The sequence below is a fragment of the Salvia splendens genome, chromosome 14 (assembly GCF_004379255.2).
Source record: "Salvia splendens isolate huo1 chromosome 14, SspV2, whole genome shotgun sequence".
Taxonomy (NCBI): Eukaryota; Viridiplantae; Streptophyta; class Magnoliopsida; order Lamiales; family Lamiaceae; genus Salvia; species Salvia splendens.
Window position 1 is genome coordinate 16,575,186 of NC_056045.1, and position 72,089 is coordinate 16,647,274.

The 72,089-nt window shown below is 39.4% G+C and overlaps 1 long non-coding RNA gene and 4 other non-coding genes across 5 annotated transcripts; all 5 read right to left on the bottom strand.

The window, feature by feature from the left end:
• Positions 1-34,714: 34,714 nt before the first annotated feature.
• Positions 34,715-36,482, bottom strand: LOC121763384. Its single transcript, XR_006042432.1, has 2 exons — positions 35,134-36,482; positions 34,715-35,019 (listed from the first exon to the last, which is right to left on the bottom strand). It is a non-coding gene; the product is annotated as an uncharacterized LOC121763384 (long non-coding RNA).
• LOC121766229 lies at positions 35,347-35,451 on the bottom strand. The gene has a single exon (XR_006042956.1). It is a non-coding gene; the product is annotated as a small nucleolar RNA Z103 (small nucleolar RNA).
• LOC121766232 lies at positions 35,585-35,688 on the bottom strand. Its single transcript, XR_006042959.1, has one exon. It is a non-coding gene; the product is annotated as a small nucleolar RNA Z103 (small nucleolar RNA).
• On the bottom strand, positions 35,822-35,925 carry LOC121766231. Its single transcript, XR_006042958.1, has one exon. It is a non-coding gene; the product is annotated as a small nucleolar RNA Z103 (small nucleolar RNA).
• LOC121766230 lies at positions 36,059-36,162 on the bottom strand. The gene has a single exon (XR_006042957.1). It is a non-coding gene; the product is annotated as a small nucleolar RNA Z103 (small nucleolar RNA).
• Positions 36,483-72,089: the final 35,607 nt, after the last annotated feature.

Genomic DNA, 72,089 nt, shown 5'->3' on the forward strand with positions numbered 1-72,089 from the left:
AGAATAGAGTAGAGAGAATAAAATAAGAGATGGTATCATAAAAGTAAAGTAAGAGAGAATAAAAAAAACTAGGTACGTGCGAAAATGAAACGTCTCGTTTAGACTAAAACAAGAGAAGTATATAATAGTAAACCGAACTTGTAAACATAATTGGTTCCATTTACCTTTTTTTACCGCTTTTTTTGTGTTAGACAATCTGCCTCCTGCAAGACAAGATAGGGGGACGCCAAAAAGTCGTATAGTGCAGGAGCGCCCACATTTTTTTGCTAGATGGGATTGCGCCTTTAATTGAGGATCTAAAAAATATTTTTCCTAAAAAAATCACTTAATATCTTACCCTTTATTCGAGGAATATTCACTTTGTCAACCATTCATGCTTTTGCGCTTTGTATCGGAACTTCGAATTTTTTTTCTTTCTACTTTGTTCTCTGTTCCAGCAATAAAATGAAGAGTGCTGCAGCTGGCGCAGAAGACGTCGTTCATTACCTTATCAGATAGAGCTGAAAGAAAGACTCCTTTGCCCGAAGTTGGTAGAAAAAGAGCAAATAAATAAAAGGTTTTTCAGAATTTATTTTTTTTATAAAAAGAGCAAATAAATAAAAGGTTTTCATATATATTTTTTTATCATTTGTCAGATTCTAGTTAGTTCAATAACCTTTTAAACTGTTGTCAACAATTTATAAAGTTATTGAAATGTAGCTTTCAAACTTTCAGTCACGGCAATTTCGACATTATGGCTGTCAACTTTATTGTCAAAGTGAAAATTTAAGAATTTGGGAGCCCCGCGGCTCTTCCATCCTATTCTATTCGTCGTAAATAATTAGGTACTGATATTTATGACACATTACAAAAATAGATATAAACACACAGAAACGCAACAAGAAAAATAAATTAACTGGCTGAAATTTCTTATATAATGATAGTGTTATTAAAATATTTAAAATAATATTAAAAATATTAAAAAATTATAATATATTAGTAGATAATTTGATTTGTTGTTTGGTTCAATTTTTAAAAATCAAACCAAACCAATAAATAAAAATATGTACTCATATTTAGAATCAAAATACATCTATAAACAGAAGTATTAGAATTAAAACTAATTTAGTATTGTAATTAAATTTGATTTCATGGCTTTAAAAATAATGAAAAATAATTTAAATCATAAAATCAATAAAATTGATGATTATATCTATGGAGATTGTGTGCAAATTGAGTATAGTGTTGTAATTGAAATATTTTATTTATGAAATACTATTAATTTAAAGGTGAAGAGATTGAAATTATAGTTAGTGCAAACTTTATATTCTACGATTTAAAATTTGGAAGATTTAGTGACAAGTGTCCCACTCTTAATAAAAAAATCAAAATAAATTGTGAAGAAAAATAAGTAAACTAAAAGTAGAGAGTAAAGTTGATAAAAAAGAATTTCTCATCAGATGTTGTGGCTTGTGGGGTTTAATTATTTAAACTTGGGCTTGTATTAGAAAATAGTCCAATAAATAGTATTTCATTTGTCCCACAAAAGATGTCATACTCATGAGATGACATGGGATTTTAGAAGATTTTGTTTTGTGTGTTAAATGGAAAGAGAAAATATAATTTTTATATTAATGTAAGAGGAAACTTTTTCCAAAAATAGAAATGTAACATCTTTTGTGAGACAAACTAAAAAGAAAAGTATGATATCTATTATGGGACGGAGGGAGTATAACAAAGGTGAAGGCCCAACACAAAATGAATTGAAGCCCATTTCCCAACATCTTCTTTCCTATAATTAAAGACGGCACACCAACTCTACTGTAAGAGTGTCCACAATAGTTAGACCAAGTACAAGGCCAAGCCACAAATTTTGTCCAGAACCACAAAAACTTGTCCAAGGCCACAAAAAAATTTATCCAGCCCAATAGTGCACAAGCCACAACCACAAATCACTTTATTTTTAAAATTGTTGGTATATTTTAATTCAATTAGAATACAAATTATCGGACTATAAATAACTAGAAAAAATGCATAATTTAATAAAAAAAATTTAAAACCAAATCTTCGTTGTATTATAGACAGGGGAAAATTATACAACGAAAATTTTATAAAAACACTAAAAATAATACCTCCACCGCCTACTCGGTGGCGTCATAAGAATCTGCCACTTCTTCGCCGCCCCGTCAACCCCAGCTTTGACCTCAGCCTCTGTATGAGCTCGAATGCCCTTGGTGACCGGGTCCGACGCAGACTGGTACAAGACACTGTTCGCCTGAAGTTGCTTCATCATCTGCACCTCCAGGTTACTGCTCAACACCGAGGCCGGTGTCGCCATCACCAGGCGCGATCCAGACACAGCCGCAGCAGAGAGTTGGGAGGCGGCTCTTGAAGGGGGGTTGGCAGCGGAAGCGTGCATGAATTTACCGATCATATGAATTTGATCTATTTAGCAGATTATTTAGACAAATTCTATTCGCGTAATTGTTACATTATCATGCTCATAACTTGAATTAAAAACATGCTTTAGCACATAAAATCCCTAAAACATGCTTACTACGGAATTAGCCAATTTACCTCGTAGATTCAATTAAGAATCGATGATGGCTTGCTCCGTCTCCACGTGAAGATCTTCAATACAAGACCTCGGATCTTCTGACTGGTGTCCCGGACTATACGTTGATATTTGTGTGGGCAAATCTCACCAACGTACTAGGACACGAATAATGGAAGACAGAAACTGCTCACGGAGGAAGCACAAATTTCGAGCTCTCTCTTTCTAGAGGGTGACGAAAATTTTGTGTATTCAAAAAGTGATTTCTGTCTCCTTTATTCTCCTATTTATATTAAGTCACACATTGGGCCCAGTCAGGGATCTAAGAAAGAATTTGGAACAGACCTCACCCAATTAGCTTTTTACTAATTAAATTGAACCCACAATTTAATATAAGCTTATATTGAAATATTACGAGCAGCCACTACAAAAGTAATATTGCACTGCCTTCCAAATCCGAAATTACAAGTATTCCGGGTTTCCTTTAATTGCATTTGATTTATTTCCCGCGCTTAAGATAGAAACATTAATTAATTAATTAATGTCTGTTATAGACTTAATTAATTAACATATTTCGAATTCCAAGAGTGGACTTAGCAAGAAACTCTTATTTATTATTCATAGAGTAATCAAACTCCAACTAGCTAGGTTTCGAATAATAAAACCTCGTTTCGAGCTCCTCTTGTGGATGTTATCAAAAGAGACTCTCCTCGCGCACGTTTCAACATAATAGCAATCCTAGCACCTCTAGATAATGATTACCACTACCCAATATACCTGGATCGTTGGGTTACGAAAAACCCGCACCTTTGGTAAGTCAAAGTAGTGGATCCTCAATATCGTATACTCAATGCTAACGTACATTGATTAAGAAATTAATTTTCAAGACCTCGTCTTTCAGTAGATAGCATAAAGACTCGTCTTGCTGTTAGATCCATTCAGTGCTATACCACACCAACGTCATCTTATTTCAATAAGGTTTAGAAATAATCGGACTGACATTGCAACCTTTCGCGATAGGTAGTCTAGGCCTATCTAGGTTGTGAAATTCTTATTTTTCTTTGTTTAGAACTGACCGTGTTACCTTAAATAGGACGACGCCCACAACCGGTCTACTAAAACAAAGACTTAGACTTTGTTACGTTTGCTTATACATTTAAATATGCAATAAACAACCATTAAATGTAAAACATAACAACATTATGACAAAAATAATCTGTTGTATTTATTGGAAAATAACCATTAGAGTTTTACAGTATGCAATCACTCGAAAGGTGATTTCTAGTATACAAAACCCAAACAATCTCCCACTTATACTCAAAACAGCTTTCGAGTATACAAAATGGTAGTGCACATGTCTAAATTTCTCCCACTTATACTGAAAGCGAGTTGATGTCTTGAATGAGTCGAACTCCCATCCCTTCAACGTGGCACTAGAACGGTTTCACCGCCAAAGCCTTTGTAAAAGGATCTGCCAGGTTGTTCTCTGACGCAATCTTGACCACTTTTATGTCTCCTCTCTGCACTATATCTCTAATGATATGATACTTCCGCTCTATGTGTTTGCTCGCTTTGTGAGCTCTTGGTTCTTTCGAGTTTGCCACAGCACCAGAATTGTCACAATAAATGGTGATGGTCTTGGGCAGATTCGAAACCAGATCTAAATCCATAAGGAAGTTCTTGAACCATACAGCCTCTTTTGCAGCCTCCGAAGCGGCCACATACTCGGCTTCGATGGTCGAGTCCGCGATGCATTTCTGCTTCACACTCTTCCAAATTATGGCTCCACCTCATAAGGTGAACACATATCCTGAAGTAGATTTTCTCGAGTCCTGATCAGCTTGAAAGTCTGAGTCAGTATATGTAACACCCGTACCTTAAGTTTGAAATTTACTTTTATGTAACGGAATAATTGATAAAATTATTTCGAAAACGCTATGCTTCTCGATAGATGTGTTTTGGAAAAAATTATGGTTTATGGGTTTGATTGAAAAAAAAGGAATGTGTTTTCTTTTTAAAAATGAACGTTGGGAGGCACGTTTAAGGTCTCGTTAAAAGGTCGATGATGAAATTGCTATTCTTTAGCAAGACGAATGAATTAAGCGGAAAGAAATATATGTTTTATGGATAACGACGCGCGTAAAGCAAGGAACGGTTGAATGAATATTATATTTGGAACAACACCAAATATAATTTATGTACGATTTCTCGTACTTTAAATTTTTGGTTATGAAGAACGAGATAACAAAACTTAATAAAGGACCGTGAATTTTAATTGATGAAGGAAAATACGAAAAAAAATATATAAATGTATGAATTTATTTTGGACTTTCCAAAATAAATTTGAAGTCCAATTAAATATAAAGTAACTTGAATTTTAATAACTCTTGGGCTTGTAATTTAATTGTTGATTTTAGCCCAATAGAAATTTAATCATGGAAGCCCAAGTATGAATTTAAATAACTAAGCCCAAGCTAATTTTTTTCCTTCCTCCTTCTTTCCCCCACGTCGACGGTTCTCCTCTCCCCCCCCCATGATGACCGATCGGTTATCTCCACCCCTCCACTTCCCTCATCAATACCTACACCCTCCTCTAACCCACTCATCACTTTCATTTGGCAAAAAAAAAGAAGAGAGAAGAGAGAAGAAGGAGAAGCGGAGAGAGAAGTCGACGGGAAGAAGAGGGGAGAAGGAGTTGGTTCCATTTCTTTTTGTTTCAACCACATCAAGTTTAAGCTCCTGAGGTATACCATTCCTTCCATCCTCAAAGCATGAGTTTAATATAGTCTTGCATGATGCATATAGCCTTGATCTTCTTCCGTAACCAAACTAAATAGAAACCAACTTAGAATCTTCCAAACGATCGCCGTCCGTAACCGAAACTCAGAAAGAACTTAGCTTTATGTTAATATCACGTGTTGCGAGCCTTTGCGGAGTGTTTCCGGGCGGGTTCGGAATGGTTTCGGTGGAGGAAAAACCGCCGCCGGCGATGAGCAGCGGCGGACAACCGTGCTCGACGATCCGGGGCGGGCGACGGCTTCCGACGACAGGAGATTTTCCCCGCGGCAACAGCATCGTGTGACCCTTCCCGTGGCAGCAGCTCCCCGGCGAGACAGCAGCGGCTCCTCCCCTGCAGTGTGCGACGGCGACGACCAAATGGCAGCGACGGCAGCAGCGCCCTCGGCAACGGCAGCAGCTCCCGGCGGCAGCAGTGTCTTCCGACGGGCAGCAGCTCTCCCGACGATGTGCGGCAGCGGCTCTGCGGTGAGTGCAGCCGGCCGAGAGGGAGGAGACGGGGAGAGAGAAAGAATGGAGGAGAGAGAGAGAGAGAGAGAGAGAGAGAGAGAGAGAGATGTTAGAGAGGGAGAGAGAGTGGTTTGGGCCATGTGTTTTTATTTTGGCCTTGGAATAGTTTAATTGTTGTTGGGCTTTAAAAAAAATGGAAGTCTAATTAAATTGATGGACTTCCTAATTAATTCTTGTAGGATTAAAATGGCTAAGAAATTATTTCGCTTGGGCCGATAATTAAAATTTTAATCGGGGAAAATTATTTAATTAATTCCCGGGAGTTTTTTTTTTTTTTTAAGGAACGAATAATTTACCTAAGTATGAATTAATACTTTTTCAACGGTAAATAATTACGGAAATTAAAGTATGCGCGTAAATAATTTATAGAAATTATTTTCGACGTTATGGAAAATACGAGGAGCCAACGGAGGAAAGAACGAGCGTAAGCGGCCGACCGGCATCGCACGCGACGCCTTGGGCGGCCGCCGAATAACCGAAAATGCGTGAAAATCGAGAAAGAGAATTAAAAGATTTTAATTAGAGTGCATGCATTCTAATTATCGTCGTTACAGAGGTTTGATATGAATTTTATGTATTTTCCGAAAAGGTGGTTCGCACGCACGCTAAGAGTCGGAACGAGGAATTTTACGGAAATCCTAAGCTTTTGAGGTGGGCTTTATTCTTTAACGTTTATTTTGAATCAATATGCTTACGATGTTATAAGGATGTTTCTATAAGTATGTCATGCCGTGTTTATGTTTTGAAACTGCCTATCTGATTGTCTACTAGAATAAAACTCTACTAGACTTTGATGGTTAACGAATTCGGGTCTAACTAGGGTCTACGCCCTACTTAGACTAGTGCACTGATGGAGATCGTGAGCCGTCCCCTAGGTCGGCCGGTCCAGTGATCGAGATTGTGGCCACAGTCTCGTTTCACATGATGGTTCAGATATGGTATATGATGGAGGATGATGTTAGTCCGCGCGGACACTTTTTAAGGAAATGAACTTTAGTGTCTCTCGGCCTTTTTAAAGTAAAACCCGGGATTCACTCGACGATGGCTTGACATATCTTAACGGTGAATGTTTTTTGGGCATGAGTTCACTGGGTGCACTAACTACTCAGCCCCTGCATATGTTTTCCCTATGTGCTGGTTGAGCGAGGTCGGGAGGCGGAGGATGTTGAGCGATGATCCAAGAACGTATCAAATCACTGTTCCGGTTACTATTATGTCTTCATACGTAGTAGTAGCTACACTCTCAAAATTTGCTTCCGCTACTCAATGTTTTCAGAATTTCTGTTATTTTCTTTGAACTGTTGAACTCTGTTACTTCCTTTATGGTCGCACTCTGTTATCTTTCATTATGAGACTTGGGTTTTGAAACGTTGAACGACTTAAATGGAATTCCCTCCTGAATTGTTAAGCTGTATTGCCTTGAATTGATTATTCCTCCTTCTTTCCCGCTTCTTAGTTCCCCCACTAGTCACGATTTTCCCGTGCTTCCTATCCTTAGGAAGTTCGGTCGTGACAGAATAGTATCAGAGCCGTGTTTTTCCTTCCGCTCTGGACCGAGAGTCGTTTATTCAATCTAGTCTAGACTCGTTTCGCTAGACTAAAAGAGTATCCGTTTAAAGCTCAACACTCCATCTCGCCGCGCTCAACATGAAATAAGGCAAAAGTTGAAACGAAGCATAATAGAAGTGATAGAATGAATGGAGCGCAGAAAGGTGCGAATTCCAAAGGACGATGAAATGACGAGACAAGGATAACCTTGTGAAGCGCGGTTTGCGTTAGATTGAAGGATAGACGAAGTTGCAAAGGTACCACGATTATAAAATATGAAACATCTATCCTTAGATGATAACTTAACAAGAAAAGAACTGTTATGACTTTTTCCTATGGAAATTGACAGGTATATGCACGGTAACACGTATGACGTTCTCTACGCGTTTTATCTTTTCTACCTCGCTTGTTCTTTTTCTACGATTGGTTGCTAAGGGAACTTACTTTTATGTAGATGGCGATCACGATCCACGCACCGCTAAGGGGAAGGTACGTCAAGAATGGATTGCGGGTGGTGGAAATGTATCGCGAGTTCGAGAGGGACGCGGGGGCCCCTTTGATATCTTATGTCGCCGATTACTTGACCTTATGGCGGGATGCTCATGGCTGTGGAGTGAGGCACTATGAGGGAATCAAGAGATTGATTGATGGACTACCGACACCTTGGAATAGGTGGGCCGACGAGGCTTCACGGTCATACATCTGGCATAAGCTTCCCGACTACAGCATGCAGGGAGACATGCATGGTTTTGTGAAGGTTCTCTTGGAAGCACTGGTCGATGCTCGTGGTGGACCGCCACCCTATGCTCCTCCTAGGAAGGAGGCGTCCTCATCAAGTCGCAGTCCCTACAGCGGGGGTCGATACGAGAGTGAGACGCCGCAACCAAACTGCCCTAAGAGGAGAAGGCTTGGGATGCGCACCTCCGCACCTCCCACGACGGAAGTTCTTGTAGTCGATGAGCATATCGACGACGCTACTGATGTGCGGGAGAGTGATGAGGAAGAGGAAGAAGATTCCCTTGAAGACGAGGAGGATCCCATGGAGGATGAGGAAGACCCCGAAGAAGAGCCCCTTGCGAGAGAGGTAGAAGTTGATAGCGAGGAAGGGGCGAATTATGAGAGAACTCCCGAGGAGTAGTGTTCTTTTACTGTTTTGTTAGTTTCGAATGTTTTGTTTTGACGAACTATGTAGTAGTTTCTTTTGACGTTTGTTTTTCCTTCTCTGTTTCAAAGACCTTGTGAAACACGTACTTGTTGGTTTTAAGATAATGAAGTTTCCCGTTGTTTTATCGTTGTGTTCGTTTTACCATGTTGTGTATGGAAAGTTGTGTTATCACTTTGGAAAGGTTGTGTGGAGTGGTGATGGTAAAGTTGGTTTTTATGTTAATGCATGTGTTGAACAGAATGCCTCCCCGACGTGCCGCAGTTCACCACGAGAATGGGGCAAGCAACGAGACCCAAAGCAGTGTGGGTCCTGAAGGACAACCACCACCGCCACCTCCACCACCGCCACAGCCGGAACGGAACATCGAGAAAGAGTTCCGAAAGGAACGTCCTCCCGTGTTCGATGGAATGAGAGATCCAACCAAGGCTGAGACCTGGATTCGGGCCATAGAACGCATCTTTAAGTTCTTGAGGTGCACTGACCAGGAGCGCCTATCGTGCGTGACTTATCAGCTCACCGGGTCCGCAGAATTCTGGTCGGAGACTAAGCAACGGACAATGACGCAGGAGCAGTTAGACACCCTGACGTGGGAAGACTTTAAGGAGGAACTGTATGACAAATACATTCCAAGGAGCTACAGTAAGGCAAAGGAGGCCGAGTTCTACAATTTAAAACAGGGGCAGATGACTGTGACAGAATATGACCGTGCCCTATGTGACATGTCTCGTTATGCACCCGAGCAAGTAAACACCGATGAGAAGATGACGGAGAAGTTTTGTGCCGGTCTGAGGCACGAAATCAGGATGGCGTTGGCATGCCGTGGTAGACTCTCGTATGCCGAGTCATTATCTCGTGCGTTGGACGTGGAGGAAGCGATGCCACGGGAAAGGACGGTTACACCCACTACTCCAACACCGCCGACCTCACAGCAGAATTTCTGGGATAAGAGGAAATGGGACGGGAACCGCGCACCCTTCGACAACAAGAGGTTCCAGAGTACCCCAAACTCTTCCCAAGGAAAAGGAAAGCAAGCTGCTCCCTTCCAAAGTGGAGATTTCCGTCAGAGAGCACCTCCTTGTGCCAAATGTCAGAAGAACCACATGAGAGAATGCAGAGTTGGGACCAACGTGTGCTACAAGTGTGGAGGAGTCGGACACTTCGCCAAAGAGTGCCCGAGCAACAACAATACTGGAGGTGGGGGAATGCCGAACGGACCCCGAGGGAATCCTACACCACCTCCGCAGCAGCAGCAGCGTCGCCAACCATACCCGACTCAAGCTAGGGCCTATGCCTTGGGACGCAAGCAAGCGAAAGCCCCACAGGGAGAGCCGAAACAAGAAAATCTGGCAGGTATGGGAACCTTACTTGACATGCCTGTTGCTGTTCTGTTTGATGCGTCGCACTCTTTTATATCGCACTCCTGCGTGAATGCTTTAAGACTGCCTGTTGATGAACTTGAACATGAGATGAATGTGAACTCACCGGTAGGAGGCCTTGTAGAAATTTCACAATCTTGCTCGAACATAGAACTCACGGTGGGAGAACTTAGTTTAGTGGCGCACAACTTGCACGTTATGCCGATGGATAATGTGGACATTATTCTGGGGATGGACTGGCTAGCTGAAAACTATGCCACTATCCGATGCCAAGAGAGACAAATCTCGTTACAAACCCCGGGGAAGGAGCCCTCTACCTTCCACGGAATTTCGATGAATCAACGAACTTGTGTGATATCAGCACTTCAAGTAACCACGATGATTAGAAAGGGGGGTCCGGCCTATCTCGTGTATCTACAAGGACATGACAAGAAAGAGAGGAAAGCTGAAGATGTGGCAGTGGTACGTGAGTTTCCCGACGTATTTCCTGATGCGTTGCCAGGCCCTCCTCTTGACCGACAGCTGGAGTTTACTATCGATCTGGAACCAGGAGCCGCACCTGTATCGAAAGCGCCATATAGGATGGCACCGAAGGAGTTGGAAGAACTCAAAATCCAGCTACAGGAACTACTGGACTTGGGTTTCATCCGACCGAGTGTGTCGCCGTGGGGAGCACCGGTGCTGTTTGTGAAGAAGAAAGACGGGACACTGAGAATGTGCATAGACTATCGGGAATTGAACAAGTTGACTCTCAAGAATAAGTATCCTCTACCGAGAATAGACGACCTGTTCGACCAACTCAGGGGAGCAGGAGTATTTTCGAAGATGGATTTAAGGTCGGGATATCATCAGTTGAGGGTACGAAGGGAGGACATACCCAAGACGGCTTTCCGAACGAGGTATGGGCATTACGAGTTTGTAGTAATGCCGTTTGGACTGACAAATGCACTGGCGGTATTTATGGACTTAATGAATCGAGTATTCCATCCATACTTGGACAAGTTCGTCCTGGTATTCATAGATGATGTGCTAGTTTACTCGAAGGATGAAAAAGAACATGAGGAGCATCTAAGGATCACACTGGAAACACTCCGAACAGAGAAGTTATACGCCAAGTTCAGTAAGTGTGAATTCTGGCTAAAGGAAGTAAATTATCTGGGGCATGTGGTGACAACCGAAGGGATTCGAGTTGACCCCGCAAAGGTGGAGGCCGTACAACAGTGGAAGGCGCCAAAGACCCCAAACGAGATTCGGAGTTTCCTTGGTCTGGCGGGATACTACCGAAGATTTATTGAAGGATTTTCTAAAATCGCAAGACCAATGACTCAACAATTGAAGAAGGGGACCAAGGTCAATTGGACACCGGAGTGTGAGGCTAGCTTCCAGTTGTTGAAAGAGAAATTGACCACCGCACCTGTTCTAGCCGTGCCGGAACTGGGAGTAGACTACGTGGTTTACACTGATGCATCGAAGATTGGACTGGGGTGTGTTCTGATGCAGAATGGTAAGGTGATTGCCTACGCTTCGCGGCAGTTGAGGCCACACGAGTTGAACTACCCTACTCATGACTTAGAACTAGCGGTTGTTGTGCACGCATTGAAGATTTGGAGGCACCACCTCTATGGAGTTCGGTGTGAGATTTTTACCGACCATAAGAGTCTGAAGTACTTCTTCTAGCAGAAAGATTTGAACATGAGGCAACGCAGATGGCTCGAGCTAGCCAAGGATTATGATTGTGGTATTAACTACCATCCCAGTAAAGCAAACGTGGTGGCGGATGCTTTGAGCCGGAAAGCTCAACCGCAGTTGGCTACTTTTCTCACTCAGGAAGCGGAGTTGATTCGCGAATTTAGCAAGATGCGATTGGAGGTGGTGAGAGCTCCGGAAACTGTGAAGGGAACGATTGCCACCTTGGTAATTGCGTCCGATCTACGAACGAGGATAATAGAAGGGCAACGCAATGATGGAAGTTTGGAGAAAATTTTACTGAAGGTGAGGAAGGGCGAACAAGAGAAGTTTCGAGAAGAGGCGATAATGCTCTCACCTACGAGGGGAGACTATGTGTGCCAGGCGACGAAGGACTTCGAAACGAAATTTTGACCGAAGCACACGAGACTTCATACACCGCCCATCCTGGAAGTACAAAAATGTACCAGGACTTGAAGGGATCATTTTGGTGGGATGGAATGAAGAGGGACATAGCTTCGTTTGTAGAGAGATGTTTGGCATGTCAACAAGTAAAAGCTTTACATCAACGACCCTATGGGAAGTTGCAACCGTTGGAGATTCCGGAGTGGAAATGGGAACATATCACTATGGATTTTGTGACAGGCTTACCAAAGACCCGGCAAGGGAATACGGCCATTTGGGTAATCATAGACCGCCTCACCAAGAGTGCGCATTTTATACCTATCCCTATAACTCATGGATCCGACAAACTAGCTCGGATTTACGTAAAAAAAATCATTCGGCTACATGGAGTACCAGTGACAATCACGTCAGACCGGGATACAAGGTTTACTTCAAGATTTTGGATAAGTCTGCAACGGGAGCTTGGTACACGACTGAATTTTAGTACTGCTTTCCATCCACAAACCGATGGACAGTCCGAGAGAACGATTCAAACTCTTGAGGACATGCTAAGAGCTGTGGTGCTCGACAGAGGAGAAAATTGGGAAGTAGTACTACCTTTGATCGAGTTTGCCTACAACAATAGTTTCCAGGCGACAATAAATATGGCCCCATATGAAGCATTGTATGGGAGGAAGTGTAGATCACCACTCTACTGGGATGAGGTTGGTGAAAGAAGAATACTCGGGCCAGATTCGGTTGAGGAGATGATTGAGATTGTGCGACAAATTCGACAAAGGATAAAAGAAGCTCAAGACCGACAGAAGTCGTATGCTGATGTCCGGCGTACGGAATTACAGTTCAATATGGGAGATAAGGTGTTCTTGAAAGTGTCTCCGTCGAAGGGGATAACGAGGTTCGGTGTAAAGGCGAAGTTGAAGCCACGATACGTAGGGCCTTATGAAATCCTTGAGAAGGTGGGACCCGTAGCGTATGGGTTGGCACTACCACCAAGTTTTGGGACTGTGCACAATGTTTTCCATGTGTCACAGTTACGAAAGTACGTGTTCGATCCCAAACACGTGGTTCTTCAAGAGGAAATGATTCTGAATCCTGACTTGAGTTACGAGGAGAAGCCCGAAGCTATTCTGGACAGGAAAGTGCAAGAGTTGAGGAACAAATCGATCGCGTTCGTGAAAGTACTTTGGAAACACCATGGCCACGAGGAGGCTACTTGGGAACTCGAGGATAAAATGAAAGAGAAATACCCGGAACTTTTCGTTAGAAATGAGTAAATTTCGGGATGAAATTTCTGTTAAGGTGGGTAGAATGTAACACCCGTACTTTAAGTTTGAAATTTACTTTTATGTAACGGAATAATTGATAAAATTATTTCGAAAATGCTATGCTTCTCGATAGATGTGTTTTGGAAAAAATTATAGTTTATGGGTTTGATGGAAAAAAATTATAGTTTATGAATTTATTTTGGACTTTCCAAAATAAATTTGAAGTCCAATTAAATATAAAGTAACTTGAATTTTAATAACTCTTGGGCTTGTAATTTAATTGTTGATTTTAGCCCAACAGAAATTTAATCATGGAAGCCCAAGTATGAATTTAAATTAACTAAGCCCAAGCTAATTTATTTCCTTCCTCCTTCTTTCCCCCACGTCGACGGTTCTCCTCTCCCCCCCCATGATGACCGATCGGTTATCTCCACCCCTCCACTTCCCTCATCAATACCTACACCCTCCTCTAACCCACTCATCACTTTCATTTGGCAAAAAAAAAAGAAGAGAGAAGAGAGAAGAAGGAGAAGCGGAGAGAGAAGTCGACGGGAAGAAGAGGGGAGAAGGAGTTGGTTCCATTTCTTTTTGTTTCAACCACATCAAGTTTAAGCTCCTGAGGTATACCATTCCTTCCATCCTCAAAGCATGAGTTTAATATAGTCTTGCATGATGCATATAGCCTTGATCTTCTTCCGTAACCAAACTAAATAGAAACCAACTTAGAATCTTCCAAACGATCGCCGTCCGTAACCGAAACTCAGAAAGAACTTAGCTTTATGTTAATATCACGTGTTGCGAGCCTTTGCGGAGTGTTTCTGGGCGGGTTCGGAATGGTTTCGGTGGAGGAAAAACCGCCGCCGGCGATGAGCAGCGGCGGACAACCGTGCTCGACGATCCGGGGCGGGCGACGGCTTCTGACGACAGGAGATTTTCCCCGCGGCAACAGCATCGTGTGACCCTTCCCGTGGCAGCAGCTCCCCGGCGAGACAGCAGCGGCTCCTCCCCTGCAGTCTGCGACGGCGACGACCAAATGGCAGCGACGGCAGCAGCGCCCTCGGCAACGGCAGCAGCTCCCGGCGGCAGCAGTGTCTTCCGACGGGCAGCAGCTCTCCCGACGATGTGCGGCAGCGGCTCTGCGGTGAGTGCAGCCGGCCGAGAGGGAGGAGACGGGGAGAGAGAAAGAATGGAGGAGAGAGAGAGATAGAGAGAGATGTTAGAGAGGGAGATAAGTGGTTTGGGCCATGTGTTTTTATTTGGGCCTTGGAATAGTTTAATTGTTGTTGGGCTTTAAAAAAAATGGAAGTCTAATTAAATTGATGGACTTCCTAATTAATTCTTGGAGGATTAAAATGGCTAAGGAATTATTTCGCTTGGGCCGATAATTAAAATTTTAATCGGGGAAAATTATTTAATTAATTCCCGGGAGTTTTTTTTTTTTTAAGGAACGAATAATTTACCTAAGTATGAATTAATACTTTTTCAACGGTAAATAATTACGGAAATTAAAGTATGCGCGTAAATAATTTATAGAAATTATTTTCGACGTTATGGAAAATACGAGGAGCCAACGGAGGAAAGAACGAGCGTAAGCGGCCGACCGGCGTCGCACGCGACGCCTTGGGCGGCCGCCGAATAACCGAAAATTCGCGAAAATCGAGAAAGAGAATTAAAAGATTTTAATTAGAGTGCATGCATTCTAATTATCGTCGTTACAGAGGTTTGATATGAATTTTATGTGTTTTCCGAAAAGGTGGTTCGCACGCACGCTAAAAGTCGGAACGAGGAATTTTACGGAAATCCTAAGCTTTTGAGGTGGGCTTTATTCTTTAACGTTTATTTTGAATCAATATGCTTACGATGTTATAAGGATGTTTCTATAAGTATGTCATGCCGTGTTTATGTTTTGAAACTGCCTATCTGATTGTCTACTAGAATAAAACTCTACTAGACTTTGATGGTTAACGAATTCGGGTCTAACTAGGGTCTACGCCCTACTTAGACTAGTGCACTGATGGGGATCGTGAGCCGTCCCCTAGGTCGGCCGGTCCAGTGATCGAGATTGTGGCCACAGTCTCGTTTCACATGATGGTTCAGATATGGTATATGATGGAGGATGATGTTAGTCCGCACGGACACTTTTTAAGGAAATGAACTTTAGTGTCTCTCGGCCTTTTTAAAGTAAAACCCGGGATTCACTCGACGATGGCTTGACATATCTTAACGGTGAATGTTTTTTAGGCATGAGTTCACTGGGTGCACTAAGTACTCAGCCCCTGCATATGTTTTCCCTATGTGCAGGTTGAGCGAGGTCGGGAGGCGGAGGATGTTGAGCGATGATCCAAGAACGTATCAAATCACTGTTCCGGTTACTATTATGTCTTCATACGTAGTAGTAGCTACACTCTCAAAATTTGCTTCCGCTACTCAATGTTTTCAGAATTTCTGTTATTTTCTTTGAACTGTTGAACTATGTTACTTCCTTTATGGTCGCACTCTGTTATCTTTCATTATGAGACTTGGGTTTTGAAACGTTGAACGACTTAAATGGAATTCCCTCCTGAATTGTTAAGTTGTATTGCCTTGAATTGATTATTCCCCCTTCTTTCCCGCTTCTTAGTTCCCCCACTAGTCACGATTTTCCCGTGCTTCCTATCCTTAGGAAGTTCGGTCGTGACAGTATATCCCAAAGGGCATAGCTCGACTGCATTGTAAACTAGAGCATAATCCTTAGTCCGTTTAAGGTACTTGAGTATGTTCTTTACGGCAGTCCAATGTCCTTGGCCTGGATTCGACTGATATCTTGCCACCATGCCAACAGCAAAGCAAATATTAGGTCTAGTACAAAGCATAGCATACATGAGACTTCCAACTGCCGAAGCATATGGAATCCTTCTCATTTCCTGTATCTCAGACGACGTTTTAGGGCACATCTCTTGAGATAAATGGATGCCATGTCTAAAAGGTAGGAAACCTTTCTTGGCATCCTGCATGCTAAAACGACCAAGTACTGTTTCGATGTAAGATTCTTGAGATAAGCACAACATCTTCTTCTCTCGATTCCGAAGAACCTTGATCCCGAGGATGTGTCCCGTGACTCCCATATCCTTCATCTCGAACTGGTTTGATAACCATGTTCGAACTGATGACAACATCTTTTTATTATTTCCAATTAGAAGAATGTCATCTACATATAAAACTAAGAACACTATATTCCCCTTATCGACTTTCTTATACACGCAGCTTTCACTTGGGCACTTTTCGAATCCAAACTTGCTAACAGTTTGATCGAAACATTGGTTCCACGATCTAGATGTTTGCTTGAGGCCATAAATGGTCTTCTTAAGCTTCCAAACCATGTGTTCTTTGCCCTTTATGGCATATCCTTCGGGTTGTTCCATGTAGATGGTCTCCTCAAGACTGCCGTTTAGAAACGCAGTCTTAACGTCCATCTGCCATACATCCCAATCCATATAAGCTGTAATAGACAAAAGTATCCGGATCGATTTGAGCATGGCCACTGGGGAGAAGGTCTCATCATAATCGATGCCTTCATTTTGGGTGTACCCCTTGGCCACTAGTCTTGCTTTGAAGACTTTAACTCGTCCATCGGGTCCACGTTTACGTTTATATATCCACTTGCTCCCAATGGCAGTACAGCCTTCGGGTAGGACGGACAAATCGTAGACGTCTTTGTCTATCATAGATTGTAGTTCCGAATCCATTGCTTTCACTCATTCGCAATGATCGACATCTGCCTGCGCTTCCGCAAAGTTCCAGGGATCTAATACATTGCTGTCCGAGGAGTGATCCATAGATTCCCTCAAACCAATGTATCTGTCGGGCTCATGTGAGACCCTCCCACTGCGGCGCGGCACTACAATATTTTGAGTAGAAGTTGAAGTTTCGTGAATTGTTTGTACATTTGGTACTTGTTCTTGGTTAATGGAACTTGTGACAGAAGTTAGCTCATCAAGAGCCACTTCACTGCTGGGTTTATGATTCATTACATAGTCTTCCTCTAAAAATGTCGCGTGAGTGCTCACAATGACTTTCTTATCTCGGAGACTAAATAATTCATAACCCTTCGTCCCTTTGGGGTATCCTATAAACAAACATACCTCTGTCCTAGATCCTAGCTTAGTTGGATCCTTTTCCAATACATGAGCCGGGCAACCCCAAACCTTGAGATGTGCTGGATTGGGCTTACGCCCAGTCCACAACTCATATGGAGTTTTAGGTACGGATTTTGATGGTTAATTGTCTAAAATGTGACTTGCAGAAAGCAAGGCATGTCCCCAAAATGAAATAGGCAGACGTGCATAATTCATCATCGATCGAACCATATTTAACAAGGTCCTGTTCCTTCTTTCAGCCACGCCGTTCTGCTGGGGCGTGCCCGGCGCAATCAGTTGGGATTCAATACCCGACTCCGATAAGTAGTCCAAAAATTCGGCACTGAGGTATTCGCCTCTACGATCAGATCGTAGGCTTTTGATATTCTTTCCATGATACTTCTCCACAAGAGTCTTAAAGTCTTTAAACTTGTCAAAAGACTTTGACTTGTGACGCATCAAATAGACATATCCAATTTTCGAGAAGTCATCAATAAATGTGATGAAGTATCGAAAACCACCTCTTGCCTCCGTTGACATTGGTCCACATACATCGGAATGAACGAGCTCAAGTACTTCCTTGACCGTATTGCCCTTAGCCTTAAAAGGCCTCTTGGTCATCTTGCCTTCTAAGCATGACTCACACTTATGAAAAGGTTCCTCCTCTAGACCTTTAATAAGATCTTGTTAAACAAGAGAATGGATCCTCCTTTAATAAGGTGCCATAAATACGTTTCGTTCATTGAACTTGAAGGTTCCTTTCGTTTCTTTGAAATTTTCGATGTTGTATTGAGTTCTGATTTGCGATTATTAAACTGTGTAGAAGTGATTGTGTACAGATTGTTTTCCATGATACCACGACAGATATAAGAACCATCTTTCTTAATAACGCAGTTGTCATTAAAAGAAATCGAATATCCATCATAAACCAATTTAGAAACTGAAATTAAATTTCTTCTAAAAGAAGGTATCAACAAAACATTCTTCAAAATAAAAAATCTATCACTAGTAAAATGCAAATAAATGTCTCCCACTGCAACGGCTGCCACTTTGGTAGCGTCGCCCAGCTGGACTTCGATCTCACGATCATGTAGCCGTCTTGTCACCTGCATTAAGTCAGGATCAAAACAAATATGATCAGTGGCTCCTGTGTCAATAACCCAAGTGCAAATTGATGTCGAAGTCAAACAAGACTCGACAACTAGAGCCTGGTGCATACCTGTAGCCTTGCCCCGTTTAGGACAGTCTGACTTCCAATGCCCCTTTTCTCCACACTTGAAACACTTCCCCGTGGGCTTCTTGTTAGCCCTCTTCTTCTTCTTCCCCTTAGCTATCTTGGCCGATCCTGAGTTCTGTGCCTGCCTTTTTCCTTTGCTAGGCTTTATGCCAGAGGAATGAGGCGCCGAAATCATCATGGCCGCCTTAGCCTGGACCATAAGGTCCTCTGCCGACTGAAGTTCAGTCAACAGCTCTGCCAAGGTGTAATTCCTTTTGTTCATCTCGAAGTTGCGCTTGAACTGTTGGAAGCTAAGGGGAAGACTTTGAAGGATGATAGTCACCTGGGACTCGGGATCGATCGTCCCTCCCAAGACCTCAATTTGATTGAGGTGGCCCATCATCTCGAGGACGTGGTCCCTCACAGACGAGCCTTCCTTCATTGTCTTCGACATGATACTCCGAAAGGCTTGAGACTTAGCCGTTCGATTCTGAGTACCAGTACCAAAAAGATTTTTGAGATTCTGCTTAATCTCGGCGGCTGTTTCCATGGCTGAATGCTGATGCTTGAGTACCGAAGACATAGAAGCCAACATGTAGCACTTAGCCAACTCATTCGCCTTATGCACAAAGATGTACTCATCTGCTGTGAGAACGATGTCCAAATTTTGTTTCCATTCTATGTAATTTGGGCCCTCGAGTTTATTTTCTTTGAGAATTGCAGAAAGAGGATTGAACGACATGTTGACGATTTGATTTGCACTGCAAAACAGAGTATTTTACTATTGTCATAAACTTATGTAAGAAGTTTGATTAGATTAACCATAAAACTTTTCAAAATCTTACAACTGTAAAATTAAAATTTTGTACCCTCCAGAGGAAGTCAATACGCATTAAAATCTTACAATTTTACTGGTCACAACACCGACGAATAGTCCAGAGACCACAGAGTGGCATGGCCGCCAAATGTTGCCTAAGCAAGACCATCTCTTTAGCATTACAGAGTCTCGTTTCTATAACACACTCCCATAACAATGCTTATGTGCTGCTAACAAGATCAAGCTATCTCATAAATTCTGTGTGAACTTCTGAATCTCGTAGTTTCTTAGGATTATTGTCCCCATAGAGCAGGTGGCGATAATAATGGAAACCACATTCTAGTTCATACTTATTTATATTTGAGAAGTCCGCCCTCATGAACTTGCTATTTTCTTAGGATTATTGTCCCCACAGTGCAGGTGGCGATAATATTAGAAAAAGGCTTCATAAATTGCAGACCAATTGATGGAGACCATATACAAACGTTGAGTTCGTAATTATAGCTTAGATATTTTGTGTTATGGTTTTACTTTAATTATCCTTAGCCTTGAGGCAGTTTAAGGCTTAATTAAATTCTGTTGGTATTTAATCTACTGGATAATTAAATCTTTAGATTAATGTTGTTATCTTCCTATAGAAAATTGTTGATCTAGAATTTAATTCTTATTCATGTCTACTATAAGATTTTTCTAAAATAAATAAATTATTTAATTCTTAATAAGACATGAAAAATTAAATTCAAACATGTTCAAGATTAGGAAGAGATATTTCATTATTTAATGTATTCATACATATCTATCCTTTTTAGGATCTTAGATATATAAATATTAGGAAACTATTAAATTATTCTTATCCATATCATCTAGGAATCAAAATAATATCATTTATTTCCATAGATATAGAAAATAATAAAAAATATTCCTTAAATCTGGATAAATATTAGGAAACTATTAAATTATTCTCATCTATATCATCTAGGAATAAAATAATATTATTTATTTCCATAGATATAGATAATAATAAAAATATTCCTAAAATCTAGACAAATATTCCAAAAAGATTTTATTTCCTTTAAATAATAATATTTTAATGATATCTTTTAATAAAATAATTAAATAATCTTTAAAATAATCCTTCATCGTTATCTCATCGTACGAGATTCGAACGAACGATGAACGACAAAGATCCGACGAATTCGTCGTCGGATCACGACGCATGAAGCGTCTCGGCCAGCAGCGCACGAATGCGCACATGCTCTCGGCCGCCTGGCTAGACCACCGGCTCGTCGGTGTCTCGGCAGCTCTCAGCCAGCGAGACGCGCACAGTCAACTCTCGGCCAGCCGCTAAGTCCGTCTCGGTGTCGTGGCTCGTAGGGTGCCGTAACTCTCGGCTAGCAGTGCGCACGACTGCGGCACTGCTCTCGGCCAGTTGCTATCGCCCGTCTCGTCCCTCCCGAGCTTGGATTCTCCTCTCGTCTCGGCACACGTCGTGCCTTATGGCGCACACATCTCGGCCACGACTGGAGCTTCGTCTGGGGAAGCCTTCTGCCTAGGGTTGGCCTGGTGTCTCGCGGTGTCTTGGTGGTTCTTCGCGCCAGTCACCGCCGCGTCGACCTCGACCCGGGTTCCGTCTGGTGCGTGTGGTCTCGGCCGGCAGCGCGCACGAGCCCCTACTCGTCTGCGCGTCGCCCCGTGATCACGGCTCCCAGCTCCCACTGTCTCGACATCCCTACCTCGATCGCACGTGGTGCGTTCGAGCAATTCAAGTTCTTTGATTCGATAGTTCTTGAGTTCATCATGCATAAAATTAAACAAAAACACCAAGAACATGCTTCGCAATCAAATAACACATGCATACATGAATTTCGCAAAATTTAAATCCAAATAATCAGAGCCAAAGACTGGCTCTGATACCAATTGAAGGGGGGTTGGCAGCGGAAGCGTGCATGAATTTACCGATCATATGAATTTGATCTATTTAGCAGATTATTTAGACAAATTCTATTCGCGTAATTGTCACGTGTATCATGCTCATAACTTGAATTAAAAACATGCTTTAGCACATAAAATCCCTAAAACATGCTTACTATGGAATTAGCCAATTTACCTCGTAGATTCAATTAAGAATCGATGATGGCTTGCTCCGTCTCCACGTGAAGATCTTCAATACAAGACCTCGGATCGTCTGACTGGTGTCTCGGACTATACGCTGATATTTGTGTGGGCAAATCTCACCAACGTACTAGGACTCGAATAATGGAAGACAGAAACTGCTCACGGAGGAAGCACAAATTTCGAGCTCTCTCTTTATAGAGGGGGACGAAAATTTTGTGTATTCAAAAAGTGATTTCTGTCTCCTTTATTCTCCTATTTATATTAAGTCACACATTGGATACAGTCAGGGATCTAAGGAAGAATTTGGAACAGGCCTCACCCAATTAGCTTTTTACTAATTAAATTGAACCCACAATTTAATATAAGCTTATATTGGAATATTACGAGCAGCCACTACAAAAGTAATATTGCACTACCTTCCAAATCCGAAATGACAAGTATTCCGGGTTTCCTTTAATTGCATTTGATTTATTTCTCGCGCTTAAGATAGAAACATCCATTAATTAATTAATGTCTGCTATAGACTTAATTAATTAACATATTTCGAATTCCTAGAGTGGACTTAGCAAGAAACTCTTATTTATTATTCATAGAGTAATTAAACTCCAACTAGCTAGGTTCCGAATAATAAAACCTTGTTTCGAGCTCCTCTTGTGGATGTTATCAAACGAGACTCTCCTCGCGCACGTTTCATCATAATAGCAATCCTAGCACCTCTAGATAATGATCACCACTACCCAATATACCTGGATCGTTGGGTTACGAAAAACCTGCACCTGTGGTAAGTCAAAGTAGTGGATACTCAATATCGTATGCTCAATGCTAACGTACATTGATTAAGAAATTAATTATCAAGACCTCGTCTTTCAGTAGATAGCATAAAGACTCGTCTTGCTGTTAGATCCATTCAGTGCTATACCACACCAACGTCATCTTATTTCAATAAGGCTTAGAAATAATCGGACTGACATTGCAACCTTTCGCGATAGGTAGTCTAGGCCTATCTAGATTGTGAAATTCTTATTTTTCTTTGTTTAGAACTGACCGTGTTACTTTAAATAGGACGACGCCCACAACCGGTCTACTAAAACAAAGACTTAGACTTTGTTACGTTTGCTTATACATTTAAATATGCAATAAACAACCATTAAATGTAATACATAACAACATTATGACAAAAATAATCAGTTGTATTTATTGGAAAATAACCATTAGAGTTTTACAGTATGCAATCACTCGAAAGGTGATTTCTAGTATACAAAACCCTAACAGCTCAAGCCTCTCGGATTGTGGACTGCTAGCCCTTTAGACATTGGCGCCTGGTGAGTGTAGAGAGGGGATCCTCCGAAACTTCGTCGTTGAGGTCGATGGTACGTGAGCCGCTACTACTGCTGTAGTTCTCGGCGACGCCGAGTCTTGTCCGCTTCGGACCAGGAGCACGAGCACGCTCTTCCTCGCAGATGGCCCTGAATTTCGGGCAGTCCTGCAGAATGAGGAATTCATCCCAGTAGCTGAACTTGGGGTACCCTTCAGTATTGAACAACTGAAACGACAACACTTTTATGTCGGCTTCGCTGCGGCCGCTCTCAGCTATGCAGAGGTTGTTCTCATATATGCCCGTGAACCTGTTGACGACTTTAGTGATCCTTGAGAAATTTTTTCGGATCTGGTCGTATGTTCGCAGGGCACTGTGTTCCGGCTTGAATTCGTTGTACATCGCCAGGACGCACTTCTAGAAGCATACGTCGGTCTGATCTGTGCTAACTACGGGATCCGTCGTGACCGCGTCCCAGGCCCAGGCAATAGCAACAGACTCCGCTGTTGAGTAGTACGTGGACGACCGTCGACCGCCACCCCCGCTGCCGCCTTGTTGCTCACTACCCCCGCCGCCACCCCCGCCGCGGCCTTGCTCTTCACCACCGCCGCTGCCTCGCCCCCCGTTGCCGGATAGTTGATCGCGTCCATGTTGGGTCGGTAATTCCCGAACCCTGATTGGGGATGACCCATGTTCCTTTGATGAGAGGAGGACTTGCTCCGATATTAGGGTGTCTGTTGCCACGGCTGCGACGATGTTGGACTCCACATCAGGGATGGAGGGGGAGTGGGACTCGATCTCCAGGGCTAGGAAGGTGGATAGTTGTCGTATCCCGGGTCTCCATAGCCGGGGGAATCACCATCTCCACCTTGCATATTGAGACAACAAAAATCTAGAGAGTGAAAATTAGGGTGTAAAATGCGTGTGAGGTGAAAATGTGTAAACTGTAGTATTTATAAAAAACAATTTGAAAAAAAAATATCGATGGGCAGGGCTGCGGCTCTCGGTGCCTTGTAATAAAGCGTCGCGGGCAGAGCTGCGGCTCCCACCCAGCGCCGTGTCTGCCCCGATAAGGTGGCGCACCCATGTCCCCCCCCCAGCCACGGTCCTCCATTTTCGCTCCTATAGGGAGCCGTGGCTCCCTATTGTGGACACTCTGAACATTTTGGATTTGGCCGGGCAGCTGGGGCGCCGACGCAGATGGAGACCATGGGTGGGAGGGTTCCGGGCCCTGCCAAGGCCCCGCTAGAGCAGTGGCTTGACCGCTGGTATGTCTGTCCCTGTGAACACATATGAAATTAATAAATTAGAACCTCCACAACTGTTCTCTCCGCATACTTATTTTTACTATATTTTATTCTATACTTTTAACTAAGACCCAACACACACAAACATGTTTTTTTAAAAGGTATGTTCTTCACTATTCTATTATTTAATTTAAAAAATACAATTACTATAAATATTTTATTAATAATAAAACTTCACTAAAAATGCAAAAAATGACATTACAAATTCCTAAAAAAATAAAAAGTTAAATACCATTTTGGTCCTATACATATGACCGATTTACGAATTTGGTCCAGAACATTCACTTTTTGAAAATCAAATCCTAAACATACGAAAACGTTGTCGAATAGGTCATTTTTAACGGTTTCTGTCATTTTTACGGTCAACCGTCAATTAGTCCAAATTTGACCCGATTAGACATAATCTGAGATTATTAGTACGCTAATATTAAGCTAATTATTTTGCTAAATAACTTAGTTTTTAATATTTGAATTTGAATAACAAATCTTCTAAATTCACTTAATATCCCTTAACTTTTAATTTGAGAAAAAAACGAAATGTCAAACTCTCTTTTCTCTCTATTCTCTTTCTTCTATTTCGTCACTCTCCTAAAAAACCCTAATTCCAATTCTGTCCAATAACCAGCCGATTCAGACCGATTATTGTGTTGGATTCCATGAGTTGGAAGTCGCCGTAACCAAACTTCCGTGGCAGCGACGGTCTCGCGACATGAAAGGACCTATTCGATAGTGTTTTCATATGTTTTGGATTCAATTTTAAAAAAGTGAATGTTTTGGACCAAAATCGTAAATCGACCATATATTTAGGACCAAAACAGTACTTTTCTCAAAAATAAAATTTATAATTTAAAATTACACTTGTGAATCCACCATTGCTCATTTGCTTACATTCGAAGAACAAAAAAGGAAACCACCATTGTTCCAACTCAACTCAAGGCAGCGAAGACTGTTGATGATTGAGGGAAGAGATGAGATCGGAGACGTTGACTCTCGTTCTAGTGAATCTGGCTGGAATCATGGAACGCGCCGACGAATCTCTGCTCCATTAAAAATCAAATGTCTAGAAGGGATTTTGTTGCACCGTTTGGATTAGTGCAGTCTTAAGCTCGAAGGTGTTTAGCATCTACCCTCGTATCAATTGGTGGTCCCCCGAACATCAACATTCGCAAAAGTGTTTCGAACTTATGTTACTGCCAAACGCTCTCTCTCTTTCGCTTCAATTGGTCCATTTACTCATGGAGTTGAAGAAACGAGTTTGTACATAGTTCAAGGAGGAGGAGGGTTGTTATTATCCCTGCTATGATACATCGCAACTGCTCTGTCCATGGGGTTCCTTCGTTGTCTTCTTATTCATCGTATCGTTGCTTCTAGCTCAAGATCGATTTTTTCAAGATGTTGGGCTGAGGAGCGTGTGTGTATACACTCCTACCAACAGAAAGAAAACAACCAAGTTTGAAAATAGAAAAGGATAAACCAAAATAAAGTAAAAATAAAGCAATAATGTACAAATTAGAAAACATAAATTCTTCAAAATATCAAGAAATAACTAAACAGTCCTCGGCAACGACGCCAAAAACTTGACTCGCCTAAATTTGTGCAAGCAATATTGCACAAGTGTTCGGAGCTATCATAGTAAATGCAAGCTAGAGAATCGTTTCCACGGGGATTAACTAGATATTGAGTACCTTGAATTACAATCGTTCACTTTATAGACGATAGAGGAAAGAATGTGGTTTGAATTCAAATTATAAAATTACTAACTAAAACAGTAAAAGTAAACAAGCAAAATGCAATTTGGTCGTGATAAAATATGGAGAAAAAGCATAGCTTTCGGATCAAACGTACACGTCTCGGTCTTGATTCAATTAATTAAACTTGTTACCTATTTTGCGTGTCCAGGGTTGGTAACCTAAGATAAGCCCTCTCTCGAGTGGACTTACCCAGTAGTTTAGATTCTAACTATCAAAGTGCTCTTCTAATTGATTAGACTCTAACTCCTTTAGCTCCTAAGACCCAATACCTCACAAAGGGTCCCCTCTCTCGAGTGCAGATAAACATTTATGTTGCAATTGTTCCCTTAACTACATAGAACTAGTTAACTCTCGTTTAATCAAGTTAAACAGACATAGTTCTCACGTTGATCGAGCAAAAGAACAATAAAAGCACAAGAGCAATCAAAACAAACACAAGAGCCAGGAAAAATGATTAATTGCATAAATTAAAACATAAAAACCTGTACGAAATTATTTAGATACTCATGTTTATAGGAATTCTAGAAAAATATTCAGTAGAAAATAATAAAAACATGAATAACAAGGAGAATGGATGTCACGCGGAAGAGCTGGATGGATGGATGTCTTCAAATCGTCGATTAAAATCTTCCGGATGTCTTCCTCTTAAGACAGATTTTGGGTGTTTTGGGTGTGAATGAATGAGTTTGTTGTCATGTTTGGTCCTTTTAGGCGTAAGTTTAAATCCTACTTGGACTTGTCTTGTTGAGTCGCTGAGACTGTTCTGGATAGGGCTATCAAAATGGATATCGGGTATTGGATACCCGATATCCAAACCTGAAAAATTAGGTAATTGGATACACGATACCTTGTTTTTTTCGGGATTGGGTTCGAGTATTATCCGATTTCCCAAATTTTTTTATATAAATTATTTTTTAATTTTATAAATTATATATTTATTTTAACCTTTTAAATTACTAGTTCTAATTATTAAATTAGGGTTACCCGATACTCCCAGTCCCCAATTTCACACCATACATCATACGTCCCTCTTTCTATCTTTAATATGAGTGAATATTTGAGTGGATAAATCAAGTATGGCCTGCTATTTCATATGGAAGTGAATATTTGAGTCTAACTTTCTTGTTTATCCCTCTCCAGTCTCTCTAGGCCCTCTCTCTGATGCCGTCCACCACCGGCTTTCCATCTTCGGCCCTCTTACGCAACCTAAACAGGTGATTGCACCATCCAGCGCCGCCGCCCTCTGTACCGCCGACCAGCAGTGAAGTGAGGATTTTTTTAACGGGGCTGTATACCCAATATTTTGGGACTGAATACCTGAATCGGGTATTTGGGTACCCGATAGAATTTTTTGATCGGGTATCTGGTAGATGTTTTTGGCACTTTTGGGTTTGGGTACCCGAAATTTTCGAATCGGGTTTTCGTGGGTACCTGATTTGACAGCCCTAGTTCTGGAGTATCAACAATTTTTGGCAAGTCAACGAGTCGCCGAAAAGTTTCTATAAAAATGATGGTTCTTGGCGAGTCGCGGAGATGTACGTCTTCGCGTTTTTCGCTCCAATTTCGACCCAGACACTTCTCTTTCATTTCTTAACTCTATTCTTCACTTGTTTTGTACCTTTTTTTTTTATCAAAATACCTAATTATAGAGAATACGATATTTAATGCCCTTTTAAAGGACAAATGTATACAAATATCAATCAATTCTTATCTCTAAACACGTACAAAATTCATGGTTATCAAATATATGTAGATAGAACTTGTTGTAGTTTTAATAAATAGAAATCTAAATTATCAAACACAGTTACATAGACATACAGACATACACGCATAAGAGAGAGATAAGGGAGAGGAAGAGAGATCACACCTAGTGAAGTGAAACAATGATGGTGAAAGTGAATTAAGTATATTGCATATAGTGTGAAAGAGCAGGTTTGTGCAGGCTTGTGTATTCAACTGATCAGGAGGTGATCCCCAACCTAGTTGTGTCACTGGCACGACAACCTAAAACCTGGTATCAACAATTTCCTCAACCCACTTCTATTGGCTAGCATAGTGGAGCAAGGGTCGAATCCCACAGAGATGGATTAATGCGACTGGTAATTGTGGTGATAATCTGGAGAGGGTTGGTTAGCTACCACGCTTGGGTTGAGGTTCTATCTAGACACAAACTAAATGGTAGACCTGTACTCTACTAACTAATGAGATGGTCTCGTTTCAGAATCAGGTTGGGTACGTGAAAAGTGGGTTGGTGAGACTCAAGTGCATATAAAAAGTGAAAGTTTACTAAAAATGGGTGGACAGTGACAGAAACGGATCTTCTACCTAACTGGCTAATGAACTGTCAGATCCACCAAAAGTCTGACAAAAGTGGAAGGACAAAAGGTAAAGTAGCTGAAAAGTAAAAGTGGTCTCCAAATCAGATATGGATGTTGTCTTCTCCAACAAGTTTGCACAAATTCAGATAAACACAAACTCCATGACCAAAAATTCAAATCAACACTTTCCACAAATTAAGATCCAAGATTAAAAGTCAAAACGCAAAGATTAACAACCGATAATCTCAGATTAAACACAGTGACATGCAAGGTGGAAACAGACACGTAATTCACAGATATTTTGCATTAAACTTCAAATCGAGCGATTAACACTTGGAATCTTAGCTAACAAATTCAGATCTAGTCTAATCAAACAAAATCAGACATCAATACTTAGAAATTTCTCGTAAACTACTGGATCTAGCTACTCTAGGCAGAATGAAGTACGATAGCAACCAAAAGATGAACAAAAGCAAACTTCCATATTATAGCGTTTGGATCTCAACACGATACATCAAAAACAACAAGAGATTCAAGTTTCAACAACAGATCCAACGAGATAAAATGAAATACAAAGTTGAACTAAGAAAGCAAGTAAAGATTGTTTTGCCACTCGGGCGATGAAACAGTATTCTGGCGACTACAACGGCTGGAGGAGTTGACGGTGAACTTTTCCCGGTGGAATACCGAGGTCTTCAAGTGATCATGACTAGCGGCGAGGAACGAGAGGTGTTGGAACTAGCCTCCGCTTCGGAACTAGGACTTCTGAGAGAGGTTTCTAAGTGTACCTTCTAAGATGTGTTGAGTCCCCCCTCTCTTTCTTCATGTGACCTTCTATTTATAGGGTGGCTTTCCCTAAAGTTAGGGTTGTTCTTCCTTGTGCATTGACGCTTTTGCCCAGTTAAGTAGTCGGTCGTTTACTAGCAATCCTCTTCTCTCCATCTCGAGCCTTTGGGCATGCATCCTGGTCAGTATTGCACCCTTCTGGTGCCCCTTTTCACTTGAAGTCTCCGATTCCTTTCCTGCTGACTGATACGCTCGGATTTTGCATGGTTTTAAGGCCATCTTTTGGTCCGTTTTTAATGTCAAAGTTGCATTACATGTCCATTATTTGCATTTTTTATATATTTTGGTATTTTGACATGTTTTGTGAGAAATGTGCATATTTGAGCCTAAAAAGGGAGTCGTGAAGTTGGAAAATAGGAGCTGTTCTGCATGTCCGGCGGTCCGCTGCAACACATCCGGCTACCGCTGGCGCCCACCGACCGCTAAGTCAGTAGCGTCCCGCTCCGGGAAAGTTGTGCATGAAGAAAGGACACACCCAGCGACCGCTGAGATATGTGTGGCGACCGCTACAGAGAGTCCAGAGAGTTACGGGATGACGGCCAGCGACTGATGAAACAAGTGCAGCGGCCCGCCAGCCAAGCGACAGAAGCCTCGGACTAACTTGCAGTGACCGCTGGCCAAGGTGCGGCTGCCTGCTGGGAAAAAGCGGCGAGCAGAATTTGCCCTATTTTTATGGCAAGATTTATCATATTTTGCAACCCTTTTCCTTATATGATGAGGGAGATTTTCCCCCTATAAATACCCTCAAAGTTTCATCAAAAATAGATCTTCTCTTTGCCAAATATTTCCAGAGCTTAAAAGTTGGAGTGCTTCATTATGCAAGAAGTTGAAAAAGGATTCAAGATCATCAACGCTACAAGGATTCAACCTTTGGGTTTTATTGCTTTAGTTCTTATGTTTTCATCGGTTTCCCTTCAATCTATGTTTTTAGCTTATTCTATCATGTGTAACTAAACTCATAGGATTCTAAGGATATGTTAGTAACTTTTATTGGTTTATACAATTCCTATTTCTATTTAACATCTGTTTGTTCTTACTTTGTTTCTTCCTAAAGTTAATGGATAATGCTTCACGCTTGAGTGACACATTCAGTGATGATTTAATATAACTTGCTACATAATCGTGAGAGGAGGTTGACGAGTTAGATCCACTTAATAGACATTACAATTAGCTTCCTTTAAAACGGTACTGTTAATCGAGAGTGGGGACTTTTTAAGGGTCTTAGGGGCTTTTAGGAGTTACGTATTTAGGATTGACAACCATAATGTTTGTAATCAACGTTTGCATCACATGAGCATAACCTAGGTGACTCGTTCTATCAAAGTAAGAACTGTGCTAGGGTGTTGTAGTTGGAATTTGTATAACCATAACTGTGAACGCACCCTTATCTTTATACTTTTATCTCCATGTTTATTTGCTACTTTACAATTCTCAATACTACAAATTTTCTTTTTGTAAAAATATGGAGTATCTCCATATAAAATCAATTGTATCCCATAACAATTATGTGCTAGATCCTAATTTCAACAATAGTATTATTAGTAAACCAAAATTAGTAAACCAAAATTTAGTAACAGACTATTTTATTTTGTTTGAACAACTAAATATACAAAAATAATAAATTGTGTAAAGATGAATATAAATATTATGCATGTTTCAAGTTAAGGATGTTACAATTCTTCCCTCTCTAAGAATTGTAAGAAATATTGGGATATAATTCTCGAACCATATACACGCGCTACTCTAATTATTGTAATCAAAGGAAAAAAACAACAATAAATGAATGGAAATTACTATGAAAATTAGTTAAGAAAAACCCTCTTTCCGCAAGACAAATTGCATCACGGTTAGTGCTCTCGGATTGACGTATTATCCTCAAAGATGAAACGACTTCCTCATAACATATATAACATCTCAAATCCGCTAGGCACCTATGAACTTGATGGGCTCCAAAAATCAAGCAAAGCAATGTTCCTAAAATGTGTATAAAATGTTGAAAGCTTGAGAGAGAATGGAGAATGCTTTTGTTAGTGTAATTCATCCACAACTCAATGCCTTTTATAGGCACAAAATTAGGACATGGAGATCATGGAATTAAAACATCATAAATTGAAGACAATAGAGGTTATAAAATTTGTAATCGTCAGTTACTCATTGTAGTGCTTTAAGAATTGGTCAAAGTGCTCATTAAAATATCTAAATAAATATTCATGAGAGTTACTTATAAATATTCCAAATTGGTTCATAACTTATAAATATTTCAGAATGAAAACAAAACATATAAATATTTCAAAAGAAGGCCAAAACTCGCATTTTATATATGTATAGATTAGTTGTTTCTTTGCTTTTAATAGTTCTTTGTTTTCAAAAATCTCCAAAACTTTCGGTTTTCCAAATATTAATTGAGTTTTAGTAGAGGATAGAGAGACTGTGTTTGTTTTTCCCGTGATCGATATCCGGTACTAACCTTTAGCTATACTATTCCTACTCTGTATACTTGCAGGTATTTATAGTGCTAATAAAAAGTGCATTACTGACTTGTACCTTTTCCTGCACACTTATGCAACTTTTCTTGTAGAATATGCACGTTAAACTCATCATATTGACCAGTAACCAAGGCCTAGAATACGACTTATCATAGTGCAAGTGAATAGAGAATATTGTGTGCAACTTGAATGCAAGTGAAGTCTAGCGTTTAAAAATAAAAAATTTGAAGTGGAAGAGTCATCTGCAGGCATTTTATTGTTTGGGTTTTTCTATAACCCCTTGGGATGAACCCACCAGCCTGTCGGGCTAGCCCGCTAAAACCGGACAACCCGATTATTATCGGATTGTGATTTCTCAGCTCTAACCCTATAATTAACTGGCTTTTTGGGCCAATCCATCGGGTCCGGGTTGCACTGACATCCCTACTTGACAGCGTTGACTACTTGCATTAGCAATAGAAGAATTGCCCCAAGGCATGGACGGGAGCGTACATAAGTGGCCACATAGACACCAACCTAGCCCTCATCCTAGAGGTAGTCGCCGGCTACCGTCTATGGATTTAGCATGCATATTTCGGTGCGACTGGATCAAACAACGATCTGTGCTCAACTTCTCTGATCTATCCTTCACGGCCAAAGCCGATAATACAACATGGGGTACTATCTTGACGATGGTATCCAATTCGAAATGGCCAACGTTTGTGAAGATGCTCAACATGCCACATGAACCTAAACAAATTCTTTTTTTGCAGCTACAAAAGGTGGCTCAAAAAGATGTCGAAAGTACTATTCAACGTTATCAAGGCCACGTGTTGAATGTGGTACGTAAACAATCTAACCGACATCATTTATGATTTATGCGTGTATTTTCCTACACAACATGATTGTCGAAAACTAAGGGCTGGATACGGAAAATTTGTTCAATGATGATACCCCCAGAAGCTCAACCTCAAAGAGTCACCCATGCCAGGGTGCGCCGACACCATTAAGCGAGCACATACGCCTTCAGGGACTTGTGTTCAATGCTGCCGCTCATGTCCAACTCTAAAAAGATCTAATCAAACATATTTGGATTAAATTTGGCAACGAGTAGGCTATTCCATGAAAATTATGCACTTAATCACTTTCAATAAATTGTAATTTTAGCATTACAATTATATCATTTTAATTTTAATTGGTTTTTAATATAATATATTTTTTAATTATCATTGTACTTTTCATAAATTTAATATTGTTTAATTGAAATTAAAGTGGTTGGGAAAAAATAAAATAAAGGAAAATGAAATAGGGAGACCCATGATTAGTTTAAGGATACGATGGATTGTTGTTGGGTTGTCTCTTAATTAAGATATAAAATAAAAAATGGTTAAAAGCGGTGTTGGACCTATAAAGAGTTAAGAGATATGATGATTTAACAGCAAGTAATGGATGCTCTTACCGGGATGTGATCAAATACTAACTATTTTAATGTTCTACTTGCTAACTAAATCAACACATTTTATTAAAAATGTCAACACAGTGACATCAATATGTCAACACAAATTTGTGTTGACATTTTGTAAATGTCAAGATAAATTTGTATTGACATACTCATGTAAATGTCCAGGTGGGGTCGCATGGGGTCGGCCGACCCCACCGACTGTCCACCGAGCACTGCCGAAAAACATCATCTTCGACCTTTAACATAGCGCAGCTCCACCTCCGACCCCACGACAACTTCAACTCCAGAAGCCTTCTACCTTTTCCAAATAATAAGAGGATAGGAACAATACAGTCATAAAATTGAGGAGAGATATTAGAGGAGGAGTTGCATAAATTTTAGGGAATTTGATGTTGATAGATGAAAAAGCCGATGATTCCCTTATTAGTTAGGTTAAATGATTGAAATTTTGGGCTTATTTTATTTTTATTTGTTTGGGCCACCTAAAATATTAGTAGCACTTAATTAAATAGGTAGGCTCATTTTGTGGATTGACTAAGCCTAATTATTTTTATAATTTTCGTTTCATCAACTACATTTTCATTTTATTTATATTTTATTTAATCATTTTTAACTTCATCCGTTTCAAAAGAATATGCAATTTGAGTTCAGTACAGGTCTTTATGTAAAATTGGTAAACCTCTGTCTCAAAAAAATATGCACTTACCGGGATGTGATCAAATACTAACTATTTTAATGTTCTACTTGCTAACTAAATCAACACATTTTATTAAAAATGTCAACACAGTGACATCAATATGTCAACACAAATTTGTGTTGACATTTTGTAAATGTCAAGATAAATTTGTATTGACATACTCATGTAAATGTCCAGGTGGGGTCGCATGGGGTCGGCCGACCCCACCGACTGTCCACCGAGCACTGCCGAAAAACATCATCTTCGACCTTTAACATAGCGCAGCTCCACCTCCGACCCCACGACAACTTCAACTCCAGAAGCCTTCTACCTTTTCCAAATAATAAGAGGATAGGAACAATACAGTCATAAAATTGAGGAGAGATATTAGAGGAGGAGTTGCATAAATTTTAGGGAATTTGATGTTGATAGATGAAAAAGCCGATGATTCCCTTATTAGTTAGGTTAAATGATTGAAATTTTGGGCTTATTTTATTTTTATTTGTTTGGGCCACCTAAAATATTAGTAGCACTTAATTAAATAGGTAGGCTCATTTTGTGGATTGACTAAGCCTAATTATTTTTATAATTTTCGTTTCATCAACTACATTTTCATTTTATTTATATTTTATTTAATCATTTTTAACTTCATCCGTTTCAAAAGAATATGCAATTTGAGTTCAGTACAGGTCTTTATGTAAAATTGGTAAACCTCTGTCTCAAAAAAATATGCACTTTGAGTTCAGCATGAGTTTGATGCAAAATTATTAAAATAAGGTAAAAGTGGAGAGAAAAAGTAATCAAAATATTATATTAGTAGAGAATTCCACCTCATTAGAACAACAAAAAAGTTTTCAAAATTAAAAAGTGTATACTCTTATGTGACAGACTAAAAAAAAGAGTGCATATTGTTGTGAGATGGAGGGAGTATTAAATATTTGGTGTTAAAGAACAAAACATACAAAAAGGAAATGAATACATCCATATATATATATATATATATATATATATATATATAGTAGTGATATAGGGCAAGTGCCTATTAACTACATAACTAGATAACAAATCACAGCCACAAGATAAAAAAAAACAATGTCTAGTATTAATACATGTAATTTTCGAATTTAAAGGAGAAATTAGTTCCCTCTATCACAAATTTACTTCACAATAACAAGGCGGGAGTGTAATGGTCATTGCACAGCCAAAATTACATCATTGGCAAATTCAATTCATTTGAAAAAGAAACCGCGTTCTTCTCATCTTCTCGCTGTCGCCTTCACCGTAGCCGTCCCTATCCAGTCGTCAACATCCAGTCCTTCGTCGAACAAATGACTACAAATCAAAGAGATTTTTCAAAATGTAAATTTCCTACTGATTAACATTTATTTGTAGGTTTGATTTTAGAACTAATTTAGATTTGAATTTATTTGTAGATTTTGAACGTACGAAGAAAAATGCAACCGGAAGTTCCAGTGGTATACACCAAGGTTCCGACCGTGAGTTCCTCTACTATTATTTCAGAATCAAATCATCCGGGTTAAAATTATGCCATTAAGTCCAATATCTATAATCTAAAATAGAGATTTATATTATAGACGTCCCAATATAACAAATTGGGATATTATTTCATGGAAGGGGATTATTTCATACAATATAAAGATGGATCAGAACTTTGGCTTGGATTTTCTCTGTAACGAGAGAAAATATAAGAGCACTCAGTTATTTCAGCGTCGAATCATCTGGGGAAATATTCATCACATCCATCCAAAAAGAGATTATATAATACACTATTTGATAATTTCATGATAACATCATCAAAAGTATTGATATTCCACGAAATAGGAAAATGCTGATTTATTAGGAAAATATGATTGAATATTTAAATTGATAATAAGAGACGGATCAGACTTTTAGCTTGAATTTTCTCGGAATGGAAGAAAATAAAGGAGCGCTCAGTTATTTCAGCGTCGAATCATCTGGGGAAATATTCATCACATTCATCCAAAAAGAGATTATATAATACACTATTTGATAATTTCATGATAACATCATCAAAAGTATTGATATTCCAAGAAATAGGAAAATGCTGATTTATTAGGAAAATATGATTGAATATTTAAATTGATAATAAGAGACGGATCAGACTTTTGGCTTGAATTTTCTCGGAATGGAAGAAAATAAAGGAGCGCTCAGTTATTTCAGCGTCGAATCATCTGGGGAAATATTCATCACATTCATCCAAAAAGAGATTATATAATACACTATTTGATAATTTCATGATAACATCATCAAAAGTATTGATATTCCAAGAAATAGGAAAATGCTGATTTATTAGGAAAATATGATTGAATATTTAAATTGATAATAAGAGACGGATCAGACTTTTGGCTTGAATTTTCTCGGAATGGAAGAAAATAAAGGAGCGCTCAGTTATTTCAGCGTCGAATCATCTGGGGAAAAATGCATCACTTCCATCTCCAAAGAAAACATTTAAGATAAGAAAACAAAGCCAAAATTTTGAAAAGCAATTACGAAATTGAACGAAATTTCTCCAGTTCTGAAAGATTAAAGCTCGAAACGAGCGAGCTCCGATCGAGAAGTTGAAGCAGAAGCAGAAGCAGGTAGAGATAAATATGGCGTCGGCTCATACGCAACGCCGATTAAATCTCTGGCGCTGGTAATCAGTATTTCGACGCACATAAAAACACAAAAAGATTAACAAAATTTAAATAGAAATTAAGAGATTAGTAAACAGAAATGGTGAGAGGTAAAGGGTTGGATATAAGGAGGCGGAAGATCTGGAGCATTGTATGGAGTGGGTTAGGTTTTATAGAGGCGTGAAGAAGAAGGAGGCGGAAATAAGGATTTGCCAAAGCCCTAATTTTGTAATTGGGCCCTTTTGCTCCTACATATCCAATATTAGTACCAACAAATTTACAGATTTATTATTCATTAAAATTACACTCTCCTCTATCTATATTGAACATAAAATTACAAAAAAATGGAATTTTTTTTATGAGAAAGTGGAAATGAAAAAGCTTTTTGAAAATAATAATAATAATAATAATAATAATTTTATTATGGGTACTTTAATAAAATAGAAGAGTGAAAATATTTTGTCCATATAAAAACGAAAATTGTTCAAAGAAACAATGTGTGTCATTGTAACAATAAAATAAACGTTAATCAAATTAAAAATCTTTTTAGTATTATAGGAGCCAACAAAGCTTATTTATGAATATTAATATTTTTTTGTAAGATTTATATAATAATTTTCTATTCACATTATCTCAAATACATATTTAAATTACAAAAATTTATATATATAAAACATCTTATGCAGTAGTCACCTATTTCGTGCATGGATTCATGATTAATTTTGTAAGTCATAGAATTATACATATTGTGCTTCCGTATTGTTTTCGGTTATTTTAGTTGTGTGTGCTAAGCAATATTTAATCTATACACCAGAAGAGTTTTGAAGAAAATTACAAGAGAAAAATGAACCATTCTTAAACGTAGAACCATTCTTAAACGTAGAACAAATGCCAAACGGAGGTCGTTAGATCTTTTAATCCAATGGTGTTGATTTGCACAGCAACTTCCCATTACAACCAAAACTATTATTAATGGGTGAATGCAGAGAAGTGAAAAAATATAGCATGCATGAACTCTTCTTCGTTTCATTCATTCTTCCATCAACATGTGAGTTTTTTCACATGTTGAGTCCGGAATGTCGTGAAAACATAGTCTAATATGTATGAATTTTAATCTTGACCGTCATTTTTTCCTCATCCAATGAATAAAATATGTAGAGTTCTAGGTTCTACACTTAAGAATGGTTCTATCTTTAACGCAACCCTATATATATATATATATATATATATATATATATATATATATATATATATATATATATATATATATGGGTGCATTATAATGATAACCCCAATTTCAGTAATAACCCTATAACTAAATCTGGACCACACATTTTTAAAATCACGTGGTCTAGATTCAAATTTAGATTTACTTCATAAAAAAAAGCGCGGGGGTAAATATGTCATTTCTCTCATGATAAAATTTACGTATCAAAATTTCGCTCATTTAATTTCTGAATTTCGCTCATTTTATCATTTTATCAGTCAATCAAAAGTATCATTTTATCAACTCAGAGTATCATTCTATCCGGCAAAACTATCAGTCTATGCAATAAACCTAACATATATCATTTTATCAGTCAGTCAAAAGTATCATTTTATCAACTCAGAGTATCATTCTATCCGGCAAAACTATCATTCTATGCAATAAACCTATCATTTTATCATTTTATCAGTCAGTCAAAAGTATCATTTTATCAACTCAGAGTATCATTCTATCCGGCAAAACTATCATTCTATGCAATAAACCTAATATATATCATTTTATCATTTTATCAGTCAGTCAAAAGTATCATTTTATCAACTCAGAGTATTATTCTATCCGGCAAAACTATCATTCTATGCAATAAACTTAATATAATCAGCACAATACATAATATAAGAAGCTACAAAGCAGTAAACGTATCATTTTAGCAGATTATTTAGACAAAATCTATTCGCGTAATTATCACATGTACTCATAACTTGAATTAAAACATGCTTTCGCACATAAAATCCCTAAAACATGCTTACTACGGAATTAGCCAATTTAACTTGTTGATTCAATCAAGAATCGATGATGGCTTGCTCCGTCTCCATGTCAAGATCTTCAATATAAGACCTCAGATCTTCTGACTGGTGTCCCGGACTATACGCTGATATTTGTGTGGGCAAATCTCACCAACGTACTAGGACTCGAATAATGGAAGACAGAACTCAGCTCACGGAGGAGGCACAAATTTCGAGCTCTCTCTTTAGAGGGGGACGAAAATTTTGATAATAAATTGTTATATTTTCTGTCTCATTTATTCTCCTATTTATATAAGTCACATATTGGGCCCAATCAGGGATCTAAGGAAGAATTTGGAACAGGCCTCACCCAATTAGCTTTTTACTAATTAAATTGAACCCACAATTTAATATAAGCTTATATTGGGATATTACGAGCAGCCACTACAGAAGTAATATTGCACTGCCTTCCAAATCCGAAATTACAAGTATTCCGGATTTCCTTTAATTGCATTTGATTCATTTCCCGCGCTTAAGATGGAAACATCCATTAATTAATTAATGTATGCTATAGACTTAATTAATTAACATATTTCGTATTCCAAGAGTGGACTTAGCAAGAAACTCTTATTTATTATTCATAGAGTAATCAAACTCCAACTACCTAGGTTCCGAATAATAAAACCTCGTTTCGAGATCCTCTTGTGGATGTTATCAAACGAGACTTTCCTCGCGCACGTTTCAACATAATAGCAATCCTAGCTCCTCTAGATAATGATCACCACTACCCAATATACCTGGATCGTTGGGTTACGAAAAACCCGCACCTTTGGTAAGTCAAAGTAGTGGATCCTCAATATCGTATGCTCAATGCTAACGTACATTGATTAAGAAATTAATTTTCAAGACCTCGTCTTTCAGTAGATAGCATAAAGGCTCGTCTTGCTGTTAGATCCATTCAGTGCTATACCACACCAACGGCATCTTATTTCAATAAGGTTTAGAAATAATCGGGCTGACATTGCAACCTTTCGCGATAGGTAGTCTAGGCCTATCAAGGTTGTGAAATTCTTATTTTTCTTTGTTTAGAACTGAGCGTGTTACCTTATATTGGACGACACCCACAACCGGTCTACTAAAACAAAGACTTAGACTTTGTTACGTTTGCTCATACATTTAAAATGTAATAAACAACCATTAAATGTAAAACATAACAACATTATGACAAAAATAATCTGTTGCATTTATTGGAAAATAACCATTAGAGTTTTACAGTATCCAATCACTCGAAAGGTGATTTCTAGTATACAAAACCCTAACAATCTCCCACTTATACTCAAAACAGCTTTCGAGTATACAAAATAGTAGAGCACACGTCTAAATTTCTCTCACTTATACTAAAAGCGAGTTGAGGTCTTGAATGAGTCGAACTCCCATCCCTTCAACGTGGCACTCGAACGGTTTTACCGCCAAAGCCTTTGTAAAAGGATCTGCCAGGTTGTTCTCTGACGCAATCTTGACCACTTTTATGTCTCATCTCTGCACTATATCTCTAATGATATGATACTTCCGCTCTATGTGTTTGCTCGCTTTGTGAGCTCTTGGTTCTTTCGAGTTTGCCACAACACCAGAATTGTCACAATAAATGGTGATGCTTTTGGGCAGATTCGAAACCACACCTAAATCCATAAGGAAGTTCTTGAACCATACAACCTCTTTTGCAGCCTCCGAAGCGGCCACATACTCGGCTTCCATGGTCGAGTCCGCGATGCATTTCTGTTTCACACTCTTCCAAATTACGGCTCCACCTCCTAAGGTGAACACATATCCTGAAGTAGATTTTCTCGAGTCCTGATCAGCTTGAAAGTCTGAGTCAGTATATCCAAAGGACAGAGCTCGGCTGCATTGTAAACTAGAGCATAGTCCTTAGTCCGTTTAAGGTACTGAAGTATGTTCTTTAAGGCGGTCCAATGTCCTTGGCCCGGATTCGACTGATATCTTGCCACCATGCCAACAGCAAAGCAAATATCTGGTCTAGTACAAAGCATAGCATACATGAGACTTCCAACTGCCGAAGTATATGGAATCCTTCTCATTGCTTGTATCTCAGACGGCGTTTTAGGGAACATCTCTTGAGATAAATGGATGCCATGTCTAAAAGGTAAGAAACCTTTATTGGCGTCCTGCATGCTAAAACGACTAAGTACTGTTTCGATGTAAGATTCTTGAGATAAGCACAACATCTTCTTCTCTCAATTCCAAAGAACCTTGATCCCGAGGATGTGTCCCGCGTCTCCCATATCCTTAATCTCGAACTGGTTTGATAACCATGTTCGAACTGATGACAACATCTTTTTATTGTTTCCAATTAGAAGACTGTCATCTACATATAAAACTAAGAACACCACATTCCCCTTATCAACTTTCTTATACACGCAGCTTTTACTTGGGTACTTTTCGAATCCAAACTTGCAAACAGTTTGATCGAAACATTGGTTCCACGATCTGGATGCTTGCTTGAGGCCATAAATGGCCTTCTTAAGCTTCCAAACCATGTGTTCTTTGCCCTTTATGGCATATCCTTCGGGTTGTTCCATGTAGATGGTCTCCTCAAGACTGCCGTTTAGAAACGCAGGCTTAACGTCCATCTGCCATACATCCCAATCCATATAAGCTGCAATAGACAACAGTATCCGGATTGATTTGGGTATACCCCTTGGCCACTAGTCTTGCTTTGAAGACTTTAACTCGTCCATCGGGTCCACGTTTATGTTTATATATCCACTTGCTCACAATGGCAGTATAACCTTCGGGTAGGACGGGCAAATCGTAGACGTCTTTGTCTATCATAGATTGTAGTTCCGAATCCATTGCTTTTACCCATTCTCAATGATCGACATCTGCCTGCGCCTCCGCAAAGTTCCAGAGATCTAATACATTGCTGTCCGAGCAATGATCCATAGATTCTCCCAAACCAATGTAACTGTCGGACTCATGTGAGACCCTCCCACTACGGCGCGGCACTACAATATTTTGAGTAGAAGTTGAAGTTTCGGGAATTGTTTGTACACTTTGTACTTGTTCTTGGTTAATGGAACTTGTGACAGAAGTTAGCTTATCAAGAGCCACTTCACTGCTGGGTTTATGATTCATTACATAGTCTTCCTCTAAGAATGTCGCGTGAGTGCTCACAATGACTTTCTTATCTCGGAGACTAAAGAATTCATAACCTTTCGTTCCTTTGGGGTATCCTACAAACATACCTCCGTCCTAGATCCTAGCTTAGTTGGATCATTTTCCAATACATGAGCCGGGCAACCCCAAACCTTGAGATGTGCTAGATTGGGCTTACGCCCAGTCCACAACTCATATGGAGTTTTAGGTACGGATTTTGATGGTAAATTGTCTAAAATGTGACTTGCGGAAAGCAAGGCATGTCCCCAAAACGAAATAGGCCGACGTGCATAACTCATCATCGATCGAACCATGTTTAATAAGGTCCTGTTCCTTCTTTCAGCTACGCCGTTCTGCTGGGGCGTGCCCGGCGCAGTCAGTTGGGAATGAATTCCTACTTCCGATAAGTAGTCCAAAAATTCGGCACTGAGGTATTCGCCTCCACGATCAGATCGTAGGCATTTGATATTCTTCCCATGATACTTCTCCACAAGAGTCTTAAAGTCTTTAAACTTGCCAAAAGACTCTGACTTGTGAAGCATCAAGTAGACATATCCAATTTTCGAGAAGTCATCAATAAATGTGATGAAGTATCGAAAACCACCTCTTGCCTCAGTTGACATTGGTCCACATACATCGGAATGAACGAGCTCAAGTACTTCCTTGGCCATATTGCCCTTAGCCTTAAAAGGCCTCTTGGTCATCTTGCCTTCTAAGCATGACTCACACTTATGAAAAGGTTCCTCCTCTAGACCTTTGATAAGATCTTGTTGAACAAGAGAATGGATCCTCCTTTCATTGGCATGACCAAGTCTAAGGTGCCACAAGTACGTTTCGTTCATTGAACTTGAAGGTTCCTTTCGTTTCTTTAAAATTTTCGATGTTGTATTGAGTTCTGATTTGCGATTTTTAAACTGTGTAGAAGTGATTGTGTACAGATTGTTTTCCATGATACCACGACAGATATAAGAACCATCTTTCTTAATAACGCAGTTGTCATTAAAAGAAATCTAATATCCATCATAAACCAATTTAGAAACTGAAATTAAATTTCTTCTAAAAGAAGGTATCAACAAAACATTCTTCAAAATAAAAAATCTATCACTACTAAAACGCAAATAAATGTCTCCCACTGCAACGGCTGCCACTTTAGTAGCGACGCCCAACTGGACATCGATCTCACGATCATGTAGCCGTCTTGTCACCTGCATTAAGTCAGGATCAAAACAAATATGATCAGTGGCTTCTGTGTCAATAACCCAAGTGTAAATTGATGTCGAAGTCAAACAAGACTCGACAACTAGAGCATGGTGCATACCTGTAGCCTTGCCCCGTTTAGGACAGTCTGGCTTCCAATGCCCCTTCTCTCCACACTTGAAACACTTCCCCGTGGGCTTCTTGTTAGCCCTCTTCTTCTTCTTTCCCTTAGCTATCTTGGCCGGTCCTGAGTTCGGTGCCTGCCTTTTTCCTTTGCTAGGCTTTAAGCCAGAGGAACGAGGCGCCGAAATCATCATGGCCGCCTTAGCCTGGACCATAAGGCCCTCTGCCGACTGAAGTTCAGTCAACAGCTCTGCCAAGGTGTAATTCCTTTTCTTCATCTCGAAGTTGAGCTTGAACTGTTGGAAGCTAGGGGGAAGACTTTGAAGGATGATAGTCACCTGGGACTCGGGATCGATCGTCCCTCCCAAGACCTCAATTTGGTTGAGGTGGCCCATCATCTCGAGGACGTGGTCCCTCACAAACGAGCCTTCCTTCATTGTCTTCGACATGTTACTCCGAAAGGCTTGAGACTTAGCCGTTCGATTCTGAGTACCAAAAAGATTCTTGAGATTCTGCATAATCTTGGCGGCAGTTTCCATAGCAGAATGCTGATGCTTGAGTACTGATGACATAGATGCCAACATGTAGCACTTAGCCATCTCATTCGCCTTATGCCACCGTCTATGTGCATCCCTGACTCCTGCCGCAGCGTTAGCCGCCAGTACTGGAGGTCGCGGGGTGGTGAGCACAAAGATGTACTCATCTGCTGTGAGAACGATTTCCAAATTTTGTTTCCATTCTATGTAATTTTGGCCCTCGAGTTTATTTTCTTTGAGAATTGCAGAAAGAGGATTGAACGACTGCAAAACAGAGTATTTTACTATTGTCATAAACTTATGTAAGAAGTTTGATTAGATTAACCATAAAACTTTTCAAAATCTTACAACTGTAAAATTAAAATTTTGTACCCTCCAGAGGAAGTCAATACGCATTAAAATCTTACAGTTTTACTGGTCACAACACCGACGAATAGTCCAGAGACCACAGAGTGGCATGGCCGCCAAATGTTGCCTAAGCAAGACCATCTCTTTAGCATTATAGAGTCTTGTTTCTACAACACACTCCCATAACAATGCTTATGTGCTGCTAACAAGATCAAGCTATCTCAAAAATTCTGTGTGAACTTCTGAATCTCATAGTTTCTTAGGATTATTGTCCCCACAGGGCAGGTGGTGATAATATTGGAAACCACATTCTAGTTCCTACTATTTATATTTGAGAAGTCCGCCCTCATGAACTTGCTATTTTCTTAGGATTATTGTCCCCACAGAGCAGGTGGCGATAATATTAGAAAAAGGCTTCATAAATTGCAGACCAATTGATGGAGACCATATACAAACGTTGAGTTCGTAATTATAGCTTAGATATTTTGGTTATGGTTTTTCTTTAATTATCGTTAGTCATAGGGCAGATAAAGACTTGATTAAATTCTGTTGGTATTTAATCTACTGGATAATTAAATCTTTTATTAATTGGTATCTTCTTTAGGGAATAATTATTCTAGAATATAATTCTTATTCATGTCTACTATAAGATTTGACTAAAATAAATGAATGATTTAATTCTTAATAAGACATGAAAAATTAAATTCAAATTAATTCCATGTTCAAGATTAGGAAGAGATATTTCATTATTTAATGTATTCATACATATCTATCATTTTTAGGATCTTAGATATATAAATATTAGGAAACTATTAAATTATTCTTATCCATATCATCTAGGAATCAAAATATTATTATTTATTTCCATAGATATAGAAAATAATAAAAATATTCCTTAAATCTAGATAAATATTAGGAAACTATTAAATTATTCTCATCTATATCATCTAGGAATAAAATAATATTATTTATTTCCATAGATATAGATAATAATAAAAATATTCCTAAAATCTAGGTAAATCTTCCAAAAAGATTTTATTTCCATTAAATAATAATATTTTAATGATATCTTTTAATAAAATAATTAAATAATCATTAAAATAATCTTTCATCGTTATCTCATCGTACGAGGTTCGCACGAACGATGAACGACAAAAATCTGACGAGTTTTTCGTCGGACCACGACGCACGAAGCGTCTCGGCCACCAGCGCGCAGATGGCGCGCCAGCGTCTCGGCCAGCGGCTCGTCGGGTGTCGCCAGCGTCTCGGCCAGGAGCGTGCGCGGAGGCGCGGCTCCTCTCGGCCAGCGGCGAGCACCCGTCACGGCGTCTCGGCTCGTCGAGTGCCGACGCTTCTCGGCCAGGCGCGCACGCGGCGGCATGCGCCTCTCGGCCAGCATCTCGGCGCCCGTCTCGGACATCCGAGCCGTCGGGTGGCGCGAGCTCTCGGCCAGCGGTGCGCACGGTGGCGCGCCCGCTCTCGGCCAGCTCCAACCTTCCGCCTAGGGTTCGGCCTGGCATCTCGGCACCTCGGCACGTTCTCGGTTGAACTGCCGTGCCACTCCATCAGCAGCGTCGACCTCGACCCATTTCCGTCCGGTGCGTGTGGTCTCAGCCGGCGGCGCGCACGAGCCCTACTCGTCTGCGCGTCGCCCCGTGATCACGGCTCCCGGCTCCCACTGTCTCGACATCCCTACCTCGATCGCACGTGGTCCGTTCGAGCAATTCAAGTTCTTTGAATCGATAGTTTTTGAGTTCATCATGCATAAAATTAAACAAAAACACCAAGAACATGCTTCGCAATCAAATAACACATGCATACATGAATTTCGCGAAATTTAAATCCAAATAATCAGAGCCAAAGACTGGCTCTGATACCAACTGAAGGGGCTGGCAGCGGAAGCGTGCGTTCAAAACGGATCACAAGAATTTGATCTATTTAGCAGATTATTTAGACAAAATCTATTCGCGTAATTATCACATGTACTCATAACTTGAATTAAAACATGCTTTAGCACATAAAATCCCTAAAACATGCTTACTACGGAATTAGCCAATTTACCTTGTTGATTCAATCAAGAATCGATGATGGCTTGCTCCGTCTCCACGTGAAGATCTTCAATACAAGACCTCGGATCTTCTGACTGGTGTCCCGGACTATACGCTGATATTTGTGTGGGCAAATCTCACCAACGTACTAGGACTCGAATAATGGAAGACAGAACTCAGCTCACGGAGGAGGCACAAATTTCGAGCTCTCTCTTTAGAGGGGGACGAAAATTTTGATAATAAATTGTTATATTTTCTGTCTCATTTATTCTCCTATTTATATAAGTCACATATTGGGCCTAGTCAGGGATCTAAGGAAGAATTTGGAACATGCCCCACCCAATTAGCTTTTTACTAATTAAATTGAACCCAAAATTTAATATAAGCTTGTATTGGAATATTACGAGCAGCCACTACAGAAGTAATATTGCACTGCCTTCCAAATCCGAAATTAAAAGTATTCCGGGTTTCCTTTAATTGCATTTGATTCATTTCCCGCGCTTAAGATGGAAACATCCATTAATTAATTAATGTCTGCTATAGACTTAATTAATTAACATATTTCGAATTCCAAGAGTGGACTTAGCAAGAAACTCTTATTTATTATTCATAGAGTAATCAAACTCCAACTAGCTAGGTTTCGAATAATAAAACCTCGTTTCGAGCTCCTCTTGTGGATGTTATCAAAAGAGACTCTCCTCGCGCACGTTTCAACATAATAGCAATCCTAGCACCTCTAGATAATGATTACCACTACCCAATATACCTGGATCGTTGGGTTACGAAAAACCCGCACCTTTGGTAAGTCAAAGTAGTGGATCCTCAATATCGTATACTCAATGCTAACGTACATTGATTAAGAAATTAATTTTCAAGACCTCGTCTTTCAGTAGATAGCATAAAGACTCGTCTTGCTGTTAGATCCATTCAGTGCTATACCACACCAACGTCATCTTATTTCAATAAGGTTTAGAAATAATCGGACTGACATTGCAACCTTTCGCGATAGGTAGTCTAGGCCTATCTAGGTTGTGAAATTCTTATTATTCTTTGTTTAGAACTGACCGTGTTACCTTAAATTGGACGACGCCTACAACCGGTCTACTAAAACAAAGACTTCGACTTTGTTACGTTTGCTCATACATTTAAATATGTAATAAACAACCATTAATATGTAATAGGTAGTCTAGGCCTATCTAGGTTGTGAAATTCTTATTATTCTTTGTTTAGAACTGACCGTGTTACCTTAAATTGGACGACGCCTACAACCGGTCTACTAAAACAAAGACTTCGACTTTGTTACGTTTGCTCATACATTTAAATATGTAATAAACAACCATTAATATGTAATAGGTAGTCTAGGCCTATCTAGGTTGTGAAATTCTTATTATTCTTTGTTTAGAACTGACCGTGTTACCTTAAATTGGACGACGCCTACAACCAGTCTACTAAAACAAAGACTTCGACTTTGTTACGTTTGCTCATACATTTAAATATGTAATAAACAACCATTAAATGTAAAACATAACAACATTATGACAAAAATAATCTGTTGCATTTATTGGAAAATAACCATTAGAGTTTTACAGTATCCAATCACTCGAAAGGTGATTTCTAGTATACAAAACCCTAACATTTTATCCGCTTTGATTATCATTTTATCAGGTAAAAGTATCATATTATTAAACAAAAATGTCATTTTATACACCAAAAATACATATCATTCTATCGGCTGAAAGTATCATTCTACCCGTCAAAACTATCATTCTATCGGCTGAATGTATCATTCTATCCGGCAAAACTCTCATTTTATGCAGTAAACCTAACATTTATAAACTAAAAGTATCATTTTATCAACTCAGAGTATCATTCTATCCGGCAAAACTATCATTAAAACTATCATTCTATGCAATAAACCTATCATTTTATCATTTTATCAGTCAGTCAAAAGTATCATTTTATCAACTCAGAGTATCATTCTATCCGGCAAAACTATCATTCTATGCAATAAACCTATCATTTTATCATTTTATCAGTCAGTCAAAAGTATCATTTTATCAACTCAGAGTATCATTCTATCTGGCACACTATCATTCTATGCAATAAACCTATCATTTTATCATTTTATCAGTCAGTCAAAAGTATCATTTTATCAACTCAGAGTACCATTCTATCCGGCAAAACTATCATTCTATGCAATAAACCTATCATTTTATCATTTTATCATTTTACGTGATATTTGGCGAAATTCAGAAATTAAATGAGGGAAATGACAGTTTTACCCCCGCGCTTTTTTTTATGAAGTAAATCTAAGTTTGAATCTCAAAACTATCATTCTATGCAATAAACCTATCATTTTATCATTTTATCATTTTACGTGATATTTGGCAAAATTCAGAAATTAAATGAGAGAAATGACAGTTTTACCCCCGCATTTTTTTATGAAGTAAATCTAAGTTTGAATCTCAACCGCATGATTAGAAATATGTGTGGTCCAGATTTGGTTATAGGGTTATTACGATATTTAGGGGTTATCATATGATCACGACTCTATATATATATATATATATATATATATATATATAGGGGGTCTTGTTAGGTTGAGATTTTTTAGCTTAATTGAGAATTGAGATGCATTTTCAGCCACTCATTTTGAAATGTTAACTGCAAGTAGATTATGTCAACTAAGGGGTATTATCGTCATTTCATTTCAATAGCCAGAATATCAAATGTCAACAACTCGTATTAAAATGTCAACAACTAAAAAAAATTAATTTTTTTAATTTTTTTATTTTTTTTTATTTTTTTTTAATTTTTTTTTAAATTTTCGCGCGATGTCAACTACTGAGACATTATGTCAACTACGATGTGTAGTCTGCACATCAAATGTCAATAGCTCTGCACATCAAATGTCAACAGCTTATAATTGACATTATATATGTATAGTTGACATGAATTGTATATGTAGTTGACATTATATGTGTGTAGTTGACATGAATTGTATATGTAGTTGACATTACATGTGTGTAGTTGACATGAATTGTATATGTAGTTGACAAAAAAAAATTAAATAAATAAAATAAATAAAAAAAAATAATCGAAAAAAAATAATTTTTTTAAAAAAAATAAAAAAATATTTATTAAATAAAATATATGATGAAATTACAAATTTGCCCTTTCACAATTAATTAATGTAAAAATATTTTCCATGTGGCAAATTCTGGACCACTCATTTAATAAAAATGAGTGGCTTATAATGCATCTCAATTCTCAATTAGGCTAAAAAATCTCAATTGATCACAACCCTATATATATATATATATATATATATATATATATATATATATGGAGCATTAATCTCCTATTGCTCCCTTCGATTTAAGTTTCTTCTTAATTTGGAGCATTAGATTAGATTGATGGAGGGACCAGATGAAATTCCATCTTTTGATCCCATATTGCATTATAGGGGGGATTCTATGTATTATAAGGGTAAACTAGTAAAACATCAAAATTGAAAACTGCCCAAAACGGAAGGAGCGAGATTTATGCGGGATTTTGATACAACCTTTCATCTACACACACACACTCTCTCTCACTCCAAACGTCTATCCCTCAATTCACGTCTCTACAAATCGTCTCCCCAAATTCCACCCACTCTCCAATCCCTAGCCGCCACTGGAAGCAACCGGGTATCTCCAGAAATTGATCATTTTTCGTCGGATTCACTGTCCAAATCGAACTCCCGTAGCGCGCGACCATATTGTTGAAGGCATCGACAAGGTAGGGTTGAAAAAAGTTATTTTTTTAGTAATAGAAACCGTTAAACGCTGATATTCACAGTCTATAAGTCGATTCCCAAATTTTCATCCAAAAATTCATTGTTTTTAACGTGGCCTTGGTCGCGATTTTATGTAATCACAAATGGGTTTTCGTTTTGGTTAGGATTTTGTTGTATATGGAATGTGTAATTATTTACTAGTTTACAATTGTGTATTGTGCGATTATTTAGATGAAATGTTTTATGGATTTGATTTGTTGGTTCGTCTCACAGATTTAACAAGACGAAAAGAGGCCGACCGTCAAGATCTCAACCTACCCAGGCTGCAGGTCACCAATCTATTTCATTTGCATGTAAAATTCCTAGAGTAGTTGTACATCAATTAGTCTTCCTTTGTGCATTCTTCGACATATCTTGTAAATGGGTGGATGGGTGAATGTAAAATTTTTCTGTGCATTATTTGATTGCTTGGGTACATTATTAAATAATGGTTACACATTATTTATCATGTAGTATCCATTATTTGTCTGCTTGTGTACATGAGAGATTTAGTCAGTGCAGTATACATGTGCGCATTATTTGATTGAATCTGTACATTGTTTATCTAGTAGTATACATTATTTATCAATTATTAGGCATTATTTGACTGCTTTGTGAAGGATGTGGGTGATTGGGTGAATGCAATATTCCTCTGTGCATTTTTTGATTGAATCTGTACATTATGTACCTAGTAGTTTACATTATTTATCAAGTAATAGGTATTATGTGACTGCTTGTGTACATAGGTGAATGGTGAAAGTCATATTCCTTTGTGCATTATTTGATTACTTCTGTACACTAGTTATCAAGTATTATACATTATTTATCAAGTATAAGGCATTATGTGACTGTTGTGTACATGAGTGAATGGGTGAAAACCAGAACCCCTGAATCTGCTTGTATAATATTCCATAGTGCATTATTTGATTGAATCTGTACATTTTAAAACTAGAAGTATACATTACGTATCAATTATTATGCATTATTTGACTGCTGTGTACATAGGTGAATGGGTGAAAGTCATATTTCTTTGTGCATTATTTCATTGCTTCTGTACACTATTTATCAAGTATTATACATTATTTACCAAGTATTATGCATTAATTGACTGCTTGTGTACATGAGTGAATGGTGCATTATTTAATGAAAATGCGACACAATATTGATAGCTTCCCATTTAAATAATGCTATGATGTTGTATGTTGGACAGCAGCGAAGCAGCTGAGATTCAGGAACAATGAAGTGAAAAAAAAACCAGATAAATACCGTGAAAGCAGATGGATGAAGACGAATCTGTACATTATTAAACTCGTAGTATACATTATGTATCAAATATTATGCATTATTTGACTGCTGTGTAAATAGGTGAATGGGTGAAAGTCATATTTCTTTGTGCATTATTTCATTGCTTCTGTATACTATTTATCAAGTATTATACATTATTTACCAAGTATTATGCATTAATTGACTGCTTGTGTACATGGGTGAATGGTGCATTATTTAATGAAAATGCTACAAAATATTGATAGCTTCCCATTTAAATAATGTTCTGATGTTGTATGTTGGACAACAACGAAGCAGCTGAGATTCAGGAACAATGAAGTCAAAAAAACCCAGATAAATACTGTGAAAGCAGATGGATGAAGACGAATCTGTACATTATTAAACTAGTAGTATACATTATGTATCAAATATTATGCATTATTTGACTGCTGTGTACCTAGGTGAATGGGTGAAAGTCATATTTCTTTGTGCATTAATTCATTGCTTCTGTACATTATTTATCAAGTATTATACATTATTTACCAAATATTATGCATTAATTGACTGCTTGTGTGCATGGGTACAACCACCACTCTATAAAATCACCAAAAAACGTCTCAGCCAACATTTACATTACATATCATAAATGGTCCATTACAGAAACTAAAATAACCATTATAGAGTGATATCTACATTATGTGTATCAGTAAAAACTACTCCCTACCCGAGATGATATCTAAACCTTAGATGAATGACTGAAACACGTGGACTTTGGTGGCAGTTTTGTAACTTAATACATACTACACCCTAGCCCCAAGGATTGCTAAACCCTTGGGGAATACATGAAACGTGCTCAGCAAACATTTACATTACAGATCATAAATCGTCTATTACTGAAAATAAAAAATTCATCAAAGAGTAATATATGTACATTATGTGTATCGTTAAAAACTACTCCCTAGCCGAGATAATATCTGAACCCTAGATGAATGAGTGAAACTCGTGCGTTCAATTGGTCATCCTCGTTCGACTTCTTCTTGCCTTCCCTATTGCATACAACATAATACCAGGTTGTAACATCATCCGTTTTCCTCATTCCTTATTTGTGCGTATGAAAACCAACAGCGCGAGCATATACATCGTAAAACGCGAAATCGAAAACTAGGGATTAGAATTTCTGACCGAAGACGGGCTTCAAATCAGGAGAACATTTAGGTACAACTACAACTGTATAAAATCGAAATAAAAATGGCTCAACAAACATATACATTACAACTTATAACTCGTCCATTACAGAAACTAAAACAACCATTATTGAGTAATATATGTACATTATGTAAATCAGTTAAAACTACTCCATTGCCGAGATGACATCTAAACCCTCGTTGAATGACTGAAACTTGTGGACTTTGGTATTGATTTTGTAACTTACTACATACTACACCGTAGCTCCAAGGATTGCTAAACCCTTGGGGAAAACAAGAAACGTGCGCCGAATAATCAAACACGGCCAAACTTAAATTAAAATGGTCAGCAAACTTTTACATTACAAATCACAAATCGTCCATTATAGAAACTAAAACAACCATTACATAATAATATATGTTCATTACGTGTATCATTTAAAAATTACTACCAAGCCGATATGATTTCTAAACCCTAGATGAATGACTGAAACTCGTGGACTTTGACGACGGTTTTAATACTTACTACATACTACACCCTAGCCCCAAGGATTGCTAAACCCTTGGGGAAAACAAGAAACGTGCACCGAATAATCAAACACGGCCAAACTTAAATTAAACTGGTCAGCAAATATTTATATTACAGATCACAAATCGTCCATTACAGAAACTAAAACAACCATTACATAATAATATATGTTCATTATGTGCATCAGTTATAAACTACTACCTAGCCGATATGATTTCTAAACCCTAGATGAATGACTAAAACTCGTGTACTTTGACGACGGTTTTCATACTTAGTACATACTACACCCTAGCCCCAAGGATTGTTAAACCCTCGGGGAAAACAAGAAATGTGCGCCGAACAATCAAACACGGCCAACCTTAAATTAAACTGGTCAGTAAACATATACATTACAGATCACAAATCGTGCATTACAGAAACTAAAACAACCATTACATAATAATATATGTTCATTATGTGCATGTCACGACCGCCCATACAAGGGGTACCACAAACGCGGCGATCGTGACCGACATGCATGGATTACAATTTAAAAAGAACAACTTAATTAATTTGAAGAAAGGAAAACAACTTAGTTTAAAGATTTTAAGGTTATATTTTTTTTTCGAAAAGACCTAAGATAAAGTACTTTTAAAAAGACAATGAGAAAAATTAGACTTAAGAAAAATAATAGCTAAAAACTAAAGTAGCACAAGCACTTAACGTAAATCTCGGAGAATACCATTTTCAAAAGACAACGTAGATGCACGTTAACAAAAAACCTAACACCACCATACATGTTCCAACACCAAAACGAAAAGCTTAAGGTCTTAAGACATAAATTAAAACATAGCAGCGGATAAATAAGGTTCAAAGAGAGTCAAGGATCACGCCTATGTATGACGACACAACGTATCCTAGGGTCTTTAACCAGCTCAACATCCACCTCAACATCCCGCTCAACCTGCAAAATTTTTAAAAGAAATTGCAGGGCTGAGTACTTGTTGTACTCAATGGGCTCATGCCGAAAACATTTATCAAGTTATGTCATCCATACCAGTGATCTCGAGTTTTATACGCAGTAAAGAAAATATCACGAGAACACAAAAATGTTTCATAGACTGGCCAGTCAAATAATCTCCCCACTTTTCACATCAATCCAACAGTCACAACCACAGTGCGACGAAAGTGTGGCCACACTATTTGCCCACGAGACCGGCCGACTTGCAAGGACGGCTCACGATCCCACCAGTGTACACAGCCCGATAGGGTTTACAGCCCTACTCGGACCCGAATTCGTTTCACAAAACAGCCATATAGCCTAACGGAGTAAACTCATACGAACTAGGCATCAGGCACACAATCTCATAACAAAAACAGTCCATGGCATGACATAACAGTTAAACCACCCTTATATCTCCACATAATATTTTTCGGAAAAGTAAAGAGGTTTGAAAAGAAAGCCCACCTCGTTCTCTTAGCAAAATCACAACCCAACCTAGCAACTCTCGATCCTCGAGTTCACAAAAACACAACACCCTTGCCAACGACAACACAAGTCAGTCTCACACAACAACATATCACTATGCATGTCCTATCGTTTCTCTCTCATCATTCTCCTCAACTTATCGCAAGTGATTTCAACATTTAAACACGTTCCTTGCACATGCATGCATCAAATAACACTTTTAAACTTGAAACTAAGTGTCATTTAATCAAGGCAGAAAACTGGCCGAATTGCGCGACCGTTTTGTAAAAATCACTTTAAATTCACCCGACCTCAAAACATGCTAAATTTTGGTCACGATACAGAGGACACATTCAAGTTCATCCATGAAAAATTTCATATCGAAATCACGTCATTTAGTCAGTCATATCACATATTGAACTCTCTGGTCGGAACATACAATTTCTGACAGTATTGCGCAGTTCATTTGAAAAATTCACCATAAATTCATACGATCCCCAAAAAGGCTGAAAATTTAACAAAACACAGAAGACACTTCAAATATTCATATAGTACATCAATCGGAGTTCATTTGGTCAGTCAAACAGAAAACAAAACATTCATGGCGAGAACTCACGTTTCTGGCAGATTTGCGCAGTCGACTTCAAATATTTATTAAAAATTCATTTTTCGATAAAACAGGCTGAAATTCACACGAGACACAGAAAATATCTTGAAGTTTACTCAGTAAAATTTCGTAGCAAAATTCGTTCGTTTGATGGGTCGAATACAGATCATAAGTCACTGGTCGAGCATCTCAGAATTCTGGTTCAAATTCGAAAATAGGGTTTTTAAATTTCCACAACGAAAACACCGATTCTTCATGCTCGAAAACACATCATCATGCTTACACGTTACTCATACACATATTTGCATACAAACTCATATCATCACCACATATTTCGATCCAACACACATGATTTCAACCAACAAATGCAAAAATCAAACAAGTTCTTACGACACACGATTTCCCCCCGTTAAAACTTGCGATCTATCAAACCTACACTCTCTACATGCATGTAGGACTCAAAATATGGTTCAAAAAGCGAAGGAGGAGGAAAAGTGTGCGATTATACCTTCCTTTGACAAAACGAATCGGTAGAAACGTGGAATGGAGCGATTCGTCGGAGGTTCTCGAAGGTAACTTCAACGGATGCAAGATTAAAGCTTGAATGGAAGGTTTTTGGAGATGGGAGAGTGGGAGAGATGACAAAACCGTGTGGGAGGGGGAGAGGATGAAGTGGACGAAAATTTTGGGGAATGGGGGCTAGGGTTAATGCTTTTAATATTTATAGTCTAGGTTAAAATCCCACACTTCATGAATTAATTAAGTTGTGGGAGATATATAAAAAAAAATAAAAATTCCCACAATTGAAATAGATGTAGGCGTGTGGTTTTGAAGGAAAAGAAGTCAAAATTTGCTGATTTAATTACAAGGAAATATAGCAATATTTACTTGGAGAGAATATTCATAATTTAGGAAATAAAGGTGAATATTCCATAAACAAGGGAACAAAAATAAATTAAATCTCCAAGTAGGAATTAATATGGTGGGGGCCGAAAATTTCAAGAAGAAATTATACAAGGAATTTATTTAAATCACCAATTAAATAGAATAGGATTTAAGTTAGGTAATTTCTTTATAGGAAAAAGGCTCCCATAAAATATGCATCAATTAATTAAATTCCCACAAGGAAAATATCGCATGGGGGGGGGGGGCGTGTGATATGGGAGTAAAGTAGGAGAAAAATATTCACATCCCCAATTAATTAGGCATAGGAATTTATTCGAATAAAAAGGGATTCCACAAATTAGGGAACAAATAAAATATCCCTCCAAAATTTATTGGAGGAGCCGAAAATTGCTAGGCTCAAATAGCCAAGGAATATCCCAACTCTCAATTTATTTTGGGTGAAGAAATAAATTATCACATGATTTAATTGGATTAAATTCAAAAGAAGAGAGTCCATAAAGCACCAATTAAATCGAATGAAAAAAATAATCCAATCTCCTATTAGAGATTTTTGAAACTCCCAAGGAAAATGAAATGGAGTTCGAATTTCATGTAGTACTACTTAGGGGTCATTTGGTTTGGATTTAATTTGGATAAGTATCCCAAAATAATTAATTAAATCCACAAGAAGAAGTATTATTTCAATAATTAGGAAGGGCCGAATATTTCAATGAATCGACTCGAGAAAGGATAAATGCATGATCCTATTAATTATTTCCCCACATTGGAATAACATAAATCTCAAGCTCGTCATTCCACAATAACCACGTCAATTTATTTCACACAAAGCACTTAATCACATAGAATCAAACGTTTCAGAATTCCCCAAAATTCCAATTACATAAAAAGAAGTCACAAAAGTTTGGGATGTTACAGTTCATCAGTTAAAAACTACTACATAGCCGATACGATTTCTAAACCCTTGATGAATGACTAAAACTCGTGTACTTTGACGACGATTTTCATACTTAGTACATACTACACCCTAGCCCCAAGGATTGTTAAACCCTCGGGGAAAACAAGAAACGTGCGCCGAACAACCATACACGGCCAACCTTAAATTAAACTGGTAAGTAAACATATACATTACAGATCACAAATCGTGCATTACAGAAACTAAAATAACCATTATATTATATAATATGTACATTATGTGTATCAGTTAAAAACTACTACCTAGCAGATAGGATTTCTAAACCCTAGATGAATGACTGAAACTCGGTACTTTGACGACGAATTTAATACTTACTACATACTACACCCTAGCCCCAAGGATTGCTAAACCCTTGGGGGAAACAAGAAAGGTGCGTCGAACAATCAAACTCGACAAATAATATATTACTCATGACTTTGTATAACAACACAAAACATAACATATGCTCGATTACTCCACCAAATCGGAAATTTAGTTAACAAGTAGGAGTAAAAATCAGTGCCGCTAAATAAATAAGTACCTTCTTCCATTGTTCAGTAAAACGCAAGCAATGACAGAGGCATTCAACAAATTGGCGTTGTTTGAGACAAAATAAATAGACGATTTTCTTCGATATTGCAAAACATAAATGAATTTAGGACCTTAATGTGTTCAATGGAGAATAGACACTAAAATTTTAGGGAGAAAAGACAGATTGCAGCGTGTAATCTTTGAGAATAACCGCTGAGATATGTGGAAGAGAAAATGAAGGAAGTTACCATAACAAACACATTTATGTATCCCTAGTTTACCCTTTTCAAATTTTTTAATGATTTAATTTAAATTCATGTGGCATTATGTTGGGCCATCAGATCTTGAAATTGAATGAACGAGGTTAAAAAGAACAATAGAACAAAATATGGAAAAAGGATATAATAAATCCCTATATATATATATATATTGAAGTATTAAGGTTCTATTGCCCCCTTAGTGTTAAGTTCCAACTTAATATCAACCATTGGATTAAGATGTTGGACGGTTATGATGAGGCTTTAATATAGGGAACCGTTTTACATTATTAGTTGTAGTCTGTACATTATAGGGTTATAAATGTAAAAATACAATGAATCACACACGTAATTAAGTGGGATTTTGAGTGACCTTCCAAATACTCACTCTCTCTCTCTCCAACCGCATCCCTCTTCAACCTAAAATCCTCAATCGTCTCCCCTCATTCCCAACTATTCCTAAACCCCTAGCTTCGATTTCCACTATCAAATCCACGTTTCGCCGTTTCAAAGTTGAAGCCTCAATCCCTTCGCTCGCGATGGTCTTTTTCCATTCGACAAGAAGGTAGGTTTTAAAAGTTCCAATATTTCATGAATAGACACTTTGAATCGATGAATTTCACCATCGTTCGGTTGATTTTTCATGATTTTTCACAAACTTTCAGTTCATATATTCGTAAATCCTGAAATCAGGCTCATTTTTGTTAGGGTTTTGTCCATTGTTGAATTTTGTAGTTAATTACCGGAATACAATTGTGTAATTGTCGATTTTGTAAATTAAATCTTATTATGTTTTGATTGTTGGTTTGTCTGACAGATCATCAATGAAGAAAAGAGGCAGACCCTTCAAAAGCCAACCTACCCAGACTGCAGGTGAGCAATCTATAGCATTTGCCATTTGTATTCATCGATAAGTTGGTCATTATTGTAGTCTATGGTGTATATGATGATTTTGTTCTAATCTGAAACGATTGGTTCCCCTGAATTTGTGCATTATTTGTTTGTTGTGGTACATTATTGACCAATTTCTTGCATTTTCCATTTGTATTCATCGACAAATTGTTCATTATTGTAACTATGGAGTATATAATGATGTTGTTTTAATCTAAATCGATTGGTTCCCATGAATTTGTGCATTATTTGCTTGATGTTGTACATTATTAACCAATCTCTTACATTTGCTACTTGTATTCATCGAGAACTTGTACATTGGAAGGCCACGAGAGGGGCGCGAATTCATACCAAGTTATATTGAAAATAACTGAACCGATTGGATCAGTTAGCAAATGTCGTTGCCACTTGATCGATTCAAACTCGCTCTCGCTCGTTTCCTACCAATGTAATTTGTAAACTCCCAATTTTGCACTACTTTAACAGTAAAGCGGTAAGTTCGGGGTCGATCCCACAGAGAAGTTGGTGTGTCGAGAGTGTGTGTAGTGAACAGAGGGGTTGGCTGCTGCCACGCTTTAAATTAGGAGTTTTTAACTACTGATTTTACTCTAGGCAGAATTAAACTTGCTAGCTTGATCAAGGTAAATTTAACTACTGGGTCAAGTAAATTGCAGGCGAAAACGAAACTGAAACAGTAAACGCGAGGATGAAAGTGAAATAACTTTGATTAAACTAAAACTGAGAACAGTACAACGAGAAATTTAAACTAAGCTAACACTTCGGAGACTGTGAAAGCAAGTAAAACCGAGAAGAATCTCGGCGGGAAACTTCAGAATACGCTGACAGATAACAAGTATTCTGCAGCGCTTCTTCAATCACCCTTTCTAACTCATCAACACTTTATCTAAGCTAAGCTATCTAGAGAACTGAACTAAGCTAGAGAACTGAACTAAGCCAAACTAGACGAAAAGTAAAGGATCGGATTCCTTCTTGTGATTGCACACCGTCTACTTATAAGCTCGATTCGGCCTCCAGCTGGATAACGATCTTGACAGGGAATATTCACTCATGCTGAGAATGAGCGACTCATTGATTACTACGTGCCTTTCTTCTAGAATGACGAAGCTTTTGAGTAACAGATTCATGACTCAGCTCCGTCCTTGCGTCTCATAAGCTGGCACGTGTCCCCTTCTAGAACGTTGTCCTTGATAACAGAATGGTGCGCCATATCCAGCTCATTTTCTCACGTGTTCTACTTCTAGAAGCCAGCGGTCCCCGCCTAACTGCTTGATTACTCCCTCTTGATCAACTCCCCGATTCTTGGCCTTTTATCACCTTTTGTACTTGCTTGATCAGTTCGGCCTTGCTGCTTTGGTCAAGTGGCATTACTGCACATTTAACACTTGTTTTGCGCGATAAACCGATCAAGTAGCGTATATTTTACCCTTAAACCGATGCATGAAATGAGCCTTATCAAACTGCTTACACTTAAAACATACTTGTCCTCAAGTATAAAGAAAAAAAGAAAAGAAAAAGATAAGACAAATTTCAGGCATGGTTTACTTATTTCATAAGTAAAAGAAGACGAAAAGGAAAAACATGACTCGAAACAAAAACACATATTCAAATGTATGCATTAGATCAAATAGATTTCCAACAATCATACCCGAGGTAGAGGTCAATCCATTTTCCAGTAGCTTATGCTTCTTCTCTTTCGCGTTTGCTTGATCAAGGTATCAGTTTGTCAAGATTGCTCAATTTAAACCACTATTGGATTCACTCAGTCACTCATTTCTCACCAGAGATTTTAGGACTGTTCACTCGGTATTGCCACAAATTTAATACCTCGAATCGGACTGCACAAGATAGTTCCTTAAGGTCTTTGTTTTGGGCCGTAACGGGGCTTAAGGGTAGTAACGTATTAGGGTAGGATCCTAGGGGTTCTAAGTTTAAAATAAAATTTAAACTGTAAAAAGAAAACCACATGAGTCATAAGACCAAAGATTTGACTAAACTTGCTAGATCAGAGTGGGATATTAATTCTTTTCTACTGGATACTTGGTCAAATTTCGACCTTTAGCCTTTAACTTTCGGCTTATTTCCTAACTTTTGATTTTCTGGGTCAGGTTACAACTTTTTCCTGCCCTTTCTTTTTCTCAACATTTTTTTTAAAACTTGATCAAACCGATTGTCTAACTTGATCAACTCGGCTACCTATTGCTATCCCTTTTGGTCCTTTTTGAAAAATTTCATCTCTTTGACCCCATTCCCCATGTGATGTGAAACTTGAATTTTGGTTTTGAGGTTTCAAAGAACGGGTAAGAGTGTATAGGCTCAAAGTGGTTAACTAAGGGTGCCTTGATTAACGAGGTGGGTTCGTGGAACGAAAGAAGCGAAACGGCTCAAATGGCTAAGTCCTAGTGCCTTTAGTCCTTACTACTTGTGCAATTTTCATCTCAATATTAAAAGTCGGCCTCTTGTAAAATTTTCTTTTGTAAAAATAGTAGAAAATGTTCTACTTTTGGCTTATAACTCACATATAGAGAGGCTTCACAATTGGTTTAAAATTGAGTGTTTCCATCATACTTGCGTCGTTCAAACTGATCAAGTTTTTGCAATCAAGTTTTTACATGTAAGCATACTAAATCCCATTTCTAACTCTCCCAAAAAGTAGTCAAGTCTTCCACTTATCCAATTTCATGCATACTGATATTGTTTTTTTTGAAAATTTTTGGAATGTATGATTCTACTGTAACTAACCCGTCCCCCCCTCCCCGCTGCATATGAACTCGTCCTCGAGGGACTGGATTCAGTGGAAAAAAGGGTTAGGCACAGACAACAACACAATAATAAACAAAGGAAACTTCTCACACTTAGACCAGACGCTGGGCTAAGTGTGAGATAGTGCCAACAATCAAAACATGCTAATTAAAACAGAAAGACAGAGACCAAACAGATATAGGCAGACAAACAATCATGGCAAAAACGAACCTACATAACTTCTCACACTTAGACCTAACACAGGTCTAAGTGTGAGAAAACAAAAAGAAACATCAGTTTATACAGACCAACATGAAAATAAAATTTTTTTGAAATGAGATGAGATTCGGGGGAGTTTTACTAGGGTTGCCTGGGGGGTTGACTGGGAGATGCTGACGTATGCCTGGAGGATGACGGGCGCCGAGACAGAGGAGAGCTTGTAGAGGGAGGTGGTGGTCTCCTTGCAGGGGTCTGGTCATGGGTGGTTCCCAACAACCTGGCCAGCAGGACCAGTTGAGTATTTGAATTCTCCACCAGCTGCGTCTGTGTTTGCTCCATGCGGAGCTTCCATGCGTTGTCAGCGCTTGCAGCCTCCTCTTGCTCTATCCTCGGAGTGGGTGCCTGGTGTGTATCCTCCTCTTCTCCTTTGGCAGGGATTGCTGCGGTCTCTTCCACCCTTGTCTTCCTTCTGGGTTGGCTCCTTTGTTGCTCCAGCCGGTCAGCTGCATAAAATTGAAGGCCCATTCCTTGGTTTTTCTCTAGTACTTGAGTTATAACAAAGAATTCAAGGTCAAATATCTCAGGAGTGGGGCAAAGGACAGGACGCCCGGCACACTCCACAATCCAGTTTCTCCTCAAATAAGCTCCGAGGAGGTGGCAGACGTTGAGATGGCGGGCTTCGCGGGTAGCAACTTGATTAATGGAGTAGGCCAACCAGAATCCCAGATGGACCTTTCTCTACTCCCTTATACTCCACATAAAGTAGATTTCGGACATGGTAATGATTGACAGCGTATTGCATTGTCCGAGGAGTTTACAAGCTAGGTATATCTAGGCAAGGCGGAGGGCAGGATCGACAATGCGATGACCTCTGGATTCAGAGACTGTAAGATATGTGCACTCCCTTTGCATATGGCCTTCCAGATGGCCTGTTGATCAAACTCGGGTTTCTTTTGAGGGAGACCGATGTCGCGTCCAACCAGGCCCTGTCAACCACCTGTCATTCCATGTAAAGGCCCATCCGGATGGAGAATTCATTCAGGCTCATCAGCTATTCCTAGTAAAAAACCCTAAAGGAGACACTTCTGTCATTCAGTTCTGAGCTTCCGGTGAATAAGAAGGATCTGAAAAACTCCTTGGCCAGGTTCTCTGGCACAGGGGTCCCATCGACTTCTAGCAGCCACTCGAATCCGATGCCGACAATGTAGGCAGCAAACCTCTCTTTCATCTCAACCTTCTCCTGGGATGGCTGGTGCAGCGTCTTCCCCGCCTTCAAGTTTTTCTAGGAGGTCACCCTTAGGTGAACCTCCTCCTGTAGTTTGGGATCGTCAAATTCCAACATTTGTTGGAGAAGAGCTGGGGTCAAAACCACATGCTGAGGGGAGTAGGTGGCGGAAGGAGATGTTGCAGGCCTTTCTTGTTGCCTCCTGGATGTTCGGGTCTAGCGTAACTCCTGTTCCTCCAAAGCGCTGCCCTCATCTTTCTCTCTTGGTAGTGGGAAGGCAGGTTCAGAGGCATCTGTAATGACGACCCCCACGTTGGCGGAACGACCCTTCTTTGGAGGGGAAAAAACACTTCCCTTCCCCTTCCTCTTTCTATCTTCCCTCAGACGGCTGCCCTCCTCAGCCTCCTTCTCCTTAACGGCCTCTTGGCTTTCTGGCTCCTCCGGCTCCTCTTCATCAACTAGCCGCCGTACTGTGCGGGGCCTCTGCACCACCGTTTCTTCCTCTCCTCAGGTTTTCAGTGTTTCAACTTCCTCCAAGAGCCGGTCCGTTGTCATACGACGCGTATGGCGGTGTGGCGGCTCCTCCTCTTTCTCAGCCTCCCCGTAGTCGAACAATGGGTGGAATTCCTCCACTTCTGCCTCGTTGATTTCGCCGCCCTCAGTCAAATGCGGCTCATGGATCGAAGTGGAGGTGCCACCGCTTCCTGGCGACGGAATAGCAAAAGGCTGCCCATAATCTTCCCCCCACCTTCTTCGTCAGAGGTGTCCTCGCTGGTTTGCATTGGCTGGATGGGGGACGAATGTGGTATAGGAGAATTAGGAAGGGGGGTTGTAGGTGGAGGTGATGTAGAAGAGCTAGGTGGGATCTTTTTAGAGGACGAAGCAGGATCCTTTGACCTAGAAATCCCACGTCTAACCTTGAGTATGGCGTAGGCGGCTGTATAGTCCAGCTCCGAGGGTATACTTCGGAGGAATTTATTGAGGCACCACAGAGTTTCTGCGCCCACCACCAGAGGTGGAGCGGCGGCGTTGGTTTGTGGTTGAATGGCGGTTCGAGTAGGAGGGCTGAAGCTTTCTTTATGGGCTTGGGATGATTTTTCCCGGCCGCCTCCGTCGGCACCGACATCTGAGGACGAGGATGAAGTTAGAATTTGCTTGATTAACATTCGTGCGGGTAATGGTGATGAGTGCTGGTTGAGAAAATTGTTTTAGGCAAGGGTTAGGAACTTGGAGTGGTATGGAGAGAGTAAAAGGAAGGCACTATAGTCACTTTTGGTTGAAAGTGAAATACGGCTCTGAGATCTGCCTATTATACTGATATCGCGACTGTCGGGATCTCTGACGGTTGAGATCCCTGCGACTGTTCATGTACTCTGTGACTCTTTACGTACGGGCGCGCCTTTTCAGAGTGCCAGCTGGCTTAGCTTCTCTGATACGCTTTCTCCCTCTCCCTAGGACGTCCCTTCATTGCGACAGTTGGCGCAGCCTGGCACCTCTCCAATGACTGCATATGTCCTTTCACCACCTGTCCCTGATCAATCAAATCACTATGGCCATTGGTTAACCCTCGTTGCACTGATCAAGTGGTCAATTAAATCCAGATGAAAACTCAATAATTCCACTTGATCAGTTTCTTGCCTCCACTTCCGACCTTTAATTAACTAAGAAAAATAAAACTAACACACGAAAGACTATTTACACTAACTACAAGGACTTGACCGAGTTCCCCTGGGACGTCGCTTGATCAGTTAAATGGAATTAGAATTTGTTGCTTGATCAAGAAGACTACCCATGAGTACCCGATCATTCCTTTTACCTGCTCACTGGATAAGATTGGGTAGGGTTAGTGGAATTTCTTCCACTGTGCCCGCTTCGGTCTTGTCTTTGTAGGGCTCAACCCGATGACTCTTTCCTTCGAAGGAGAACGAATTGGGGGGTCTCCTTTGTGTGTATCTACCTCTGTGTGTGTATTGTCATGGTGGTACCAAGGTCTGCCCCTTTTGAATTCCGCCTCCTGGCTTCCATTTTGATTTGATACTGGGATGGTAGCTCTTTTTGCTAACCGATGGGTTCTTCTTTTCTCGAGGAGGGGTTGGTCACTCCTTTTCCCACCGAGGCTGGATGCATGCACCGATTTGGGTTTACCTTCATCAGGTCTGCTATTTTCCACTTGACTTCTTCTTCATCCGGCCTCAGTTTTTTCTTTGATTTCCCTTCCTGTTCCTGCAGATTTAGGTTGACTGGTTTGTGATACTTTTGGCTGGACCGATTTTTGAAGGCAACTGACGACTCAGGTAGAGGCAATAGTTGCCTTGTAGGTGCGGGATTCTCCTTCGGCTCTCTTCAGTTTGGTCAGGTGGTTTTTCGACTCCTTGAGTGTTCTCTTCTGTCTTGACCGGTCGTGTTGGCTTATAGAAATCCATAATTGCTCTTCAATGTCCTGATCATCCTTGTCCCCAGTCATTGTTGCTTCGAACCAGTCAGCTGCTTCCTTTTTAAGCCTCTCGTCATCAGTGAAATCGGAGGACTTAATGAAGAGTTCCTTTTCCAGAAACTTTCGCTCCAGAGGTCTGACAGTATCCACCGATTGTATGCTTTCGCCGTCCTGCGGCTTTCTTGCAGCTTCATTAATGTCGACTGTAAGTCGTTCTCCATTACACTCTAGATTTATCGTCCCATGGCGGACATCGATGACTGTGCTGGCGGTGGATAGAAAAAGGTCTTCCCAAGAGGATTCCAATGGACTCCTCCGCTCCTGGCTCCGTCATTTTTATGACAAAGAAGTCGGCGAGGTACATAAATTTGTTCACCTTGACGATTTCATTTTCCAGAATTCATTTGGAGTAAATGCAGGACCCATTTGCCAGTTGTATCACCATATCAGTTTCGACAAGCTTTATTTTCCCCAGCTTTTCATACATAGAATAAGGCATAACATTGATGGAAGCCCCTAGGTCGCACATCGTTTGCTCCATTAGAACGTCTCTGATGGAAATTAGGAGCGTAAATACCCCTGGGTCTGTCTTTTTGGGCGGAAGGTCACTAGGTTGGACCAAGCCGATCACACTTCCCGCTTCGACCATACTTCCCTTCTCAGTGTCTTGTTCACGGATGCTAGACTCTCCTTCTTTTATGACTTGATCAAGGGTGCTGGACTCAAAGCTTCCGTTATGACTGAGTCTCGGTGCTGGAAAACTCGCAGATGAGCTTTGACAAACTGTTTCCGATTTCAGAGAGACTGTATTGACATTTTCTCACCCTGTAGGTTGCTGCACTGTGGCCGGGAGCTTTCCTTCATTCCCTCTTAGCTCGGCTAGTGACATGGCGACCTGAGATAACTGCTTTGTAAGCATCTCGAGTGCAACCCTCTGTTCTTTCTGAGTCTCTTGTATTTCTTGCATTGCATCTTGGGGCTGATGCCGGATCATCACATCTCCTGGATTTTCATTTTGTTGCTTGTTATATCTTTGATTAAAACAACCTCATCCATGGCCTTGCTGGTAGTAGCCGGAAGGGCCATACTGCTCTGGTTGGAAGTGATTCTGCGGGTTTCCTCTTTGGTACTGCGGGACATAGTTCACCATTTGATCATTTGGTTGTCTTCCCTGGTTGCTAAACTGAGGGACTTGGTGCTGGTACCCCCACTCTCCTTCCCGTAGTCGGCTTGACCAGTTAGGCTGTCCTCCACTTGACCAGTTCCCTTGAGGTCCTCTTGACCATCCTGCCTGACCGTCTTGCATTTTGTTCCCTCCAGTGTTTGGCCTCTCCTGGATCCGAGCAGGCCAGTTGGGCTGCCCTTCGGTGAGTTGTAAGGACTGCGTCGGGGGTGGTTGGCTTTGATTCTGATCAGTCCACCTAAAGTTTGGGTGGTCCCTCCATGGAGCAGCTCTCTGCTTCCCCTAGATCTAGTTGCCATTTGCGTTCCAATGGCCTACGACATTCACTTGGGCTTGCGGCTCTACCTCAGGGGGAAATTCACAGTAATAATAATGATGTTCTTCTGGTGGGGATGGTTGCGGCACATACTGTGTCTCCTTTGGTGCAGGGGGTGGTGGCGGTCTTGCTTTCTCTACTGCCTCCAGCAGCTTCTTCTCCATTTGCTCAAATCGAGCCTCCAACTTTTCATCATTGCGTGTCTCTGCTGTGTGCACTACCCCTCTTCTATACTGGCCTCGAGATGTCTCATACGACCGCTTAGCCTCGATCAGCCTCTCCAGTATATTTTTGGCTTGGCTAAACGGGGTTTTGGAGAAATCCCCTTGAGCTGCGAGGTTGAGGTCGTTCTTGCTCTCCACCGTAAGTCCACCATAGAAGATCGAGTAGATCTCCCTCTCCCCCAGCTTGTGGTTGGGGCATGCTTGAAGCAACCCTTGGAATCTGTCCTAGTATTGATCGAGGGGCTCATCGTACTCCTGTCTGGCTTCGGTAATCTCCCGTTTGAGGGCACTCGTCTTTGATGCTGGAAAGAAGCGATCGAGGAATATCATGCGGAATTCGGCCCAGGTCCTAATGGATCCTTCTGGCAGCCTTGATAGCCAGACACCCGCATCGCCCTTCAAAACGAAGGGAATAGCTTTGAGCCTGCAATCTTCGGATGTGGATCCAGCCGACACTGGCTGAATATCACAGTATAGGTAGAACTCCTCCAGAAATGCATACGGACACTCTTTTGAAAGACCGTAAAAGTGGGACAAAACAGCCAGTACTACCGATTTGATCGCGATGGTCCGTCCCCCAGGAGTAGCGGCAATGACATGTGTGGGCTCCTTCTCATCATGAGCGTGCAGAGAGCCAATTCCAGAGTCGTCAGCGACAAGGGCCATCTCTGCTTCTGTTCGTTCTGGTGGTTGTGGTAAGCGGCTACTACTACTTCTAATGCTGCTCTGTAATGAGTGGTGACAACGCCGGCTTCCTGGACTCTCCAATGAGCGTTAGTCTCTCTGTATAGAAAGGGATGATTCCAGTGTCCACCGCGTTGGTACCTTCTCATCAACAGTGAAAAACAAAATGAGAAAACAAGGAAATAAGATTATAAACACCTACGCACTACGCACAAACATAAAGTAACACCATGTTTCCCCGGCAACGGTGCCATTTTGGAAGGCCTCGAGAGGGGCGCGAATTCGGACCAAGTTATATTGAAAATAACTGAACCGATTGGATCAGTTAGCAAATGTCGTTTCCACTTGATCGATTCAACCTCGCTCTCGCTCGTTTCCTACCAATGTAATTTGTAAACTCTCAATTTTGCACTACTTTAACAGTAAAGCGGCAAGTTCGGGGTCAATTCCACAGAGAAGTTGGTGTGTCGAGAGTGTGTGTAGTGAACAGGGGGTTGGCTGCTGCCACACTTTAACTTGGGAGTTTTTAACTACTGATTTTACTCTAGGCAGAATTAAACTTGTTAACTTGATCAAGGTAAATTTAACTACTGGGTCAAGTAAATTGCAGGCGAAAATGAAACTGAAATAGTAAACGCGAGGATGAAAGCGAAATAACTTTGATTAAACTAAAACTGAGAACAGTACAACGAGAAATTTAAACTAAGCTAACACTTCGGAGACTATTAACGCAAATAAAACCGAGAAGAATCTCGGCGGGAAACTTCAGAATACGCTGACAGATAATAAGTATTTTGCAGCGCTATTTCAATCACCCTTTCTAACTAAGCAACACTTTAACTAAGCTAAGCTATCTAGAGAACTGAACTAAGCTAGAGAACTGAACTAAGCTAAACTAGACAGAAAGTAAAGGATCGGATTCCTTCTAGTGATGGCACACCCTCTATTTATAAGCTCGATTCGGCCTCCAGTTGGATAACGATCTTGACAGGGAATATTCACTCATGCTGAGAATGAGCGACTCATTGATTGCTACGTTCCTTTCTTCTAGAAGGACGACGCTTTTGAGTAACAGATTCATGACTTAGCTCCGTCCTTGCGTCTCATATGCTAGCACGTGTCCCCTTCTAGAACGTCGTCCTTGATAACAGAATGGTGCGCCATATCCAGCTGATTTCCTCACGTGTTCTTCTTCTAGATGCCAGCGGTCCCCGCCTAACTGCTTGATTACTCTCCCTTGTTCAACTCCCCCGATTCTGGCCTTTTATCACCTTTTGTACTTGCTTGATCAGTTCGGCTTTGCTGCCTTGGTCAAGCGGCATTCCTGCACATTTAACAATTGTTTTGCATGATAAACCGATCAAGTGGCGTGCATTTTACCCTTAAACCGATGCATGAATTGAGCCTTATCATACATTATAGTAAGTAGTGGTGTATAAGTTTTTTGTTTAAGCTACATCAATTAGTTCCCCTGAATTTGTGCATTATTTGTTTGTTGTTGTACATTATTAAGCAATCTATTGAACTAGTCGTTTGTATAAATGGAATAGTTGTACATTACTGTAAGTAATGTTGTCCCTTATGTGTTTGTGATATGCTGTATCAATTGATTTCAAAGAAATCTTGGAATTAAGTGGATGTTTTATTGATATGTGCATTAATTGCTTATTTTTGTACATTATTTAGCAAAACGTGTTCATTACAGTATATTAATGTGATACATTAATGTGTCTTATTTTGGACAAATCGTTTAGCAATCCATGGGCTAGGGTATAGTAGTCTCTATTGTATTCTTACACATTTTAGGTTACATTATTCAGGTTAATTGTTACATTATTTGTTACTAATGTACTACATTATATTTGATGACATATTCATTAATTGATGTTGCGTGTACAATATTATGTTATATAGCACTCTAAAATTTTTGAAATCGTCGTTTACACAACATCAAAGGTACCAAGGGTAGATTAAGAAGAGATGTTGGATGATGTTGTTCTTATAGCAATTGCGCAGCATTTCCGGAAGAATGGCAGAACAAAAAGAGGAGCACCCTAAAGTGCAAGCTGAAGTGGGTGAAGGGCCCAATAGATCAAAGAAAGGGAACCTCCTCTATTTCAGGAGGGTTTAATTGATTATTTGGTCGTTCACCATTTGTTGTAATTGTAAGGTTGTTGTTTTTTATGTGTACATTAATTCTTTATTTAGTTACATTATTAACATATTAGTATACATTAATTGGTTTATTTTGTACATCATGCATGTCAAAGGATGTATATACTACATTAGATTAATGTGATACATTATTGATGGTTCCGCTTGTGAGTGGGTACTACAACCTAGCCCCATGGATTGCTAAACCCAAAGGAAAATAATTCAATTTCCTTTCAACATTATTTTCTTCAATCTCTACATTATTTACTGATCCGTGAACATTATTAGATACTATTGGTACATTATTTACTGTACCAAATCTTAAACGCATTAAAAAATAAAATTTAATTCATGTGGTGGTGCTATAACCTAGCCCCATGGGTTGCTAAACCCAAGGGGAACGATTCAAACTCTCTGCCCTTTGTAATGGTTCCGTTTGTGAGTGGGTACTATAACCTATCCACATGGATTGTTGAACCCAAAGGACATGAATTCAAGTTCCTTTCAACATTAGTCTCTTCAATCTGTACATTATTCACTGATACGAATTTATTATTAGATACTATCGGTACATTATTTACTATACCAAATCTAAAACACACATTAAATAAATGTCGAAAATTTACAAGATGTAACTCAGGAAAAGAAAACACGAAAAACTGTAAATGTTAGATGATTTCATGAAAATAAAACGACAATTGATGAAAAATAAATCTGAATACAAGGATGAACTAATCACAAACAAATATAGAAAACCATAGATGTCAATTACAAGACTAATACAATAACTTTCTACCAAAATTGGTGAATAATCAATTAAGTAACTGAATGTATAACCTTGTTCCATTGTTGACATGAACGAAATGAGAATGAGTGAAATCTTGAAAAATGGAGACAATAATGAAAAAACAACAGACGTGTTGAATGGAAAAGAAGATTCACGACGACAATCAAACACTGCAGATGTCTTCAATGGAAAAGAGGTTTTGCAATGATAATTCAGAGATATAATCTCCCAACAAATTGTTATGGGACGAGAAAATAAAAATTGCAGACGTATTCAATGTAGAAGACGATGATAATTCTGGTACAGAGTGATTAACATTAGCGTGTAATAGGGATGTAATCTTCCAACGTATTTTGGCTGATGATTGAGGGAGGAAATCATGGAAACTACCATAACTGAATCTTAATCCTATACCAAAAATGACCTTTTCCTATTAATTTAATAATTTTAATAATAAAAATCAGCTTGATTTTTGGCCATCAGATTTTCAAATCGTGAAGCTAGAATTTTACAAAAAGAATATGATTGAATCCCTATATATATATATATGGAGATGATCAATGTTTAACTAATTTTAAATGTATAACTAGAGAACAAATCTCAGCCACACATTATTTTAATCCAATGACTAAAATAAGTAAACATTTTTAGTTAATAAAAATTGCATGTGGGTATTTTAGGAAATCAACTTTGTTCTCATTTTTTCACATACACACGCCATTCACGCTCTCACACAAACACACACTCTCTCATTCTCTCACGAAGGAGGTGGCGGAGCAGCTTGCACCTCCTCTCTGGCGACACCCTCCTCTGGCCTGTCTGCCTCTCACGGCTGCCTCCCCATCTGTGGCCTCCTCCTCCGGCGACCCCCTCCTTCGGTCTGCCTCTCGCGGAGTACGACTCACCTCCTCTCGCGGGCACCAACAATATCTCTATCACCAGTGCCCTGGCCTCGTTATATCTTGCTCCCAGACTGATTTGTTGTAATCTCTAGCGCACATACTCATGCTTAGCAATCTCCATCGCCAATTGAAGAATCTCCATCTCAAGAACTAATTTTATCCACCGTCAATTATCGATTTCACAATCTGCAAATTCACCATACTCACTCAGATTCTATAGATTTTTATCGCTAACGCTGAGATCTCCATCACTCACGTTGTTTTGTTGTGATCTCCCTAGCCAATTATACAATCTACATAGCTTGCGCTCATGCTCAACAATCTGCATCATCAAATGCAGATTCTTCATCGTAAGAACTGATATCTCCATCGTCAACTGTCAATTTCACAATCTGCAAATTTGCTATTTCTCACGGACCACATGTCTTCAATCAATCAAATGGACTCGATACCAATTCTAGACGAAGCCTAATTTGAATTTGATTCATCTTTGTATGAAGTGAATATTTCTTATAGTGAAGTAAATCTAACTTATAGTGAAGTATAACGGTTCCTAAGTGTATGGCATATATCAGTAACTAAGACATTATGAAGTGAATATTTCTTATAGTGAAGTATAAAAGTTAGCTCGGATACAGAGACAATATGAAGTGAATATTTCTTATAGTGAAATAAATAAGACTTATAGTGAAGTAAAATGGTGCATAAGTATATGGCTTAAACTGAGACCATTTGAAGTGAATATTTGTTATAGTGAAGTAAACATTTCGTATAGTGAAGTGAATATTTCTCATAGTGAAGTGAATATTGTGATGTATATTGTACATATAGTGAACTAGTATATGCTAAAAGTGAAGTATACTGTGCATATAATGAACAATTATATGCTTACAGTGAAGTAACTGAGCATATAATAAACTAGTATATGCTTACAGTGAAGTAAGTAAATTGTGCCTATAGTGAACTAGTATATGCTTTCAGTGATGTATATTGAGCATATAGTGATCTATTTATTTTGACAATGAAGTATATTTTGCATGCCTTATAGTGTACTATTT